Below are 72,089 nucleotides of genomic sequence, written 5' to 3'. Positions count from 1 at the left end.
ACATATGCAAGAAATGTTAGATCTATTTACGAATATGGCATTAGAAGACCAACAAATGAAAATGGTAAGGCAAATAACCCTTCAAACAAAGTTCTACTAGATAAAGCAAGAGAGAATGATGGTTAAGGCAAGCATGGCATAACCAAAATAGCAAGAATGGCACCTGCAAAAGACTCTAGAAGGGAGTATGAGATGTGCAAAACATATCAAAAAATCCTTAATGTTGAATCAATTGAAACCCTTTGAGTAATAACTCTCATGCAATTAAAAAAAAAAGGGACTCTTGAAATGCCAGTAAAAGTTATTAGAAAGGAAGAAAGATACCTAGAGGTGCTAGTACATGAACTATTGCAACAATGCACATACCAAGAACTTGTTGAAAGCTCTTAAGAGAGAGGCCATCTTGAAGGTCAAGTGCTTGTATCTAATGGAAGTATATTGAAGGTCAAGCATCAACCAATTAAACTCTTAATTGGACTACCCACTTCCAATTGGGACAAACCAATGGATGAAAAGATTCTGTGACACATATGCCAAAACGTGGAAGTGAATGATAAGAATGTGCTATGTCTCCTAATACATGCAAGGCTCATAAGAATGAAACATGAGGTTGCAATGACATATGAATTTCAATGGCAAGTCCTCCTCTTAGTAGGATCGTAGTAGCAAGTAGTTTCTACCTTTGTTGCAATAACCACCCTCCTAAGGCATAGGGTGCAATTCCACATCACATCCAACCTATGAGTGTGGTATATCTCAAATCTCACCTACCCTATCTTGCCACTTCCTATCAATCTTCTCATTTCCCTCCCCGATTTTGCCACCATTCTCCTCACCTTTCTTGAAATCCAAGCCAACCAATACTCCTTGCCATGCCTCTTTGCTCATGTTTCCCACATCTTTCAGCTAGCCCATCAATCCCAATACTATCACCCACTTCCTATCAAATCTTGATAATCCTACCTTATAGGACTATAAAGCATCTCTAGCCATTTGCTCATCCTTCCTCCACTTTCCACCATGCCCTAATCCACAACAAAGCTTGACAATCTAGGCACTAGAGACACATTTACCATACCATTCCAATTAAAAAAATCATAGTAGAACTTTGTCTATGCAATCAAGCATAGTCTAAGGATGGGTAATCAATTTGATCTAGGGAAATTGTGACATTGTTTGTGCACCAATGCAAGGCACGACTAAATAATCTTCTTAATAAGTATAGCTTTGTTATGGTAATAGAAATTTATGAAGGCCTTATTTCGATTTTAGACTATAGGGTTTAGGTTGATGGGTAGTCCAAGACATACATGTGTTTTGAGTAGCAACATGGTTTCACTTGTAATTGAGGACAGCTCTTAATAAGCCTCTTTGTTGTAGGGATGTGGAGAAACCCATAACATTCTCCAACCATTCTCAAGGATTCATCTCTAGAACATCTACACATATCCTTGCCACATGTTTTGCAGGGAGAGAAAATTTACTTGAGATGGGATGGAGACAAGGGTGTCCGAGTTCGTATCAAGTCAAAATCCAGTGGAGAGGTCATTTCACATAGATCCCCTTTGTCATGCATGATGTGGGGGTTGCCCAGTAGGGGCACTCTAGGTCCAGAATGCCTAGCCATTGCATTTGAATAATGTCGTCCCAAGCCACTGAGTCGCTTTGCTTGGTTGATGCAAGAACTAGGAAAGGCCGTTCTCTAGAATGGAACTCTACCAAAGTCACCTACAAACCATGGAAGGGGTAAGGTAAACGAGAGAGTGATGTGGCAAGGTACCCCTTTTGTCAATATTACAATCGAAGGTGGTGAAGAAGGAGGAGCTCCATGGCTTCATCAATGGCTTCTCCCCTCTTTCTGCTCATCACTATCGTGCTTCTCTACCCTGCACTCGCATCTGCAACTCTCCCTACGGCTCCTGCATTCATCTGGTCCGATCACAGGTTCGTTTCCAACTGCCTCTCTCTTCCAGATCGCGTTTCCTTCCAGGATTTCAAGAGCTTTGTGTCTCCAATTCCACAAATAACTTTCTCCTGTTTGCGAATCCACGGTTCTCTGTGTGATTTTGAACGAAGTTTATAAATTCGCAGAATTTCCGGGCCGCAAATTCAAGGTGCCGTGGATTATCGGGTTCACTCACCTCCGAGTCTTGTGGAAACTCTAATGCAGCAGTTTGGCTGGTCAAATTTATTGGTATGACAGCAAGCAAAACTTGTCGATCCTTCGTATCTTGCTTCCTCTCGTGGCCTTCTTCCTTTTATGATCAACAGAAAATCTTGTTTACATGTTGTCATAGAGCCAGTTTTAACAGATGTCTTGTTTTCGTAATTTTCACAGTGCTCTCATATCGGAGAAGACGAAAAGGTGGAGATGGTTATGGCGTTCATTGGTAGTCAGGTATTTTTCGTTGCTAACCCCCTGTCGTACGTTGCGAAGATTAACATTGGAAGTAAAGTTCTCATTGGAAGGCTGTAATGGATTCTGGGACAAATAGGCTAGTCAATACATCGAATCCCTCAAAGGGAAAAACGAATAAAAGGTTCCACTACTCCTAGTTTGAGTCGGGGACCCTTTGGCCTAGGCTTGAAGTCCTTGATAATATAAGCTTTCGTTTCATCTCATCATCAGAAGTATCTGGGAGGTGTGCTAGACACCCCCAATTCCCCGGAGGTGTAATCTCATGTTGTTTTCAGTTTTCTTTTATGGGCTTTTTTGGCCTTCAACACACGTAATAAATCTTTGTTCTTTCCCAGCAAGGAGTTGAGGACGAAAGCATATACCTTAATATATCCAATCGAACAAATTCAGATTCTCTTGTTCTCAAGTCCAAATTTCTACAATAAAAATCAAAGAGAAAACAAAAGAGAAGAAATATGAGCTAACAAAGAAAACTTGAAAAACAAAAGGTAGACATACCTAGCAAGCAAAGCAATTCTTATGTTGTCATCGGTGTTTTTTGGTGGGATATGTTTTAGAACCACCAAGACTCCAACTGGACTCGGACCACCATCATGCCCATAAGGAGCTCAAGCTACTCATGCATGACACGACACATGATACAGCAAGAACAACTCCTTACACAAGGAATTTTCTCCATTTTTTCCTAGATTCATTAGCAGGGCTTCTAGAGGTGGAGTAGACACTTCTAATTGCTCCCCCCCCTTCCCCAAAACAGTAGACTGCTCATGTATTCAAATTTCAGTTTGTTGGTCCCATACGCGTTTTTGGCCTTCAACAAACCTTTCTTTCTTTTCTCGAGCAAGACAGTATGGATGGCAAAAACCTTACCCCAAAAACCACTAAGGAAGCTTGGACGGAGGGTGGAGTATCTATTGTGAGATTGAAACTGCACTATGTTGTGTTTTTAGAGGATGAGTTTGGGAATGTTATTGGATTCATCTAGGTATATGAATATATATGTGTGTGTGTGTGTGTGTGTGTGTGTATATATATATATAGAGAGAGAGAGACAGAGAGAGGTTGCAGAAGACCAAGACATTTCAGGTGAAAAAAATCATTGCCTGTAGAAAGTGTCTATCATACCACTGAGTGAAACGACAGCTTTAACTTGTAATAATTCAGATCTCTGTTTAAAAAAGCATGTGACAATTTGCTACGAAAATTCCATGGCAATACAATGAGGCTGCTAGTTTTGTCACACTTTTGTTATCAGTAGTAATGGTAAAGGCTTGAGGTACATTTTTAGCTGGTAGTGGTAACTTATGAATGCCTGCAATGCTCAGTTGCGCTCTGAGGACATCTCTGGTGATGCAGATGCTAATTCGGCTGTGCTACACGTATTAAAGGTAAGATACTTTATGCCACAGTTAAAGTTGGGACTCTGCCCAGATCTGGTTCCTATTTGGTTTAATTAAATGCTCGACTAGAATCAAAATTGAGCAGTGGCTCAGATCTGGGTTCCTTTTTATTCTAATCGAACTCTTGATTTTGTGAATTTTAGGAGTCATTTTCATCTTCAAATTATTCGATGGCTTTTCCCTATGTTGCTCTCCCTACTGAAAAGCCAGGAATTGCAAAGAGGTTGCTGTCTAGCATTAAGGACAGTTGTGAGTTAAAGTCAAGACCTGGGAAGACAGTGATTGTAGGATCATGCATCGGGCACATTCTAGATGCAAAATGGCTCGTCTTGGCTGAAGGAATTGAACTGGTTGACAGTATAGAGGACATCAAGGTGCACTTCAAGCTAAAATAAGCTTTTCTTCACATCCAAATCTGAGATTTAACGATTGGAAATGACACAAGTTAATTTGATTCTACAGGACTTTATCGACACAAGGAAGGTCAGTAGGACAATTAGTGAAACTGACATCATGTTTGTTTGCCCGGCATCCAGTTTGGAGCCTGAAGTAACCCAACCTGAAGGTATGTTTTATTGTCATATTTTCCTGCAAGTAGTGACACAGCACTAGTGGATTCCATAATTACAATAAGGTGTAGTGAATTGAGATGCTAGAGGGAAAGGTATCTTTCACTGCTTTGGAATGTTGCTGACTGGCATTCCTGTGGCAAAGAAAGGACTGTTAGACAAAATTTCATTACTTAAGAGGAAGAAGATGATGTTCAATTAGGGTTATAAGATGTAACTCGATGGTTTAATGATAGAGACCTGAATTCTGTGCATATTTGTTGAGCTGTAATTAAGAGGGGGGTGGTGGTCGATCAATATTCAATGAGCCCATTGGCTGTCATTGAATGAACGCAATATTAATAGAGGTGCTGTCCTGCCCCCTTATAAAATTGGCAGAAATATGTAATATTTTTTTGGTTAGCCCTTAACCCCTTATAAAATTGGCAGAAATATGTAAAAGCATCACCCATGAAGAGAGTCTCCTTGGAGGTGAAGCTGAATCCTACAAAGTCTTTGACGACGCAGAAGCACATCAACAAGCTGCAGGGTCTTCAGCAAGAGGTTCTTCAAAAAGGAAGGGCTCTCTTGCGTACGCTTGTCTCTTTTACTTCTGCATTTGCATCTTCTCTTCATAATCTGCAAATAGTCGTCTCTTGGTACTACACGATCCTTCTGAATCAGAACTTAAATCTCATTTTTAAGTTCTGGTTACCCTGTTCCCCGTTCAAAGATCAAAATTTTCCAAGAAAGGCCTTAATTCAGCGATTCCAAAATTCAGCGTTTGTAGGGCTCAGAGACCTCTTGCCCCCCAAAACTCGGGGTTTGCATATGGCCTTCTGTCCAGGCCTTCAGATCTCAGATTTTGCACAAGGTCCCAAAAGCCTTGTTCAACGTACTGATCTGCAGCCTTGCATGCGAGGGTGTCCCACACCCCTTCCTCCGTCCAGCCCTTCCTGCACTTGGCCTTCTTGTACGGCACTCTTCCACTGTGTTTACCGTGCGAGCTTTTCCTACGCATCACGTTCTCGTACGGCTCCCTCCCGTGCAGTCTTCTTATACACTTACGCTTGCTGTCCGTGCCTCCGTCCCGCATGCTCTCTTGCTGTCCCGGTCGTGGATTGTCGCTGCTCTGATACCAAATGTAAAGAATCGGATTCCTCGAGAATGCAAATTTGTGCAATGCATGCAGAATTTGAATGCCAATTGGCCCTCCAATGGGGGAAGAGCACCCTCGTGAGAGTACTTGTTTCTCTTTTCGACCTACATGCAAAGTGTGTGAGAGATGGCAGATGAATGCAAGGTGAATAGGATGCTACGTGAGATTCACAATGAAAGGGTGATACCCTTTCATTAATGTCCCTTGAGATCACTCACGTTCCATCTTCCCATTTACACCTACCCTTAGCCTATGACCCATGCATCTACCATTCAATGCACCTTAATGCACCCTTCCCTTCCTATTGCCCCTAGGACCTAGACACGTGTGTGCACATTTTTATAATAGAATAAGTGTCACATGTCCAAATTTGATGCTGTCTCAAGTAGTCGCTCCAGCTCGATTAGTTCTATCTACTGAGATGATCCACCGCCATAACAAATCGGTCAGTGTCCCATCATGAATACAAATACATGTTACACCATTGGTGTATAATATATAATAATTTTTTTAATGTCTACTAATCACGGATTATTGATTTCTCTTATCATGACACACTTGTGCCAATGTTTCTAGACCACGAAGAGTAGCTTCTGAACCCTCCACAGGGCAGAGGTTCTGAGGCTCTAACCACCCAATAGTCAAAAGGGTAGAACAACAACGAGGGAAAATGAAAGTCTTCCCATTCGATGTCTTCCAAGAAGAAGTCTAACTCAAATCATGATGCCTTAAAGGCAATTAGGCCTATAGCCATTGTGGAAAACTGTGGCATCTCTTCCTGGCTCAGAGACTTCTGATCACCTTGGCCAGTTGATTCATCTACGACCTTTTTCCCCTTGTGATCAGCTAAGGTTTGGTTGACTTCCTTTATCTGCAAAGGCACAAGGCCAAGGCTCTCATCCCTAGTTCTTAAGTAACAGGATTGGCAGTCTGCACTTCCTGCTTGGCCTCAGTGGCAATGCTTCTAAGTTCTGCCATAGCTTCTTCTAACTCCATGGTGTTTTTTGAGAGGGGGTGTTGGAAAGGTCACCTCCCCATCTGTAAGCCCCCCATATGAGGAGAGCATGGGGGGGTGAAGATGGGTGTTGAGAGAAGGCCACATGGGCAGCACTATGGCTGCCATGGGGGCAGAGATCAGAGAAAGAGAGAAGAACCTGGAGGAGCCATGGTAGGCTGCAACAAATGGAGCTAATGGACGGAAAGTTGGCTATGGATATTTAGCCTGGATCTGGCCTGGCAGAGGCAGATTTGAAGCAGCACCAGTTGGCGGAGTATACCCAGGAGAAAGACGACTAAGAGGAGAACCTGTTTGGTAGTGCTTGTGGGCAGGAAATTGACCTGTAGCAAGGCCCTGGAACTGGCGCAATACATGGCAGGTGCAGGCAGAAAGTTTTGGGAGCAGCAGGACACTGACCCTCAGGCCTACGTCCAGGAGGCAGAGGAGACCCAGAGGTGCTGCAGACTGAGTCATCTAAGGGCTGGAATCTAGGCTGTCTTCTAGGGCAGCAAGGTGCTGAAGTCTTTGGACGGACAGTCTACATACGCTCGAGGTTGAGCATGTGGGTTCGAGTCTAGAGATATCCGGCAGATAGTAGAAGTACCTTGTGGTAAGATCAAAGTACGACGCTCTGGTGGAACTTTGGATCTCTCTCTCTTTTGTATCTGGCTGGATTATTGTCTATTGATGAGTCTACACATCTATTTGATGCACATAAGTTAAAGAAGTTTGTGATTCCACTCCCACACACACACTGTGTGAGCTCCTGGGCTATTCTATCAGTCTTTGGTTGTGCGTACCCTATGTTGGTCGATTTCTAACATCCAGGACATAGCAGTGGTATGCAGGATAGTTGGCCTCATGCCAACTATGAGCCAGGTTCGTGATTGGATCCAGGCGAGCTTAGCATTGGACAAGGACCACATTCAGGAGGTTACTATCTATGGCAAAGGGGACAGCAGGAGTGGGTGCAGAACCACCAGCAGAGGATGTGAGCATGCAGCAATTCCAGTGCCAAATGTTTTTTTACCTGCCCTGAAAACAGCAGAACTGCGTCGAAATCGGCACCGAAACAGGTCACCTAGGTGCAGTGCAGCTATGCAGGCGCCCAGTTTCAAACTGCTGGTAGAAGATGGGGGCTGCAAGAAAACAGGTTGACTGCTGGTGCAACTGAAATTTCTTGTGACAAAACTCCTTTCCCGGACTTGGATGGAGTGGGGAGCGCAGGGCAGGGTAACAGCATGGCTTGATACCGAATATGAGAGATGGAGATGGTGGAGTAAGCAAATAGGTGAAGCTTTACAGAATTGAAGTTGCAAGAATGAAGATACAAAGGATTGTCAACAGGACAAAAGTCTGAAACCCTAGGTTAGACTAGGGTTAAAACCCACACAAACCACTTGGAAAAACTGCGGTTAATCCTCCTAACTAATTATTACGTTGGCCTGCTGTAAATATTACAATATTTCCAACAATTAGGGAGCGTTAGCTGCAGATTTCATACATGTTTCAGGGACACCAAGATCCAGTAGATCCCTTTCACTGATCATGAGCAGAGTCCTAGCGTTTTCCAACATCTCGAGCATTTTCCAACTCAGAGTTATCTCATCTATGTCATATCATTTTCTGTCACTTATTGCCTGTATTGGGCAGACTTCCCCCTTTTTTTGGCTGATTGCTACCGCTGTTGGGTCTCTTGCGGTCTCGTTTAAGTATATAAATGCTCGATAGTACTTTCATCTGGAGGGGGGGAGAGAGAGAGAGAGAGAGAGAGAGAGAGAGAGAGAGAGAGTTTATTAAAACCGATGGGTCTATGAGACTGAAAGAAAACCTGATACAATGAGCAAAGGGTGGAGCTACTAAACGAGCATCCTAACCCATGCTAGAGAAAAACTTTGTAGACATAGTCAATGGTATCATCATACATGTCATCATTGTCATATACATCCATCGCTGGCAACCTCATCCCCATGGGAGATGCAGTCTGATCCCATCTGTGGAGAGAGAGAGAGAGAGAGAGAGAGAGAGAGAGAGAGAAAGAAAGAAATTTTATTAGAGTCTTCGGAAGGCCGATGGGTCTATGAGACTGAAAGAAAACCTGATACAAATCACAGTAAGGGTGGAGCTACTGAAACGAGTATCATCACCCGTGCTGAACCCTAAGTCTGATCATACATAATCAAATACATCTGGATGTAACAATGAAAAGAAAAGGACTGGAATGGAGCGGAATCCTCCATATGTCATGTCACCTTGGCTGGTGCATAGCCGGTGATGGGACGTTGGCGCCCGTCAAGGGGTGCCATGCGTCTCGGTCTCTTGGACGAGGCTTGACACAAGGCCAGAGCCACCGTGACTCCCGTGGGACATATCTCGGGTCTAAACAATGATGGGAGGTCCCCCAGAGTGATCTGTGTGTCCCCTCGATGTCTCGTGTGTCGTGTTGCGGTCGTCGGGTCGGGGTCTCTGTCACGTCTGCGGCTAGAGATTGGACGATCAATGTCACTCGGTGGGAAGAACTCTGTGATCCTGCTCTGAGAGGTGTCTGATGATGTGGCCAAGCCCCGTCGCCTGAGTAAGTACTCTCTGTGTCGGACCCCCTCGTGAATGAAGGCCGCAAGGCATCTCTAATCTGGGTAGGCGAGGAATCTGGAAAGGAGCCCGGAGCCGTCTCTGAAGAGGCAGTGGTAGCGACCGCTGAAAATAAAATGCTCCTCCGACTCAACCTCTCGACAGTCGCACAATATCCATAAGCGATGCTCCCTAGGAATCCCCTCTGCTTTGCCGCTCTCTATGCGGAGGCGGTGTGATGATACCCGAAACTGTCCGATGGAGATCCATAGTGAGTGAGGCATATAAAGCTCAGTGTACCCCGGTGGTGTGATGAATCCCTCCTCTGAAATACGAAGACAGTAATCTCTGTAGAAACTCAGCTTCATTGGAAGCTCCCTCGGCTCCAACCAAGTCCTAAAGGTGTGTAGCTGCAGGAGATCCTCTCGAATGACCTGGTTGGTGTGAGAGAGAGAGAGAGAGAGGTCCTTGTTTACAACCCATGCTGACTTCCTGCTAACATATGATTTTTCTGCTCTCTAATCCCAATCCTTGTGTGTGCCATCTATAATACCTTGTTAGTTGTATTGGTCTTTCGCTTATGCAACTTTTATTTTCTATGCAGGTGATATATTGGCAATGATTTTATCGGCTTTGCGGCAGTCAGGGACAAGTAATGTCGTCCTATATGCCTCAGATCCCTTTGAACCTTTCAGTGTTGACACTTTTCGAGGTCGATTGCTATCATCAAATTCTAGTAGCAGTAATTCGACCTGTGATGAAGTTTGTGAAACCATAGCAGGCTTTTATGAGGGCTTGATAGTGGTATGTTTCTCATTTCTGAATGTCTAAGTCCTTATCGTTTTTTATGAAATTGCAAAACAAGCTTCCCTGCATGCAATGGATTATCTAACCTATTACTAGGGCAGTCAGTTTATATTGAGGCCCTCTTCATTGTAACTTGATTGCAGGCCATTACTCTGTTGATTATATTGATATCGGGTTTGTGTTGCATGATGGGTATTGACACGCCAACGAGGTTTGAAGCTCTCCATGATTCTTAGACAACTTAGTCATCCTCTGTACTGTTCCTTACAAAGGTTTAGATCTCCCTGGAATCAGTTGGGAGCGTCGGTTCTAATGGTACTCTTTCATACAAATCCTTGCTTTAATAAGAGGGCTGTAAAAGACTCTTTGCATAGTACTTGAGCGAAGCTGTGTAGAATTATTAAGCTGTTACTCTTCTTTTGAGCCTCCCCTTCTAGTGGTCGAGTAGATGGGTTACTACCTATCTATGTATGCATGCATATTTATATGTGCGCATGTGTATGTGTTTGTATGTATGTGAATAATGTCCTTGTGTACATTCGAGTTGCCAGTCTTTCTGTCTTTAATGGTAGACTTTCTCCACTTCTATAATCTAATCTCTGGTTATGATCTCCCTTGTAACTTATCTCTTGTACTATAATTTTTTCTTTTCACTCATAATACAGCCTTTGATAAATTTAGTAGCACGGGTAGTATCGCCTTATAATAATCAAATTTTCAATAATAAAAGATCTAAATAGCTTTTCTTTCTTATTTGTTTAAATTTTTTTTGGTCAAGTGATTCTAGTTTTACTAAAATTTCCTTGAAGCCCTGTACTAGTAGTGACTTCATGTTCGTAAACCTTGATGCGTATCTCCATTTATAGAAACCTAAAATCCCTATCTATCGACCAATTGGGCTAGGTACTTGGTCCAATTCCTCTTGTAAACTCTCCTAGATTACAATGCTTTTCGGAGTAGATTTCAAGCATAATTTTTATATTTTTTTTGGAGACCTTTTTACCAACTTACATGTTTGACGTTTTGGAAGAGGGTAAATCGAAGTGCTTGACGTATTGTATGTTGTCAAGAAGTGATTCAACCAAGTGCTCTGTTACGATCCCATCTCCCTATATAATTGGCCCAATTGTGTGCTTTATGGAGTGTGCTGTACCCATGGTACTACCTTTCTTCCAGTGTCATGGATGCTTTGAATAGAAGGAAAAAACCAAAGAATCCACAAGAGTTATTGGCATCTCCCTCTAGTTGTCTGATGTGCACCTCCCTTTAGTCTTATCTTCGTCTATTGCTTGTCAAACGCTTGTTTTTAAGTATTAGCATGGCCACACTTGGATGCACATACATCCTCCACATCTGTGACAAGCTCAAACCAATTGCATAATGTGTTCAACAACCTTTTTTTAGCTTCTATACTTGTTGTGATTGTTTTTCATAATGGTGTTTTGATAGGTGTTTTTTTGGAATGCATAGGTATTACACGCATATCCATAGATCTCATATGACTAACACCAATATCCATAGCTCATTACCATCCTTGATATTGTGGTAGGAGAAGGCACAAATAGTAACCTTATGGCATCGGCATCCAAGTTTAGGCGTTGCATGTTAGCCCTTTGTATGCTTTTTGTCACGATCTCTATAATAACATTTGGCCCGCTAGTGCACCCTAGTCTTGTCTTGTAACCTCTCTTACTTTGGCGCATTAGGGAAGGTAGAATACACTCCCAATACCTTGTGCATCTACAGTCAATTGGATGTATAGTTATATCGAGTGCTATTTCTTGCAAGCAACATTCTATTCTATCATTGTCATAACTTATAATGGCTTGATCATAAATAGAAAAGTCACAACTATTTGTACTTATTTGCCACCTACGTTACCACATTAACTCCTTTTTTACTGTCTAAAAACACAACATCTAATCTAATCATATAAATGGTGATTTGCATGATTGAAAAGTGGCAATCTACATGTGACAATCTAATCACAACTCAAAAAGAGATCATCTTCTCTACAAGTATTTATCATGGCAAGAACATTGTAAATTGCTAGCATGGAAATGGTTTGATTTGGCACATTTAGATCAATAGGTGCCCATTGCTATCGTAACTTGAATAAGGAAAAACTTTGACAACCGTTTCATAATTGCAATGTGGGCTATTGAAATATATATATATGTCATTTTTACCATAAAGGTTATTTGTATGAATAAGTATTTTGTATGATTATTGTAGATGATGGCATTTCACAACATGGGATGACTTGAAGATTGCATTCCTAGAAAGGTTGCACTACAAATTCGACAAGGAAGATGTATTAGCTCAACAATATCAAGCAAGCAAAAGACAAAATTGTGTACGACTATGGCTAAAATGAGAGTACTGACCAATTAACTTGACAACGTGCCATATGAGACAATGCTGAGGTCATGGTTATGAGTGGCCTTAACTTGTGATCAAAGTTGTGCAACATGAAGGTAGCATACCCGACGAGGATGCATAATGAATTGCTCCACTGAGAAATTGTGCTAGAATAAGGGAACACATAGTCGTAGAAGAAAAAGAAACTGCGGTGCCAAAGAAGGACATGACGAAGAAAGAGCTCAACAATAAGCTCCTAAAAGGAATGGGCATCCAGGGCAACCAAGAGAAGGGAGAGGTTTGGTGTCTCAAATGCAAGACGAATGGCCATATAACAAAAGAGTGTCGAGCAAGCTAGTTCTACACAATCTGCAATCATTCAAGACACAACACCAAAAGCTGTTGGTACCACAAGAGCAAGAGGGCCCCTGAAGTAAATCAGGTGGCATAAGAGCCAAGGAATATTCAAGAAACTTGGTGGGGTAATTTTAATGACCTTAAAAAATGGTGTTGTGTCACCATTGAGCCCTATGAGTGCCTATACATGATGATGCAAGCTATGATGTGTCTGAGTGAGTTGGTGTGATTCAGGTAGTTTAAGTAGGGATTATAGGAGTGTTTGAGAGGGAGGTGGTGATTGTAATAAGAGACTATATATGAAGCCCGTTTTCATGAATAAATTTGAGTGTGGGTGTTGTTTGATGTAAACTCTAGTGCACTCCTCTCTCTTTTCCTATCAGCAAAGCCTCCATTCCGACCCCCTTGATTTTGCTATGCACCATTTTCCACCATGATTTTCATCATGGTATTAAAGCCTCCTTCCTTGAGATAAGGGTTGAGCTCTTTTGCTTATGTGTGCAGATGAGAGATCCTCTTCCTTTTAGAGAGAGAGAGGAGAGGGATGTTCAAGTAGAGACAGAGTTTTTCTAGAAGTGGACTCAGAGACAACTTAACTCTTTGTTAGAAAGACGAACTGAAGGCATAGTTTGTTAGACTTAAAGAGAGTGCAACGAAGATATTCAGACCTATAGGTAGAACCTCGATCTAAGATTTAAAAATAAAGTTTTAGAGGACAGGCTATAGTGCCTGATTCCTGGTGATTCTTTGCCGCCTTGATAAATAACCAAAAGTGGAGGCTCTACCACAAAATATGTATTCAAGTTACTAGTCCTACCATTCAATGGCCTTCTTGGCAAACGCAGTGGGAAGGCATAGTAAGTACTCCTGTGAATCAATGATTTGTTCTCAAGAAGTTCTGAACATGGGATCAAGGATTCTCTCCTTCGCAAGAAGTTGAAGTTTTGGAGCTTCAATCTTATCCGAAGATCACTTACACGTCACATGGACAACCGGGGGACTCCTGCCTTCATTTTTTGTTGTAGTTGCATCTTAGGGTGCAACACTAACAAAACTTTCTTTATGGTAGAATGAAGCTGAAGATGATTTGGATAGTAACAATGATGATATTACTAATGGAGATGGGGATGGAAAGCATGGTGGCAACCTCAAAATGGAGGCTCAGATGATGAAAGAAATAATTTCTAGAAGTCAATCAAAGTTTTGTTTTGTAAATGCATCCAAAGTAATAAAATACACATAATTCTCTCAAGATCCTTAATTCCCCACTATGCAGGGCTTTAGTAAATGCCTCCAAAGTAATAAGATATACATAGTGCACCTATGTATCTATTATTCATCTTCCTTCATGTTTTCATTTCTTTCAAATGGTTAAGCACTTCAATGCTTTTTGTAATCCACATATATCATGTATGTGACATCTATTTTAAAATTAGAAGGGCACATGTATCCTATCTTACACTGAATTGTATGAACTTTTTTCATTCAAAATCCTCCAATGTTCTTGCTCTCAATCTATCATGTTTGTATACATGAACTTTTTTCATTCAAAATCCTTCCAATGTTCTTCCTCTCAATCTATCATGTTTGTATTACATGTGAGGAAATGAGATTATTAAAAGCATAGATAGATAGATAGAGAGAGAGAGAGAGAAGAAGAAGAATATATTATCGTCCTCTGAAGACCAAAAATTGGCCTATGGGACCTGAAACAATACAAAACCTTAGAGAGAGAGAGAGAGAGAGAGAGAGAGAGATTGTGTAGAAGTAGGTGTGAGAAAGAGTTGGTGAGGCCTAGCCCTAAGGATGCACTTGTCATGCTATCAAGTACCACGTAAGCTCACGATATAGGTGAGTTTAGGGGTCCCATATACAAACTCATGGGAATGGGAATAGGTTTTTTTATGGGGTAGGGGTTCAAAGGATAAGGACAACGAGGGGTATATGAGGAAATGGACCTAGTTTTCTATAGAGGCTATGGCTTTTAGGGTCTACTCGGTATTTTTCTATAGAGGGTATGGCTTTTAAGGGTCTAATTGCATGTGTATAGAGGTATTTTTAGTGCTAGTAAATCTATGTACTACTAGCATTTTGTACGAGATGCACACTCATGGGCCCAACCTAATTGGAGCAAACAACAATACATATTATTTTTGTGGAAAATAAGGGCACAAAAAAACCAAATGTAGATTATAGAACAAGCAACTCAATATGCTAGCAAAGGCATAAAAAAGATCATTAAAGTGCACATGAAGGTGGTCACTCGGTCTAGCTAAGGCAATGTAATTGAAGTTGAAACAACCCCATTACAAATGGAGGGGAGAAAAGAAGGTAGCCACAAATATTAGCCAAGCGATGAAAAGAAAGCAAGCAATCATCGAAATGAAGATGATGTTGGGTCGACAAATAAGGAAGCAATCGACGGACAACGACAAAGCAAGGGCACTAGAGCCTCAAAAGACAAAAATGAAGAGCACCCCTAGATGGACCAAGTGAATATTAATTTGGCATGGGACAAGTTTGAGGAACGTAATGTCACAATCACCATTGACCAACTACTGGAACTTGCTCCCCATTGTACGAAATTCTTCCGAAGTCTAATGATGAACTAACGACCCTCAGCCATCCCACTAGCATTGACAATCCAAGTGACCAAAATGGTGAATTGGAATGCAGACGTGCCTTTGATTGACATAAATTGAAGAATCATAATGTCAAGGGAGTGGTTATCGATGGAGGTTTGGGAGCAAATATCATCTCGAACAAAGTTTAAAAGAGGTTCAAATGGAAGCAGTTGAAGCCTTCACCATTCCAAATCATGATGGTACATCAAAGGCTCATCTAGCTAATAGGGATGCTCAAATGTGTCAGCATCAAGATCCAATGATCCTAGTTCATGGTGGCATTCATCGTGGTGAATATGGAGCATGAAGGTGGATACCTAATGTTGTAAAGCTACCTTTGCTGAAAGGCTTCAAGGTGCTACATGACTAGGACAACAAGGTCTTCACAATAGTCATAGAAGAAAACAAAGTGCGAATACTTATGGGTAAAGGCACCATTAAGAAATAGTGCAAGCCAAAAAGTCTCGAGGTAGAAGAATACTATGCCTCTAACAATGAAGAAAAATTATTCACGATGAATCTCATACCATCTCGCAACAATGGACTCCCCACGAGTAGCTACAGAATGGTTGAACGAAGCCACAGAACCACCTTCACCGACAAGAAGGGAAAAGTGAAGTCAAAGAACAATGAGACAAATCTAGTGGGCAAATTACTGAAGGCCAAGTGATTTTCAAATCAATGTGTTGGAATGAGTGAGGGGATGAAGATGATTCAGACAAATGACAAGCATCTTGCACAATTCCGCAGAGTAGTAGAAGTATTCTTCCACAAGTATTGAGATGCATTTACTTGGGAATACATAGACCTAAAGGGGTTTCATCAAGCTTTACCCAATAATGAATCCCAATGATTCTTGGCACAAAACTCATTTAGCAATAACGATACCAAATGAACCCTAACTATGCAAAGTTGGTGACGGTGAAGATAGATCAACTGCCCAAGGTAGGAGTTTTAAACCAAGTGAATCAAAGTGATTGGTTATTTCCAATTGTTATCATTTCCACAAAAAAAAGGCAAGTTGTAAGTTTGCATCGACTATGGGAGGCTCAACGAACAAATAGTCAAAGACCTGTTTCCACTTCTATTCACAGATACAATCCTAGACAAAGTGGTTGGCCACAAAAAGTATTCATTCATGGAGGGATATCGTGAGTACAACCAATCACATTGGCTAGAATAGACCATAAAAGATGATGTTCATCACAAAATGGGTGGAATACTCTAGCAAATCAAGCCTTTTAGATTGAAGGACATACTATTTAGATGGAGACATTCCAAGTCTACATCGCCGAATTCCTCACAATTTTCCTAGATGATTTCTCAGTCTATAGCTTAAAATGAGCACATCTGGTGTGCCTCCACAAGGTATTCAAAAAAATCGAGGAATAAGGATTTATCTTATGCCATAAAATTGTGTTTTTTATGTGTTCTTAGGACTATTGCTGGGGCACACGAATTTTGGTGAAGGCATCATGACTAAAAAATCCAAGATAGATTCCATCCAAAAGATGAAGGAACCTCATAACATCAAGCAAGTATGCTCATTCATGGGATACCTAAGCTTCTATTGATGAGTCATCAAGAAGTTCCAAGTGTCACCAAACCACTGCACCACAGCTAACAACTTCAAAGTTTGAATGGGGTAGTGAGCAAGATAAAGTGTTTAAGACACTATAAATGGCAATCAAGGCATCGTTCCTATGAAAGCGTGACTGGAGCAAAATTTTCCATGTGCATGTTGACACATTTGGAATGGGGATTGGGTCCATTTTGGCTCAGTCAATTTCCCCATCTACTACATGAGCCAAATATTCTCCTTTGCCAAAATGAACTATTGAATGACCAAATGGGAGGCCTTTGGGGATAGATTACAATGTACAAAAATTTTGGAATTCTCTCCTTGGCAATTAGGTTGTCTTTTATGTGGACCATCAAGATCTTGTACCTCATTGACAAGAAATACAATCATGAAGCCATGCTTGATCTGATGGATGCTTTTACTCCATGTATGCAAATTCAACATAACCCATGAGCTCGATTAGTTGCATTTTAGAGAGTATTTCTTGTCATAAACCAAAGAAGAGAAACCAAGAGAAGAAATTGATGACAGTCCCCTTGATGAAAATCTATTCGTTGTATTTATGTATGAGGATAAGCACAAAGATATTATTTAATTGCTCTCAACTGGTCAATTTCCCGATTCAACAAACAAGGACAAAAGGTGCATGATAACTTTGAAAGCATGGAAGTATTCACTCATAGGTAGATGCTTATATAGAAAAGGGGGGGACATGACCCTCCAAAGATGTCTTCCCACATGAAAGGTAAATTGTCATGGAAGAATCCCATCAAGGGATAGCAAGGATACACTTTGCACCAAAATATTAGTACGAAAAATTCTCAATGTAGGGCTATGGTGGAGCACACTTTATTCAAAAGTAGTGAAGCACTATAAAGCATGCAAGGTGTGCCAATGAGTCAGAAGCATGACCTTGCAATATCAAATGCCCCTACAACCACCTTATCCATGGGATCCTTTCCAAACTTGGGGATTAGCCTTCATTGGTCCCATTCAATGTAGGAATACACCCGACACAAAATTTGTACATAGTAGTGACAACTGACTATGTCACCAAGTGAGCAATAAAAAGCCCTAATGGACAACATAGCCAATAGCACATAAATTTTCTTGTACCGAAATGTGATTTGATTTGGGTGTCCCATCAAAAGCATGTTTGGGTGACCCATTAGAATCATGTCTAGCCAAGGGGGGCACTTCATCAATCCGCTCATCACCATAATGATGAAGTAGTCCCAAGGGTGAATGGCCAAGCCAAAGCAACAAACAAAGTGCATTGGTACTTCGATGATGAATTTGCACCAAAAATTAGTATGAAAAATTCTCAATGTAGGGCTATGGTGGATCACACTCTATTCTAATGTAGTGAAGCACTATAATGAGTACAATGTGTGCCAACGAGTCAGAAGGCTGACCTTGCAATATCAAATGCCCCTGCAACCACCTTATCCATGGGATCCTTTCCAAACTTGGGAATTAGACTTCATGGGTCCATTTAATGTAGGAATACACCCGTCACAAAATTGGTATATAGTAGTGGACAGCCGATTATGTCACCAGGTGAGCAATAAAAAGCCCTAATGGACAACATAGCCCATTAATGTTCTTGTACCAAAACTTGATTAGGGTGTCCCATCAAAAAAATGTTTGGGTTAGAATCATGTCTAGCCAAGGGGGGTACTTCATCAATTTGCTCATCACACCATAATGATGAAGTAGTCCCAAGGGTAAATGGCCAAGCCAAAGCAACAAACAAAGTGCGCTGGTGCTTCAATGAAGAATTTGCACCAAAATATTAATATGAAAATTCTCAATGTAGGGCTATGGTGGAACACACTCTATTCAAATGTAGCAAAGCACTATAAAGAGTGCAATGAGTCAGAAGGTTGACCTTGCAATATCAAATGCCCCTACAACCACCTTATCCATGGGATACTTTTTGAAACTTGGGGATTAGACTTCATGGGGCCATTCAATGTAGGAATACACCCGGCACAAAATTGGTACATCCTAGTGATAGCCAACTATGTCACCAAGCAAACAATAAAAAGCCCTAATGGACAACATAGCCCATAGCACATAAATGTTCTTGTATCGAAACATGATTTGATTTGGGTGTACCATCAAAAGCATGTTTGGGTGACCCATTAGAATCATGTTTGACCAAGGGGGGCACTTCATCACTTTGATCATCACCATAATGATGAAGTAGTACCAAGGGTGAATAGCCAAGCCAAAGCAACAAACAAAGTGCACTAGTGCTTTGATGAGACAAATTTTTCTTGAACAATTTTTCTTGTGGCCAAAACACTTTGATCTTTATTCCATTGATTCATTTCGATAATTCTAACCCCTTAAGATCTTCCAGGGTCACCATTCTATTATCGAAGCATATTTTGATTTGGTATGGTCTAGCCCATTCCCAAATGCTATAGATTTCATTTTGTTACTTCCAATGGTGAGTTATAAAGGAGAAACATCATGCATCTTTGAATTCTTGCCTCTTGATGCGGCCATCATGGCATGCTTTCCTCCTCCTTTAGATGATGCCTTATGTCGAGGTTGCCCTCGATGGGACTTCATCAAGTTTAGTCAAGTCATTTAGCCACTTCTCGATGGCTTTTCTTCTTGGCCATTAATGTGTTGGACTACAACACATAGATTGGTCACTAAGAATTCCCATCATAGTGACCTTGTATGTAGCTCGATATGCCTAAAGCACTATGCTTCTTTAAACACTTGTCAACACCACCACTATGGCAGCCCTAGGTGTCACTTTTTGCCCTTGTTAGCACTTTCTTACACTTTTGACCTAGTGCCTTGTATGCAGGGGACAATACAAGCACCTTGTAGTGCTATCATAGAGGTAGGACTTTCTTACAATTTTGACTTGGAAGTCCTCGTATGCAGGGGACAATACGAGCACCTCGTAATTGAAATAACGTTTTTCATAGCAACTTCTATCAAGGCAGTGGAAGAGAGAACTCAACTTGGAGGTGAGCTCAATGGCAATTGGCAGTTGAGGGAGAGTCTGTTAAAAAATGGGCTTTAAAAAAGCCAATATAAAAGGGTATTATCGACCAAGAGGGGGAAGTTTTTTTGAGCTACTAGCATTCTTTGATGCTTACAATCTTTTCAATGCTATCAATTGTCCATCCTCCTCCCCCACAGCCCAAAAGTGATACCCACCCATCTTCGCTTCAACAAAAGGAATCATGATACCTACTCGAGACAAAAGAAAGCAGAAGCCAGACACATCTTTGTCCAAGACTAAGAGGGACAAGGTTGAACAAATAGGACCTATACAAGTGGCCTTTGATGACAGTCGCATGGATAGAGAAGATGGGATTATCCAAATTCCACTCCTTACCATGGGCAAATATTTACAACCACAACTTGGTCATGGAGGCAATCGAGTCCTACGTGCCCACAATGTAGATATTCAGAGCAGCAAGGCACACAATTTGTATCACTGAACAAACCGTGGTAAGGGCATTCAACTTATTGAATCCAAAGGAGGAGATTAGAAGATCCACGAGAGATCCACCTGCCATACAATGAGATAAGATTTTTGAAAAAAAAGCATGGCTGAAGGGGCCGAGGTACTTCCACCAATAGGGCCCAAGACCTCCAAAAAAATTATTTCTTTTTGTTCGTTATGGAAAGAGTCATCATCTAGAGTCATAGTCTAGAGTCTAGAAATAACTTGGACAATGGTACAAAAGGTGGTGAAGGCTATGAAAAATGAACCGGTGAATTGGGCAAAGATCGTCAACAAGAACATCTAGGATGATGATGAACTTACAAATAAGGAAATCAAAGACTAGGCAAGTAGAAGTGCACTTGTGCATTCTCATATGAAGTGACAAAGAAGGATCCACATAGCCTCATTCCCAATCTTCCCTAATCATTGAAGACCTGTTCATAGACTCACCATCAAAGGAGTCGCACATAAAGAAAATAGACCAACCTAAAGACAAACATGCCATCGAGAAGGGCGAGGAGATCTAGCATGATGAACCCCATCACAAGATGAGACAAAGGAGCCAAAGGATGAGGAAGGACCAAAACTGATTGACAAATGCACCGTGTGCACTGCCATACTATTCCGTTAATCAACTTATAACTAAAGCTAAGGTTATTGCTTAGTCACCCCCCTTGGCTCCTAATTGGGTACAAGTTATATTTCCAAAACCTAGAACTAAGACTCTCATACAAAAACTTGAATACAATCATTATTGGAGGGTAGAGAACCTTGTCCATTGCATCCTTTCATGCCACATCTTTCATGGCCATTCTATCCCATTTTGTGCTTATGGATGTCAACATATTCATCTCCATCCATTGTCCATATTCTTGTATTTTGGCTAATTATCGTGTTTGCCATAGTTGAATCATTGTTCATCTTTTATTAAGTAGTTTGCATACTCTAACATCTTACTTCGTGTCGAATCGCTCATACCTAGTGTGAATTAGTAATGGATCTATTAGCCCATCTAAAGAGAAGCGCAAAGTAAGAAGAGGTAGTGTTCTTGCTTGGTTTGACAAGTTCAAAACAAGTCTTAAGGCTATTACCTCACAAAAGACGTCCACCATCATTTTGGGGGTTTTTGTGCATGGTTCTATTTTGTACACAAGTGGTAATTTGAAGAGAGATTTTGGAGAGAGAGCTAGTGGAGGGGTGTCCATAGATGATTGCCTTTATGTGTCATCTTTTAGAGTAAAAAGAAAGAGCCATAAAAAATCTTAGAAATGCATGCATGAGAGGAAATATCACTCTCTTTGCAACATCAAATGCACTTTAGGAAGATGAGCAAAGCCATTAAATCCGGTGCTTCACAATTGATTCTTGTCACATGAGTAAGCAAAGACCAAAGGAGGTTAGTGCATAAGTAGGGGGAGAACCCCATGAGAACCCTAACCTTTGTATTTTTTGAAGTAGGCCAACAATGCACGTCCTTGAAACTTGGTGCATGAGCAAGTCATATTCCCCCACCCAGAAAGAGGTCCCCTCCATTGACTACTCCAAAATGCAACCTAATGCTTGTTGGACAGGGTAGCATCCATTCACTTACTCTAAAACAAAGTAAAAATATATAATGATTGCGGGCTAAACTTTGCAAATTTTTTTCAAACACTAGTAAAATCCTAAAACCCTAGCATGGTGAAATTTTTATCCTAGGCATTGTCAGTTCACTTACAAGACTTCTAATAGTTGGCAGTTTTATGGCTTCTTTCTACCTTTATTGGCCCTCAAAAATGTAGGATGCCCAAGTTTTAGGAGCAACTTGAGTAAGAAAATCTAATAAAGGCCCTGGGTAAGCGTTTGTATGAGGGCCCCGTATAGTAACTAGCACAGTTCTCAATCAAGACTTGTTTTCTCGACAAGTAAGCTGATTGTATGGCCAACATTAAGGGTGGCAAGATTCTAACACATCGATGTGTGTAGGTAAAGACTTCTTGCACCTATGTTGAAGTAACCTTGAACTGCCTCATATGGCTTTTTGATTGTTGTCAAGCAAGCTAAATGGAGAATCAATATGGACCCTCAATACCTCCATTCTTAGTGAGAGATAAAGAAAATATGGACCCTTCAATACCTCCATTCTTAGTGAGAGATAAAGAAAATATTAAATAAAAAGCTAACCTAGAAAAGAAGAAAGAAGTACTTGCCCATATTCAAATCCACAATTGGAAATTGGTATTTAAGGTACATAAGAGACCTCACATTTGTTGTATAAGATGGTATTTCTTAAGGTGTCAACCATTATATATTACATAACATGGTATTTCTTATCAAGCAATGTTTCATATAAGATTATATTTCTTAAGGGTACAAAAATGGTATGAATGGATAAGCTCTCTATTACACCATGCAATGATCAAGAATCCCAAAAAGGTACTCCACGTGCAATCGAGTAAGAAGATCCATTGGAGTATATTTTTAGTAGTGCTTAATCTTCTCTACACCCCACATTGAACCATCTAAGATCTAAGATAACACTTTGGCTTCTCTTTAATTTTTTTGAAAAAATTGTTGTATGGTTCGAACATAATTGGGCCCACTTGGCAAGTGCTACAACTTTCTTTACTCAGAAGTTGGGTCCAAATATTCTTATTGCATGAAAGGCCTTACATTTAAGAGAAACCCCAAAAATGGCAACTAGAAGACTCATCATCCATACCTCAATTGAGCCCACTTGGCAAGTGCTACAACTTTCTTTACTTACAAGTTGTGTCGAAATATTCATATTGCATTAAAGGCCTTACATTAAAAGAAACCCCAAAAATGTCAATTAGAATACTTATCATCCATGCCTCAATGTCAATAGAAAATGATTTACATGATTGCAACGATAACCTAAAGATGTTCTTACTAACCTTTGGTCCTAGCAACACAAGCTCCAATGCAGTTGGCCAATTAGCTTGTTGCTAGTCGAGAATGAGTAAAATAACTTCTCATGATCAGGTTCCAATAGTTAGATGCCTCTACAAGAAAATCGAGTAGAGAAGAAGACGTCTATCTCAAACTGCCTTTAACCACCCTACTACCCAAAGACCACCCCTAGTGTTGCTACTAAGCTACCAAGTGTCACTAAAGCTCCTACCACCCTTGGGCCTTGAGCCTTAGAGATACTGCACATCCCCCATACAAGGTTCACCCAAAACACACTAAAAAGATTACAGGGAAAACCTCCTACCTATAGGAGGAAAGTGCCCTAAGTGTAGGTTCACACCACACTACTCATAATCTAACAAGTTCTCCATGTAATGGTAGTATGGACATGTATAGATTGATCAATCATCAAAAGGAGAACCAAATCTTTCCAAAAAGCTTCAAACTTTTTCTAGTAGTGCCTTGCTGAAAAGCTCTACCATGCTCTAGTGTGTAGGATAATAGACCAAGATGATCTCTTTTGCAGGCAATCTCCCTCTAACATAATGATAATGAAACATAGGATTCTATGCTACTACAATAACACTTTGACTATCACTAAGAATAGGAGTAGGTGGTTGCATTACTCCATGAATATTTGCCATCGATCTCCTAAGCCATACACACTCAACTATAGTTGTGAAGGATATCCCTATAATCAAATTCATAGGTAGAAGGGACTACAATTTCTTGCGCGACCAAGATATGCATGAGCTCCAAGAAAGAAATCATTCTCATTGATGGAATGCCTATATCATAGTCACCATCCCAATCTAAATCACTACATGCATGAAACTAAAACTCCCTAACTTGGAGATAGAGCAATCCAAGATGCTGGGTACCTTGTAAGTATCTGAACATGTGCTTGATTGCATTTTAGTGAATGGCCTTTGGACTATGCATATGTCTACTTGTGACACCCAATATTGAACATTAGGACATGTGTTGCATAGGTAAACCAAGCAACCAATACCCTAGACATAAGGAGTGGCATCAAAAGGTTCACTACTATCATACTTGAGTAGTTTAATCCCACATTTAATCGGAGTTGACATTGGCTTACAATTTTGCATTCTAAACCTATGCAATAGCCCATGGATATACGTGGGCTATTTCATGACTATGCCCTCCTTTTATGACATCAATTGAATTCCAAAGTAGTAATGAAACAACTCTAAATCTAACATCTCAATTTGAGGCTCCAGTATCATTCTTGAGTGCTTAATTCTAACCTCATTGGTGCCTATGAGTAGCAAGTCCTCTCCTTTGATGGCATCAATTGAATTCCAAAGTAGTAATGAAATGACCCTTCATCTCCTTTGATGGCATCAATTGAATTCCAAAATAGTAATGAAACGACCCTAAATCTAGCATCTCAAATGAGGCTTCAACATCATTCTTGAGTGCTAAAATTATATCCTCATTGGTGCCTATGAGTAGCAACTCATGGGCAAGACATCTACACAAAGGGTGACTATCAACAAAACCCCTATGTCTCTCTTGACATATGGTGTACTTTTAGTTGGACTATTTTTCAAACCCTAGTTGTCAAATAGGTGTATATTTTCTCATCCCAAGTCCATGGAGCTTGTTTGAGCCCATAAATTTCCTTGTCCAACTTACACAATTTGCCTTCATGTCTAGGAATCATAAATCCAATGGACTGACCTATTAGATTTACTCATGCAAACCCCCATTCAAAAAGGAAAATTTTACATCCAATTGATGTATTTTCTAGCCATAATGAGCAGCCAGTGAAACAACACACCTGATAGTGGCAATCTTGCAAGTGGGGCCAAAGGTTTCATCATAATCATCTCCTTATATTGAGAATAGCCTTTGGCAACTAACTTTTCCTTGTTCCTATTGGCACCATTAAATCTACGTTTTGCCTTGTTAAGCCATTGTTACAAGAGCCTTTTTGCCTATGAGGAACTCCATGAAATCCCATGTGTTATTCTTATGCATCGAATCCAATTCAACTTTCCCTCCCAACATATAGATCTCCTTTGTACTACTCAAAAGGGGAGCCAATAGTTTGTTGTCTTGCAAAGTCAATTTCAACCATGACCTCTTTTCTCTGACAATTCCCCCCTATGTCCTCATGTGTTATGGCTATTATGACCATGTTCTAGAGCATCAAAAGTATATTTTGTAGGATACAAATGTAGAAGTTTGTCTTGCTATGAACTATTGGATATGGGAGCATTTCCTATTAATTGTTATCACCTAGCAGTGGAAGTAGCCCTTCAAGAACTCCTTGCGAACCTATAACAAGATAAGATCTATAATTTCTCTTAGTAGCACCAGTTGTTGAGATGCATCTGGCAATATACACTAATAGGTTGTCTTTTTCTTGCAAATATGTCATAAAGAAATTTTACATGAACTCCCCCCCAGTCTATTCTTAGTATCTACACCATGCAACTTGTTTGGTTTTCAACCATGGCGAGAAATAGATGAAATTTATAAACACTTTAGACTCATCCCAAATAGATGAAATTCATAAACACTTTAGACTCATCCATGGCAACAAATAGATGAAATTCATAAACACTTTAGACTCATCCCTCACCAAATAGACCCAAGTAAATCTAGAAAATTTGTCATAAGGTCACAAAATCTAGATACTTTCCCATGGATGGTGTCCTCATGGGACCACACACATCACTATGTATGAGCTACAGTTTTCTAATAGCCCAAATAAATCCATCCCTAGAAAGGCATTCCCATGCATATTTACTAAGATGCATCCTTCGTGTACATGTTTGGAGGTGTCTCTAGCATAGACACAATCCAAACCATATTGTGTTTCTATAGAAGCTGCAAACTGCCATAGCATGCCATAATATAGGGAATATTTTTTAATGAGCTTTCTATGGTGAGATTTTAAAATTCAATTAAATTTTGGTGAGCTTTTAGCCTTAAAAGCTCACAAAAGGTTTTAGGAAGAGCCCTACAAGTTCACCAAATGTTTTAGGAAGATCCCTAAAATCTCACCAAAATATTTTTCCCTTCATTGATTTGACCATAGTTCATTGATATGACCAATGCATAGAGCATAGTCTCTTGAGCATCTTTGCTCTTTATAGTGCTGCAAATTTCCTTAAGGATTAAAAATTATGGCCACTTGAATTTCCGAGAGCCAAATTCAAGCCCAATTTTCAAGACATCTAAAATGGGCTTTGATTTGGGCTCTTTGAAATTCAAATGACCATAACTTTTGACACATAAAGAATTTTGCAATACTATAAAAAGCAAAAAATGCTTAAGAGATCGTGCTCTATGCAGCTGTCATGTAAATGAAGTGTTGCCAAACCAATGAAAGGAAAAAAATGGGCTTGAGTTTAGCCTGTCCAAAGCCCATTTTGGATGTTTGGGTTGAAAAATGGACTCTCGAATGCATTTTTGCTTTTTATAGCATTGCCAAAATCCTTAAGGATCAAAAGTTATGGCGAATTGGATTTTGGAGAGAACAAATTCAAGCCCATCATTTTTTCTGGCTCTCCAAAATCCAAAAGTTATGGCTTCAAAAGTGGGCTTAATTTGGGTTCTCCAAAATCCAATTCGCCATAACTTTTGATCCTTAAGGAATTTTGCAGTGCCATAAGAAGCAAAAATGCTCAAGAGATCATTCTCTATGCATTGTTTATGTCACTGAAGTGTGGTCAAATCAATGAAAGGAAAAAAAAATTGGTGACCTTTTAGGCTCTTCCTAAAATTTCAATGAGATTTTTAAGATCTTTCTAGAAATTTTAGTGAGCTTTTACTACTAAAGTCTCACCAAAATTTTGGTTGAATCCTAAAAGCTCACCATAGAAAGCCCAAAAAAAATCACATTTCCATAATTATGCATCTTTTATTATATATGTTATTATTGCTACACAAGCATTTTACTTGATCATGTCATGTGTATCCAAGTGACATAAATTATAATGAATAGTGTCTGTAGTGACTATTTGGTATTCCTTTTTTATATCTGACAATGCTTTGATCATGCTAAAAAATAACATCATATTCTCTTCTAACAAAAGAGTAAATAGAAAGTAAATTATTCCTTATGCAAAAATAAAGGCCTATGTAATCACTATGAAATGTAGTGGACATACCTTAGTACTTGGACAGCCTTGGCTGAAGAAGGCCAAAATAGTTCATGACTGAGGAATCAAGGTGATGACGATCCAAACTAATACATAGAAAGTTTAAGTTTTGATGAGTTCTCAACAAGTTTCTAAGAATCAAGATATCAAAGTAGAAGATTAGTTTCCCATGGAAATTGAGATAGGCTATGGAGCTAAATATCTTTCCAATAGAAGATATTGACTTGTTCCAATTGGGATTTTTTTAAAAAGGAAGGTGAGAAGCTAACCCAAAACAGTAGACCATGTTTCGTGCGAGTTCACCAAAGACCAAGAAGGGAATGTACATATCTAGTGGAATAAATTCTAACCTAGTGATGCGATCTCTCCTCTTCCTCACCTCCCTCACACTCCAAATCAATTGAACTTTACTAAGCACATAATGAACCTGGGAATATTGTGTGAAGAATAGACAACTAAGAGTCAATGAGCCTTAAAGACACCTTAAGGATTGAAAGAAGAGGATAACCTTAGTACAAATGAATAAGATGTCAATACTAGTGAAGGAGAAGTTGTAACACAATGCCTTGAAGCTATTCTTGGCTGCTATTAGGAAGTAAGGATGATTTAGTGTCACTACAACAAAGCAATTCACCAAATCACTCTAATAAGATGTAGTACTTTATGTCAAATTTATTTATAATAAAGGCTCTTAGCAAGTTAGTAGTTGGATCTCCTAGCAGATTGTCCCCCAATGACCAAGATTTTCTCAATTTTCCTAGTTTGGTGGTAGAGAAAGGAGAAAACCCTTAATGTGAGGTCAATCTTCTCCATTATCCAAGTATTTGGTAGGTGTACCTTATATGATCCCAACTAAGATTGAATAGGTGGCAATATTTTGGTTCATTATGGTATTAACATGGTAAGGCCTCCAAGTGGGACCTATCTTATGGTCCCTATGTACGTGACGTTTTCAACCCTAGATATAAGGGAGTGGGCAATGGTTTGTAGTCGTGTAGTAAGAATCGCTTCAGATGTTTGTAGGTGCATTTGCCCTATGTGTTGCCCTATGCATGATGCCAATTTCATCTTTTCGAATTCCTATGTTGAGAAAATATATTTAATGTCAAACTTGGATGTCAGTTGCATTGGGAATGTGAAATAAGTTGACCATTAGAACCTATGATTATCTATGGACAACAAGAAAAAGGTTTTATGCTATTTTCTAAATGTAAAGGGATGGATTTGGATATGAGGGTTCAACACCAAAGTGGAGAAAATGATTGTGAATGTGGCAATTGAATGCACGTGGGGCCTATTTCAAATCATATAAAGTTTTGTGTAGCTTTGTTCTCACAGCAAGCCCTTCAAGTTGTGTCATGTAGATTTCATCAAGAGAGACAATTTGAGTGCGGGAGATAGGATACTAACACTTGCTACTTATACATACCAAATTAGGATGAGAAAAAGAGTGTAATCATGAGCATTTGAGGTTAGGTCCCCATGAGATTAGAAGATGCACATATAGTGCAATTTCTATGTGCAATAGGCTTTTGACATGGTCATACTAGACGAGACACCTTGGACACTCTGGCTCGAGAAACACTTGCACAATGCAAGTCTTTCGGCCAAGTCAACACCCCCACCCTTAGTTCCCTTGAATGCACCCAAAGATACTCCCCTTAACATGATTCCTTCCCTAAGTATATTGGGCTTTGGACCTTGGGACATAGTTCTCATCTAGTCTTAGCGAGATGTTAACCCTAAGAATACAGCTCGAGGGAAGATAGGGACAAGTGGTCCTCGACATGGAATCTCATTGATAGCTTAGTGGCATTGAAATGAGTCATCTTAGTAAAGATGATGGTGGGCACCCCATGTGCCATGTGAGCAATCCAATTAGGAATCCCTCCCGAGCCATTTCCACAGAATCTTGTGTTGCTTCAAGATGATCATTGGGATGGGAATGCCACTAAGTCTTAGTGGCAAAATTTGAGGGAGAATATGGTTCATGCCACCCAGGCCTTGTATTTCCTGTTAATAATTGGCTCCCTCCCTAAGTATTGAACCAAAATTTAGTTCTTGAAGCATAGTACCAAGACCAATTAACAAAATTCTTTGATGAGCAGATGACTAGCCTACAACAATAGGCCAAGACTGATCTCGGTGCAAAGCGAGACAGCCTGCAAGAGCAAGTCGATAGTAGGAAGGCAGTCTGTGAGGAGCTAGCTCAAAATCATGCATTGTTATAATCAAAATACACCGAGCTCCAGACCGATTTTGGTAATCTACAATGTAAAGTAGATAGGCTATGAGCTACCACTGTCAAATTAAAAGATTACAAGGTGAATGTTGTGGCAACCAACCTATGACTGCACACACTAGAGGATGCATGGAAGGCAAGGGTGGACCCACAGGTTCTCCAGGCAGCCAGGAAGAGGCAAACACTCTATGAGCAAAGAATGCCAGACTTTGCCATGGGAAGAGGTTGAGAGCCTAAGAGCGAAAAACTCATCTTGAAGGGAAGCTAGAGAGATATGCTCAACTCCAATAATTGATCGATTACTCTAAGCGCCCAACAAGCACCTAGCCAAACTGCCCAAGAGACAAGAACCAACAACAATGACTCAGCTGTAGGCAACATTGGAGTACGCCATCTGTCGATGCAATCCGTGCTCCAGGTTGACCCCTCGGAGCAGAAGCCTATAGGAACTTCCAATGCCTCATGAAATTCCAAAACAACAGAGGTTGCAACTACTCTGGCTTGATCCATTGGGCCAAAGTCACTTCGAGCAATGAGTCAACATGGGGACTCAAACCCACATTCTTTTTGCAGAGGTAGGGGTGCAAGTCTCCCTTCTAGCAGATTCGAATTTTGAAGTTGCTACTTAGACTACTCTTGAGCAGGTTTTAGAAGCTAAGCCCATTTTTCTTGGATAGGATATCCTCGTAGCCATACCAGTAACCCATGTTTTGCATGTAGTAAGTCTCGGATGCGAGCTTCTTCTTGTTCGCTGTAGGGCCTGGGGACAGATCGAATGGGCTGTTCCATACACACTGATCTTATGTTGGTTTCCCTTGGATGCCCTTTTCACCCTTGTAGTCCATATGAGTAGGACAACATACATATTTCTATATTTGGAAGGTTCATGCACTATCTTCCCTTAGCATAGTGTGTTAACTGAATTGTAGTCCCTTGTCCCAAAAAATGCAACATTATGCTATAAATAGGACAAATTGTTAAATCTTGGACTATGCATAACACAATTAGACCATGCATAACACAAATGTATGCTAAGCAAAGGAAGGACAATATGCCAAAGCTACAACACAATATCCAAAATATGATAGAGTTTTATCTTTGACACTAAAACATCTTTAAAAACAATATTAAAGCAAGACCTGTCAAAAGTGAAACATACTATTTAAAACTAGGATAGAGTGCTAGCCAAGCCACAAAGAGCACCATAATGATTAAAGAACAATGCTAGTTGAGACACTCATGCAATATACAAAACTTGCAAGAAAATAAACATTAAAAAAAAACCATACATAACTCAAGCTATAACACACTACTTAAAATAGAGGAGTTCTACGCTAAAGGGTGGGAGACTCTACTTGCCCTCTACTTGATGTGTAGAGCCCTCTATCCAAAAAATATGTATATATGTGTAAATAATTCACTAATAGAGGACTAATAGTCTCTACATAGTAGTAGAGAGTATATGTACTAATCTCACTCGTCAGTAAATATGATCGAATAAAGTCTAGTTAGTCTAGCTAATGCGATCGAATAAAGTCTAGTTAGTCTAGCTAGAACTTCGGTACCTTCCTAAGCGCATAGTGTGTTAGAGCGCGCACGTGCACACACACATATATGTATGTATGCATGCATGTATACATATGTGTTAGTAGGCCGATCTCTAAATCAACTTGAACTTATTACAACTCACTAACAATCTCATGCTATAGTAGACTTCTACTACATGGTTTCCATAGCCTTTCCTTCAATAACCCTTGTCATTTTTAGATCTGCCCTAGTTCGTAAATGTAATATTTGAGTCTTTAGGAAGCCATATACCTTTATGTCGCCATTCAAATATATTGAGGCTTCTTCGATATAGCAACATTATTCTTCGTAATCTAGCGTCTTTCTTATTCGACCATCACATTCTTTGTGTACCTTAGATTTTCCTTGCCAAACTCTTCATTTGCATATCTCAAGGTGCATACTTTTCTTTTAAGCATATTTGACATATTTGACATATTTGACATATTATTTGTAGAGTTTGGAATTTGTGCAAACTATTGTTTCATAGAGTCTATGCCTCATATCTTTAACCTATTAACCATGGACACCCAAAAAAAAAAAGGAGAGGACATGTGAGAGCTTGGAGGAGAAGAGCCTGCCACGTGTCACGAAGAAGGAGCTCTTGGATGGAGGCTTGGAGGGGGGAGGAGGTGGAAAGACAAGAGGGAGGCTTTGGGGAGGAGGTGGAAAGACAAGAGGCAGCTTTGGGGGTAAGGAGGAGATACGTCAATGGAATGGAGGAGATGGAAGGTCACCTTCGGGAGGAAGGTTAATGGAATGAAAGGAGGAGATGGAAGGTCTGAGAGCCATGGGTTAAGACTTCGGAGATTCACGTTCACATGGGGAATCGTTGAGGATGGTCATGCATCTTTGCCCGTGCAAAGAACGGGTTCAATACTCGTCCCTTATGAGTCTTTCAACTTGAAGAAGCACTTGAAGCTAGCAGTTTACAATACCACATCACAAAGGCATCTCTTGAATTGATACTAATATTGAGGAAGCCAATAGGGACAAATACTAGTTATAGTAAGACGTAGTTTGCTTGCAAATCTGGAAAATAAGCAAGTTCTAGGAGATGAGCAGGAGCGTGATTTCGATAATCCGTTAGGAGAACATCACGTTGATTAGCCTGTGGAAGATGATAAACCTTACGGGGAACCTCAATTTGAGAAGCCTATGGATTTGATTAGTTTCTGGGTGATGAGCACGAACTCTTTGATAGCCTCTTAGAGAACCTCTGTTTGAAATAAACGTAATTCTTCATCAGCTAAACGACATCCGGGAGAAAGTGCAGATCAAGTATACCTTTGATAGCAAGAAGACAATCATATTCTCGTTGACATAGCATCCTTGTAAGTTCTCACCCTTTCTCTTTCTTGCTGGACCCGTTTTTATCTGAGTTGGAGGCCGACCTCCAGCCGTCACTGTTGTGGAGAGTTGCGGCTCTTTGGAGCTGTGGAAGCTGCTCGCGACTGGCTGTCTAGACGTCGCCTACAGCCCTTTGAAGGTTCGGGTGATGCAGGAACCTCCCTCAATCGTTTGCGCTCTCAGCTGGCCCTTCCTCTGCCCACGGGGGTCCCTAGTGCTAGCTATTTGCGAGGAATTAACTCAGATTGCCATTTGGAGAAACTAACAGGGGTTGCCATATACAGACGTTAGATGGGCACCGTCAGATTGCCATTTGGAGGAATTAACAGGGCTTGCCATATACAGACGTTAGATGGGCACCGTCAGATTGCCATTTGGAGGAATGCAGATTGCTACCGTGAAAACTTGAACGAGGATATTCTGTGTCAGGTCGGTCCGGAGACAGGTGTTGTTACCTATGCCGCACTTTTGAGGCGTTGTACCAAATCCAAGGCCCTGTCTGAGGGTGAACGTGTACATGAACACATGACCAAGAGAGGATATACAGGCGACAGATTTCTTTGTAACCTTCTTGTCCAAATGTACAGCAACTGTGGGTGCTTGGAGTATGCACGTTCTGTTTTTGACAAAATAGTTTTTCGGAATTTGTACACTTGGACCATTATGATCGATGGATATGCAAGAAACAACTATGGCGAGGAAGCTCTACAACTGTTTGGTCAAATGCAGGCCAAAGGCTTTAGGCCAGACAAAATCACTCTTACCTGTGTTTTGGATGCATGTGCGAGTGTGCCAGCCCTGGAAGAGGGTCGGGAGATCCATGCTAGTGTTGCTTGCAACGAATGGGATTCAGATGTTGTTGTTGGGACAGCCCTCATTAATATGTATGGCAAATGTCAGAGCCTGGATGATGCCAGAACTATGTTTTCAAAGTTGCCACTGCGGAATGTGGTCTCCTGGAGTGCCATGATGACAGCATGTACCCACAATGGGCATGGCGAGGAGGCCCTACAACTTTTTAGTCAAATGCAGATGGAAGGAGTGAAGCCAAACAACATCACCTTCATCTGCATTTTGGATGCATGTGCAAGTGTGGCAGCCCTAGAAGAGGGTCGAGAGATCCATAATATTGTTGCTGGCAATGTATTGAAGTCGGATGTTGTTGTGTTCAATGCCCTCATCAATATGTATGGTAAGGCCGGGGGCCTGGATGACGCTAGGGCTGTGTTTACTGACATGCCAGTACGTGATGTAGTCTCCTGGAGTACCATGATGGCAGCTTGCGCCCAGAATGGACACAACAAGGAGGCCCTACAGCTGTTTGTTGGAATGCAGGCTGAATGCATTGAGCCAAACAAGATCACCTTTATCTGTGTTGTGGATGTGTGTGCTAGTGTGGCTGCCCTGGAAGATGGTCGAGAGATCCATGCTACTGTTGCTGGTAAAGGATGGGAGTTGGATGATGTTGTGGGGACAGCCCTTATCAATATGTATGGTAACTGTGGGAGCCTAGATGATGCCAGGGCTGTGTTTGTGGAGATGCCACGTCATGGTGTGTGTTCCTGGAATGCCATGATGGCAGCGTGTGCCCAAAATGGACACGGCAAGGAGGCCCTACAACTGTTTGGTCAAATGCAGGCCAAAGGTGTCAAGCCAGACCCAATTACTTTCATCTGTGTTATCACTGCATGCAGTCATACCGGTCTGGTTGCTGAAGGGAGGCGATATTTTGCATCTATGGATAGAGACCATGGCATAACCCCCTTGATGCGGCATTATGCGTGCATGATTGATCTCCTTGGACGAGGAGGACTTTTGGAAGAGGCAGAGGACCTTATCATTAGCATGCCATTTGAGCACGTTGCACATGCATGGTTCAGCCTGCTTTCGTCATGCAGAGTCCACAGCGATGTGGAGCGGGCTGTGCGTGCTGCCAATTTTGTTCTTGAGTTAGATCCAGGGAAGGCTTCACCATATGTATTGCTAGCAAATATAAAGGCTAACATAGGTAGTCAGGATGATGTGGATGATTGATTCATTTATATTAATGTGAAAAAGGTGCCAGGTTCCCATCTACAGAACGCAATGTGGAAGAATTGAAAAGGTTGGAGAGTGCAGCATCAGTAGTGGAAGACTCTAAATTGCAAAAAACAGCAGCCCCCATGGAGCGTTTGAAAGGACTCCAAGTAGAGTTGACTGCTGTCAAAACTGTGATACAAGCTAGGCAGGTATTTTCTTATCGTACACCGTGGAGCGTTTTTATAGGTTGTTGATGTAATCGAAGCATGCGGTGAAGAAGTGCAGTACCTAAAATCTGTTTTTCTAGCGTGTGACTCTTTGGTTCATGCGTACCGCTATGTCTGAAGGACAGGTACCTTTGCGAGAAGGAAGGTACGCCCTCACAGCTCCAACGCTTAGGTGTATTTATATAATTTGCATTTTGTCTTGAGCCTACTCCATGAACTTCAATCCAATGGCAGCACATGATGCACAATCAGTACGGATGCCTCCATACAGCCCCGTCTCCCTCTCCCTCTCGCGTCTGCTCCCTGTCTCTCCTCTCAACTTTCTGACCCTTTTCTGGTCGCCCTGTCTTGAAGCCCCTCCTCTCTCCTTCCTAGTTATTTCCTTTTATCTTACTGCTCAAAAAAGGGAAGATGGTAGAAATGGCAGACAAACTGCAAGCCCACATACGGGATAAGGCATCTGCAGCCACGTTTTCTTTCCCTTTCCTGTACTCAATGTCGAAATCATAAGACTGAACCTTAGCCAGCCACCTCTTCTGCTTCATTGACAAGTTGGGCTGCGTAAGGAAATACCTGAGTGTCCTATGATCTGTCTTAACCTTGATTTTGCTACGGTACAGGTAGTGGTGCCATTTTTCAAAAGCATGGAGGATAGCCAACATTTCTTCATGATAATCTAGTTCCTTGGCATCCAATTTCTTGCTTTCAAAAGCAATTACCCCGTGTTCTTGTCTTAGCACAGCCCTAATCCTTTGCCACTGGCATCTGCCTCCACAATGAAAGTACGTGAAAAATCAAGGCATACCAACACAGGAGCATGAGTGAGGGCGAATTTCAGGTCTTCAAAGCTGCGCTGTGCATCTATAGACCACATAAAAGCATCCTTCTTCAAAAGGTTAGTCATAGGGGTGGCCCTCTTTGCAAACTTGCGAATAAAGCGCCTGTAGAAGGAAGCAAGACCTAGAAATCCCCTCAACTGAGTAGGGTTGCGTGGCTGCGGCCAAATCCTCAATGTATTTCACCTTTGCAGGATTCACTCGAATGCCATCCTTGCTCACAATGTGACCAAGATACTCAACCTCTTGTGCCATAAAAGTGCATTTGCTGGCTTTAGCATAAAGCTGATGCAACCTCAAAATTTCCAGCGCTTGCTTGACATGTCTGATGTGCTCCTGCTTATCCTTGCTGTAAATGAGGATGTCGTAAACAAATACCAGCACATATTTGAAAAGGAGAGGCTGCAAAATCTTGTTTGTGAGTGCCTGGAAGGTAGCTGGTGCATTGGTCAATCCAAAAGGCATCACCTTGAACTCATACAGTCCCCTCTCTGTGCGAAAGGTTGTCTTGTGCTCATCCCCAGCTTTCATTCTAATCTGATGATAGCCGGACCTCAAATCAATCTTAGTGAAAAACTGAGCACCCTTGAGTTCATCCAACAGGTTATCTATCATGGGGATTGGAAACCTGTTTTTGATGGTGACCTTATTCAAGTTTTTGTAGTCAATGCACATACGGTAAGAACCATCCTCCTTTTTTACCAGGAGCACAGGGGATGCAAAAGGAGAAGTGCTATGAGTGATGAAACTCTTCTGAAATATGTCCCTCACTTGAGTTGCCACTTCTTCCCGTTCTGCCTTAGAGAGTCGGTATGGGGCCTTATTGATTGGCTTACTGCCAGGTTCTAGGACTATGGCGTGATCTACATCTCTTCTCGGAGGCAACTGTGATGGCAAATCAGCAAACACGTCAGCAAACTTTGAGAGCAATCTCTGCATATCACAATCATCAACACGGGGAGTGCCACCCTCTTTAGTTACTGACACCTTTAATGCATATATGGCGTTGCCTCTCTTGAGCTCTCTGGCCAACTGCCTTGCTGAAATGACCTGCAATTTAGGAGCTGCAATACCATGCAATGTAACATATCCATCCCTGTGGACAAAAGTGTTAAGGCATTGAAATCCATGCTGATTTTGCCCAGTGATTGCAACCAATCACAGCCCAGGACAACATCTATTGGGCCCATGTCAAGTGCCAAGAGATCACCTGCAAATGTACAGTCATCAGAGAACTTAATTCTTGCATCTTGGCAACAAGATCTACTGATCATATGCTGTCCATTGGCCACTTCTACTCTCAGCCCATGGTCTATCTCAGTAGCAATCAGTCCCACCCTCTGTAAGGTCTTGTAGTTAACAAAACTGTGGGTGCTACCGCTGTCCACCAACACATGCACAATCCTGCCATTAATCATCCCCGTTAATCTGATAGTATCAGCACTTTTGGCACCCATCAGGGCATGCATGGAAATAGTATAAAGTGTTGGCTGGGCATCCCAATAAGCCTCATCCTCGTTCACAGGAGCATTACCACCTACATCTTCACGTGCATAAAAAGGTATCGCATCGTGATGCTCCACAGAAAAGAGTGATGGCCTACGGCCTCTCATGCCATCAGTGGGCAGAATCTCATACGAATGCGAAGCATGAGTGTCATGCGCAGTAGCACCACCCGGATCAAAAGGAAAGTCAGTGCCCTCCCTTCGTGGCTCTAGTGTCAGGAGCCTCATCTGCATCATGTGTATTTGCCATCTCGTCGCGAGACGTATCCAAAGAACCTGGGGCATCAAATAATTCCTTGTCATCTGAGAGGTCAATGATCATGCTGAGCTTGGCAGTACCACTGTTGCGCATCTTGCACACATTCCTGTGCTTACGAGTTTATTTCTCGCCACATTTAAAACATAAGTTGGCCTTCTTTCTGCTGTCCATTATTGCCTGTGTATGCTGTTTTATCTCAGCCTGCTCATTTCCAGTAGTAGGCTTGCCTCCATGCTTGGCGTTAGGATACCTATAAGGCCTGGCATACGGCATCTTACTACCCGAGACAGTAGGAAAGCGAGGAAATGGTGCTGCTGCAGATTTCTTATCAGTCCACTCAGCAAACTTAGGCTTCGACTCAGCGTCATACCCCGTAGCATGTGAGCTGCCCATGGCATTTCTGTGCTTGCCAACATATTTAGGCTCAAATACTTCTGCAAGCTGAGCTGCCCTCTATATTGTTTCAGGGTTATATGCCTTCACATCTGCAGCGAGAGAAGAATCTAACCCATGGATGAAACGCAACAGCTTTCCCTTTTCAAATACGTCGTGCACACATAGGGAAAGCCTCCAAAAGTGTTGCAAGTACTCTTGGACCGTACCGGTCTGCGACAAGGCATAAAATTCAGTCAAATATTGATCCAATACAAGTGGAGATGTGACCATCAATTCTTTGAAACCCCTCCAAGTGGTTGGTTTCTGAGGCGAATCCCTCATGTATCGTCACCATGTGTGGGCATAGTCCTGCATATGCATACCTGCAAAAATGATGCGCTCCTCCTCAGACTTGGGGTAGAAGCGGAAATAGTCTTCCAGCTTCATGAGCCACTCCTCCAACTCATTGGGAGTGCGAGTGTCCCCTTTAAACTTATGCATTAAACTTATGCACTGTGAGTTTGTCCTTCATATCCTTGGCTGCATAATTCTTGTGTGTGTAACCTCCGGAAGTGCGGGCATCATCACGCTTAAGGTTCACATAATTGGAGAAGGGCATCTCAAGTTTGATGGCCTCAGGTAGGGCCCTGTATGAACGCAAAGAATCTGCCAACATGTCATCAAAAGTGGCTTGCTGCCCACCACCAACCCCCTGCTGCGTAGAAGCCGCTGCCATCTGATGCATTGGCTGCGTCTAGCTATATGTGCTCGCTGGCGGAGCGATAGGTGCATAAACTCCGGGCTGGGTCTCTCTGCCAAATGCATCTCTCCGAAATGATGGCATACCAAAGGGCTGAGAAGAGGACTGACCTCTCTCCCAGGGCTGTGGGCTGCCATATAAACCCAAGCCAACTCTAGGTATACTTGCTGGTGCGGTGAAAGGAGCACAAGCCGGATGCACACCAATGGGTCGGCCCAAAAGAGATGGCTTAGCGTGCATAGATGCAGAAAGCTGAGAGCCAAAAGATGGCGTGACATCCTGCAGGCTGCAAGGAGGTGCTCTGTGGCATAGAAAATGCATCGTCTATGTTCAGATAATCCCCAAGTTGGGGTACATGCAATGGTCCAAAAGACTGATGCTCTTAGGCATGACGGGCATCTACCATAAAACCCTTGCGTGGAGTAGACAAAACATCCTGACTGTCTGAATGGTCCCCGTGTTGGGGCGCGGGCTGCGGGCTGCTTACCCTTATCCTGCATAACAATGGCAGATATGATTTGCTGACCGATCTGTTGTCCCATCTGGACAAGAGCCGTATCCTGCATAGCCATGGTTGTGGTAAGCTGCTGTCCTATCTGACGGAAAGCACCTTGGAGCATAGAGGAAAGGGCATCCAGAAACTGCGTCTGTGTTGCTTGCACTTCTCGGGATGCAGGAGAGAGAGGCTGAATGGAAAGAACCTCTGCACCACCAGTGGATGCAACCACTGTGGCAGGCACTTGCTCATACTGAGCAGCCTCATCAGTGTCATGCAATATATCATGAGGGACACGCTTCAGTGCCATGGTGATTGGCCCTAGAGAGTTGGAACTCGAATGTAGGCAAGGAGAAATGGATAACAAAACCCTGTGTAAGGAGCATCAGAGATAGTGCGTGGAAACACAAAAATGTCGATGGAGAGGCTCGGAAGAAGGTGTTAGAGACTCACTGTTCCCACCTGTGAGCCCCCGTTTTGTGGGGACAAGGGGCAGTGAGGGTAAGATGGGATGGGAAAAGAGAGACTCAGCAAACAGCAGCATTCTGGGGGGGCTCCATGCCTACCTAGAGGCAAAGGACTGGCTGCACAGGGCGCCCTTTTATAGGGCCCTGTTGCAGGACCAGTCGGTCCAACCAGGGCCACCGACCAGGGCCGACCCTGGTCGGTTTTACTGACTGACCTGGCCAGTCCCCAGTCAGGGAACCGACCCTGCTGGTCGGTCAGACCAACAGGCCTGGGCAGTGCCTATAAAAGGCCCTCACTTCCCTTCATTCCAGTCATCCAGTGCAGGACAGAAAGCCTCTGATTTGGGCTGTGCTGTGCACTCAGACTTGGCATTTTCTGACAGAGAGAATTTCTGCAGTTTGTCTCAGCACTTGGCTGAGTTTTGTATTGCTCTCCTGGAGCCAGTTTTCTGCCCACCATCCGGTGGATGAATATATTCTCTCTCTGCCTAAGTTTTCTCTGAGTGAGTATTGTATCTGTGATCAGTTATCTGAGTTGAGTGTTGCTAGAGTGGGAGAGGTCTTGGCTGGAGGTTAGAGTGATTCTTTCCTTCTGTTTTCTAACATGGTATCAGAGCCATAGGCTCCCGACTCTTCCTCATCAATATCACTCTCTGAAGGAAGGAGTTCCTTGGCTGTAAGGCAACTCTGTTTTCAGCTCAGTTCAGTACAGAAGGTCAGTTCATTTATTTCTGTTTCAGTTTTTCAAGTTCTGTAGCTATTCACCGAGATGGATCAGCGATCAGAAGCCTCTACATCCATTGCTCGTCCTTCCTCCTTCTCCAGTCATCTTCCTTCTTCATTTATCCCTAATTTCGGTGAAGCTGGAAAGCTTGATGGTACAAACTTTCCACTCTGGAAAGTCAAGATCCGAAGCCATCTGTTGGCACGGAAGTTGTGGAAGATTGTCAATGGTACTGAAGAAAAGCCGGAGGATATTGTGGACAAGAGAGGTGAAGTTCTAGCTGAAGCAGATGCAGAAGAACTCTGTGCATGGGAGGAGAGGGATGCTCAGGCCTTAGCAATGCTTATAGGCACGACAGCAGATTCTGTTATTCCTCGTATCCAGTTGGCAGAAACGTCTTCAGAGGCGTGGACCATACTGAAGGAGTTGTATGAAACCGATAATACAGCTCGTATCATCACATTGCAGCATCAGCTTTATAACCTTGATATGAATGAGGGTGACAGTGTTCATGATCATCTGACGAAGGTGAAAGTTGTGCGGGACCAGCTCGCAGTGGTTGGTCAGAAGGTGGACTCGAGTCAATTAGCATTACTCACACTCCACAAGTTGCCACGGAGTTTCAAAAGTTTTGTGACTACGGTATGTTGATGATCTTATCTTGACAGGTGATCATGTCAAGAAGATTTCACAGGTCAAGGAGCTACTCATGTCTGAGTTTGAGATGACTGACCTTGGATTATTACATTACTTCCTTGGGATTGAAGTAAAGCGGGCTAAAGACAGGATTTTCATTTCCCAGGAGAAATACTGCAGAGAAATTCTGAAGAGATTTCAGATGGAGGATTGCAGAACAGCTTTAACTCCCATGGAGGTCGGGCTGAAGCTAAGTGTTCACGACACATCTCAGCTGGTTGATACTCTTTTGTATCGACGATTGGTAGGAAGTTTGCTTTACCTTACCAATACGCGCTCGGATATTTGCTATGCAGTTGGGTTATTATGTCAGTTTTCTGCTTCTCCCAGGAAGAATCATTGGAATGCAGGTTTACGTGTGCTGAGGTATCTGAAGGGTACTTGCACCTTTGGGATCAGCTACTCCAAAGGCATTGAACTAGGCGGGTTCTGTGACAGTGATTGGGCAGGTGATGTGGACACCAGAAGGTCGACAACAGGATATTGTTTCTTACTTTGCATCTGGAGCCATCTCTTGGCTAAGTAAGAAGCAACCCACAGTATCTCTTTCATCTACAGAGGTAGAGTACAGAGCCGCGTGTACAGCCGCTTGTGAGACATTGTGGTTGCGGTGGATTCTGGAGGACATGGATGTGTGTCAGGAGAATGCGACAGTGCTGATGTGCGACAATCAGAGTTGCATAGCTATTGCAAAGAATCCAGTGTACCATGCGCGGACCAAACACATCGAAGTTCATTATCATTTTGTTCGAGAGCTCATCATCGACGACGTGATCGAGCTTATCTACTGCCCGACCGCCGACAATTTGTCCGACCTTTTCACGAAGGCACTCCCTCGAGAACAGATGGAGCACCTCATCAAACGCATGGGGATTGGCCCACAGTTGTGACATTGAGGGGGGGTGTTAGAGACTCACTGTTCCCACCTGTGAGCCCCCGTTTTGTGGGGACAAGGGGCAGTGAGGGTAAGATGGGATGGGAAAAGAGAGACTCAGCAAACAGCAGCATTCTGGGGGGGCTCCATGCCTACCTAGAGGCAAAGGACTGGCTGCACAGGGCGCCCTTTTATAGGGCCCTGTTGCAGGACCAGTCGGTCCAACCAGGGCCGACCCTGGTCGGTTTTACTGACTGACCTGGTCGGTCCCCAGTCAGGGAACCGACCCTGCTGGTCGGTCAGACCAACAGGCCTGGGCAGTGCCTATAAAAGGCCCTCACTTCCCTTCATTCCAGTCATCCAGTGCAGGACAGAAAGCCTCTGATTTGGGCTGTGCTGTGCTCTCAGACTTGGCATTTTCTGACAGAGAGAATTTCTGCAGTTTGTCTCAGCACTTGGCTGAGTTTTGTATTGCTCTCCTGGAGCCAGTTTTCTGCCCACCATCCGGTGGATGAATATATTCTCTCTCTGCCTAAGTTTTCTCTGAGTGAGTATTGTATCTGTGATCAGTTATCTGAGTTGAGTGTTGCTAGAGTGGGAGCGGTCTTGGCTGGAGGTTAGAGTGATTCTTTCCTTCTGTTTTCTAACAGAAGGGTCGTCGAAGAAGCTTCGAAAACGGGGTCCGAATGAGCCCAAATAGGGCTGTGGAAAGCCCCTAAAAAGAGGCTGGAATTTTGAGTTTCTGCCTCTTTTTTTTGGGGGGGTTTTTTTTTGGAGGGGGATCCCTAAGTCACCTAGGACACTTAGGATTCCAAACCTAAAGATTGGTAAGACAGTTAAGGACATTGACCTAAGGTAACCTAACTAGACCATTTAACCCTATTTAGCACTAACCTAACCTAGTCCAACTAACTGAACCTAAACCCAACCAAACTAACCTAACCTAACCAAAATAACCCAACCCACTAGACCTAATCAGACCTAAACTAACCTAACCAACCAACTGTAAACTACTCAGTGCTTTCTATCAATTCAGACAACGGATTTTGCAGAGGCGTTTGAATGAGATGATTGCGAGTTGCCAAACACATATACTTGAACTTAAGAGTTTGCAATTAAGCTGGAATTAAGACTTATACAGCTTAAACACAAAGTGACATCATTGGAAAAATGCAATATGATTGAGGGGCCAAGACGGGCCCCCCTCCTTATCCAGGCTCACTTTATTCTTGAAAATGGAGATACAAGACCAAGGTGCAATGCACCTTCCAAACTGATGAACTCGGTGAAAACCTAGGACCTAGATACAGGACTCAAGAGCATATGTACAAGGTAGACAACAAAAAGGAGGACTCCAAGCTCAGGTTTCAACTCTTGGCTTGCCCAATCCACAAGGAAGAAGCCTGCAACAGTCACCACTTACATCCAACATTAGAGACAAACACTAGTTTCTAGAAAGATAGTAGAAACAACATGAAATAGTGCTGTAAATGAGATAAACTTGACAATACAGGCTCCCTTCGTGACTTGACCCTTTTGTAGATGAAGTCCTTGATGCCTCTGAAGCTACCTTGGGTGAGGGGAGTGTGGAAATGGGGCTGGAATGAGAACAGCTTAGAAAAACAGCCTGTAGGCTAGAGAGAGAAAGCTTTTATGGAGTGATAGCTGTAGAGAGAGAGTGCCAATGCTGATCCCAAGGGAGGAGATGTAAGAGAGGATCTGCTGCTGTTCCAGAGGTGCACAGAAAGGCAGATTTCTGCAAGGGAAATGGGCTGGAACAGTAGAGAGAGAAATTCTGCAGTAGAGAGAAAAAGACTGCAGCAGGAGAGAGAAAGGGGCTGTGGCTGCTCCAGGCTAGGTGAAGGAGAGAGGATGCTGCTGCTGTTCCAGAAGAGCTGAGAGGGGGCAGATTTCTGGAGAGGAGGGGCTGGAACTGTAGAGAGAGAATGTGCTGTTGTAGAGAGAGAAAGTGCTGCTGAGGTGAGAGAATGGCCTGGGGAGAAGCTGGCTGCCACCCAAGGAGCTGGAGAGGTTCTGCTGCATCATCCAAAAGGAGGGAGAAGAAAAGTGACGAAATTTTCATGTGTGGAATGAAGGGGAGAGGCCTTCTTTTATAGGCTCAGCCCCCCCCCTAGGCCTAGAGTGGAAGGTGGACACTTGTCCCAGATTTTTGGTGGGCTGCAGTCCCAAAGAGGACAGCCCACAACCTGCCCCAAATCTATCAGATTTGGGGCCAAACACTTGGCCTGCATGCCCTGCCACTTGCCATGCATGCTGCCACATGTGTGGGACAGGTGGACTGACCTGCCAGTTCAGTTTCCATGTGGCAGTCTGCGACGTGTCAGCTGCCACGTCACTCCCAAGGGTTATGGGCATTAGTGACCCACAAGAGTGATGGCCTCTCTTTGAGAGGGACATCTAGAAACCACACCCCACCTGAGTACCCAAACATGGGACCAATCAAATGCACAGATTGCATACCGACCTAGGAACCATTCAAGAGAATGTTCCTTGAGCTTTGGGTGTGGGCCTGGCAGCATGCCAAGAGTAATGGAGATACAAGATAAGACGACAAACAAATGAGCTCAGTATGGCTCAATTATGACCTTAGAGTACGTCAATAGATAGTCTAAGCTATTAGGAACGCGTGGGTGCGATCAGAATTAAATTCTGACAACTTTGAAATTTTAGGGTTCCACCCTCAAATGCTAGACCTAGTCCCCATTGTCCGTAACTGAACAGAAGGAAAACATTTCATTTCTTAATAAGCATACTATTGAAAAACAAAAAGAAATAGTACCAAGCAAGTGGATACATATTGAAGCATGATGACATTCCCTCCGTCTTTCATTCGGTTGTCCGCAACTGAAATGCTTCCTCATAAGCATCCAGGATTTCAGGACACTCCTGAAATGTAGCTCTGTCCACCCATTGGGCATGAGTGGATGGGAGCCCTCTGAACTTCAAAAGGTACATTTTGCGAGTGGTGCCTCGACGTCCCGTAGTGAAGTTATGCAAAATAATTTGCTCTGGGATCAACAAGATCTCAGTGTCCTCTACTTCAGGTGCATCGTCCAGTGTGGGCTCTTGAGGTGGTTCCCCAATGAAGGGTTTCACCAAGCTTACGTGGAAGACATTGTGGATCTTCCAATGCTCTGCAAGTCTCAATCGGACTGAGACATCATTTATTACCTGCAACACCTGAAAAGGACCATAATATCGAAAGGAGAGCTTGAAGTAGATGCACTTTTTGCCCACTTTGGTTTTTAACCGCTTTCTCAAATTTCAATAAGACCCATTGGCTTTCTTTCACTGCAAACGCCCTCCGTCTTTTATTTGCAGCTGCTCTTTGTTTCTCCTGTTTTTGGCAGCTTGAGGGCATTCGTAGTTGTTGTGGCCTCGATCGCCACACTTGAAACACCGCCCTTCAGAGTAATACTTTTGCTTCTGTTGTGGAGACAATGAGCTGAAAGTGCGGGCTGCTTTCTTCGAAGAAGGCTGGCTGGCTGACTTTTGCTCTTTTGGTGCATCCTTTGCTGTCTCCTTACCCTTTTGTTCCTTGGAAGAGGTTCCCTGGGACTTCCGCTTGTTGTTGTGCTGCCATTCCGCTTGTTGGAGAAAGATTGTTTCTTCTCCACCTTCAAGGCGATGTTGATGGTGTCTTCGAGAGAAGTAGGAGTGGCAATGTCCACCTCATGCTGAATGATATACCATAGGCCAGCAAAGAACTTCCTTTGCTGCTCTTTTTTATCCTTCCTACTGAATGCTTGAACTTTTAACAAAGTATCCCAAAAACGATCAACATACTCACTGACTTTCTCTTCTTGGCGTTGGCGGAGGATGTCCCACTGCACCATTGTATCTCTCTTAAACTCCTTAGGCAGGAAGTGCCTCATCAAGTTCTTCTTGAAGTGCTTCCAGGTGTGGGCTTGCTGTCCAGTGTTGACCATAGCTGCCCACCAGAGTGAAGCACGGTCTTGCATGTGCAGGACGGCAAACCAGATCTTCGCCTTGTCTTCGTACTCGTCCCCCTCAAAGAAATACTCGAGGTCTCGGATCCAGGCCAGCAAGACCTCGGGCTTGTCCTCTCCCTTGTACTTGGTAAACTTGAAGAGCTTATCTCCAAGAGGTACCTTATGCTTTGCATACCTTCGTCTCCGTGGACGTCTCGAAGGAGATGGACTCCGATGACGCCGTCTACCTCGAGGAGGGGAAGAAGAGGATGATCTTCCCTCCTTGTTGGAGTTGGTGTTGTTCGCACGGCCTCTTCCTTGGGATTGGGGCCCTATGTCATGAGTTCCTGCTTGGCTGCTTTCCAGCACTTGAACTTGTTGAGCAATGTTTGCCAAGAGAGCACTCAACTCATGCAAGTTAGGAGGAGGGTCAGGTCCATTGGCTGCCATGATGACAAGCTGACTCAATGAAGGAGAGACTCAACAAGAGAAAGCACAGAGTACAGGACCACTGCCTAAGCTCTGATACCAATGTAAACTACTCAGTGCTTTCTATCAATTCAGACAACGGATTTTGCAGAGGCGTTTGAATGAGATGATTGCGAGTTGCCAAACACATATACTTGAACTTAAGAGTTTGCAATTAAGCTGGAATTAAGACTTATACAGCTTAAACACAAAGTGACATCATTGGAAAAATGCAATATGATTGAGGGGCCAAGACGGGGCCCCCCCCTTATCCAGGCTCACTTTATTCTTGAAAATGGAGATACAAGACCAAGGTGCAATGCACCTTCCAAACTGATGAACTCATTGAAAACCTAGGACCTAGATACAGGACTCAAGAGCATATGTACAAGGTAGACAACAAAAAGGAGGACTCCAAGCTCAGGTTTCAACTCTTGGCTTGCCCAATCCACAAGGAAGAAGCCTGCAACAATCACCACTTACATCCAACATTAGAGACAAACACTAGTTTCTAGAAAGATAGTAGAAACAACATGAAATAGTACTGTAAATGAGATAAACTTGACAATACAGGCTCCCTTCGTGACTTGACCCTTTTGTAGATGAAGTCCTTGATGCCTCTGAAGCTACCTTGGGTGAGGGGAGTGTGGAAATGGGGCTGGAATGAGAACAGCTTAGAAAAACAGCCTGTAGGCTAGAGAGAGAAAGCTTTTATGGAGTGATAGCTGTAGAGAGAGAGTGCCAATGCTGATCCCAAGGGAGGAGATGTAAGAGAGGATCTGCTGCTGTTCCAGAGGTGCACAGAAAGGCAGATTTCTGCAAGGGAAATGGGCTGGAACAGTAGAGAGAGAAATTCTGCAGTAGAGAGAGAAAGACTGCAGCAGGAGAGAGAAAGGGGCTGTGGCTGCTCCAGGCTAGGTGAAGGAGAGAGGATGCTGCTGCTGTTCCAGAAGAGCTGAGAGGGGGCAGATTTCTGGAGAGGAGGGGCTGGAACTGTAGAGAGAGAATGTGCTGTTGTATAGAGAGAAAGTGCTGCTGAGGTGAGAGAATGGCCTGGGGAGAAGCTGGCTGCACCCAAGGAGCTGGAGAGGTTCTGCTGCATCATCCAAAAGGAGGGAGAAGAAAAGTGACGAAATTTTCATGTGTGGAATGAAGGGGAGAGGCCTTCTTTTATAGGCTCAGCCCCCCCCCCTAGGCCTAGAGTGGAAGGTGGACACTTGTCCCAGATTTTTGGTGGGCTGCAGTCCCAAAGAGGACAGCCCACAACCTGCCCCAAATCTACCAGATTTGGGGCCAAACACTTGGCCTGCATGCCCTGCCACTTGCCATGCATGCTGCCACATGTGTGGGACAGGTGGACTGACCTGCCAGCTCAGATTCCATGTGGCAGTCTGCCACGTGTCAGCTGCCACGTCACTCCCAAAAACCCTAAAATTTCAAAGTTGTCAGAATTTAATTCTGATCGCACCCACGGGTTCCTAACAGCTTAGACTATCTATTGACGTACTCTAAGGTCATAATTGAGCCATACTGAGCTCATTTGTTTGTCGTCTTATCTTGTATCTCCATTACTCTTGGCATGTTGCCAGGCCCACACCCAAAGCTCAGGGAACATTCTCTTGAATGGTTCCTAGGTCGGTATGCAATCTGTGCATTTGATTGGTCCCATGTTTGGGTACTCAGGTGGGGTGTGGTTTCTAGATGTCCCTCTCAAAGAGAGGCCATCACTCTTGTGGGTCACTAATGCCCATAACCCCAAGCAAGGGGGTCCACCCTCAAATGCTAGACCTAGTCCCCATTGTCCGTAACTGAACAGAAGGAAAACATTTCATTTCTTAATAAGCATACTATTGAAAAACAAAAAGAAATAGTACCAAGCAAGTGGATACATGTTGAAGCAGGATGACACCAACCCGTGCCACTAACCTAGTGTAGTTAGCAACCTTAGAGGCTAAGGTTTGCAGGTAGGCATGGACGGCGGCGCACAGGCGTGGACGGGCAGAGGGAGGCGCATGATAAGGGCATCGACGGTGACAGGATGGCGACGGAATGGGGGGCTATGGAGTGGCGGCTGACGGGCTGGGAGGGGGGCTATGGCGGCTGACGGGCCGAGGGCCTTAGCGACCAGCGGAATGTTCTTCAAAGCAACGGACCAAGGTAGCGGCGCCCTGCTCGTCATATGTGCCCCAGCCGCGAATTGAAGCTCGCTTGTAGGCTCTTACGACCTGCTAGTCATCTGTGCCCCAGCCGAATTAGAGCTTGTTGATAGGCTCGTGTTGCTCGTATGGCATGCTCGAGTTAGCTTACAGAGAGCTGATGGCGACACATGTAGGCTTTTTGCGTTGTGGCACTGGTTAGCCACCGTCGTACGTTATTATGCCCTCATAGGAATCTGTCGTAGGGGTGCTGATGTAGCTCAGAATGAAGGGTGAAAGAGGAAGCATAAGTGCCAGAGTTGGGCCCTGATACCAATGAAGAGAAGGGGGTAGGGATAGATTTGGAGAAAGGGGAATAGAGGAGGAGAAGGGAGAGAAAGAAAGAAAGTTTATTAAAGTCTTCGGAAGATCAATGGGTCTATGAGACTGTGAAAATCCTGATACAACGAGCTGTGGTAGTGGAGCTACTAAACGAGCGTCCATACCAATGCAAAATGCAAAATGCAAAATGCAAAAAATGCAGAATGGCAGTACTAAGTCCTAAGTAGAACATAGTCATGTCGATGGTCGACTATATATCAATCTCAGCATCATCATTAATATCATCATCATCCCCAGCAACAGCAAGATATCAGGATGGATGAGGCAGTGGAGGCATGAAGTCGGCAATAGAGTGCTGTCGGCCACTCAAAGGTGCAGCCCTGGCACATCTCTTGGTCGTAGCTCTGCGTCTAACCAGGGCTACTGTGACCCCCGTCGGTCGGGCTCCAACTCTAAACAAGGAGGGGATGTCTCCAAGTGTGATCTGTGTGTCGACCCTCTGAGAAAGGGGAAAAGAGGAGAAGAAGGGAGAGAGAGAGAGGGGAAAAGGGAGAGGAAAGGGTAGGAAAGAGAGGGAGAGATTGAGAGGGAGTAGGGAAGAGAGAGAGAGAGAGTGAGCGAGCGTAGGCAGGAAGGAGGAAGGGAGAGTAGATAGGATTAGATGTCGCATCAAAAAGTGCATAGTAGGGGGTGTATGGAGACTTATATAGTCCCTCCACATATCCCACCTAAAGGGCCTCTAACTTGGTCTCTTTTTCCCCTTCATTACAAACAAGGAGGGGATGTCCTCAAGTATGATCTGTGAGTCAACCCTTTGTTTGAGCTGTCGGGTCACAGGCTCTGGGTCACGGTTGTGTCAAGGTCTCGCCTTGTGTTCTGGCTGAAAGAACTCCGTGATAGAGCTCTGAGAGGTATCAGTCGAGGAAGAAGTCTGCTCCTGTCTCCGTGCTCAGAGTATCCTATCGCGGTGTCTTAGCACCTCATGAATGAAACCAACCAAACATCGCTGGTCTGGGTAGGAGAGGAAACAGGCCAGAACCCCATAACTATCTCTAAAGAGGCAATAGAAACGCCCTCGGATCTCATAGTAAACAAGACTCCTGAAGATGTAGTGCTCCTCTGTCTCAACCTCCTGCATGTCACACAGTGTGCATATGTGCCTCTCCTTGGGTAACTGCTCTGCTTTGCCGCTCTCGATACGAAGTCTGTGTGAAGAGACCCGGATCTGCCTAAGAGAGATCCTCAGCGAGTGGGGTAGGTGAATCTGCATGTATCCTGGTGGATCAATGAAACCCTCCGCTGTGATATGTAAGAAGTGATCTCTGTAGAAGCCCAGCTTCATTGAAAGATCACTAGGGCCCAACCAAGTCCGGAATGTGTGTAGCTGTAGTAGATCCTCACGGATAACCTGGTTGATCTCGTGTGATAGGAGGGGAGAGAAAGGAGCATCCATGCTGTACTGGAAAGGAGGTAGTGTGTCCATGTGGAGCCCTAGTCCTGCAAACCATCTCTCTGTGCGTGCATACTAGCACCTCTGGTCTTCCCCTGCTCTGCAAGTGCCATAGAAGAGGACAGTGCTAGCCATGGTATCTTGCTACGCCTGGATGTGTAATCCCCATACTCCCTGACTCAGTACAGATATGTAATGACTTGAAATGCAGCATCTAGCTGTAATGGGGGTGACCCAAACTCCGCCCGAATTATCTAGTGAGGGATGGATGGCTTACCACGGATCATCCGTGATAACATTGGAACTTGTAGCCGCTCCACCTGTCATCCTGCTTCAACAACATGTATCCACTTGCTTGTTAATATTTCTTTTTGTTTTTCAATAGTATGCTTATTAAGAAATGAAATGTTTTCCTACTGTTCAGTTACGGTCAATGGGGACTAGGTCTAGCATTTGAGGGTGGACCCCCTTGCTTGGGGTATGGGCATTAGTGACCCACAAGAGTGATGGCCTCTCTTTGAGAGGGACATCTGGAAACCACACCCCACCTGAGTATCCAAACATGGGACCAATCAAATGCACAGATTGCATACTGACCTAGGAACCATTCAAGAGAATGTTCCGTGAGCTTTGGGTGTGGGCCTAGCAGCATGCCAAGAGTAATGAAGATACAAGATAAGACGACAAACAAATGAGCTCAGTATGGCTCAATTATGACCTTAGAGTACGTTAGTAGATAGTCCAAGCTGTTAGGAACCCGTGGGTGCGATCAGAATTGAATTATGACAACTTTGAAATTTGGGTTTTTGGGAGTGACACGTGGCAGACTGCCAAATGGAATCTGAGCTGGCAGGTTAGTCCACCTGTCCCACACATGTGGCAGCATGCATGGCAGGTGGTAGGGCATGTAGGCCAAGTGTCTGGCCCCAAATCTGGTCAGGTTGTGGGCTGTCCTCTTTGGGACTGCAGCCCACCAAAAATCTGGGACAAGTGTCCACCTTCCACGCTGGGCCTTGGGGGGGGGGCTGAGCCTATAAAAAAAGACCTCTCCCCTTCATTCCCTACATGAAAATTCGTCACTTTTCTTCTCCCTCCTTTTGGTTGATGCAGCAGAACCTCTCCAGCTCCTTGGGTGCAGCCAGCTTCTCCCCAAGCCATTCTCTCACCTCCGCAGCACTTTCTCTCTCTACAGCAGCACTCTCTCTGTACAGTTCCAGCCCCTCCTCTCAAGAAATCTGCCCCCTCTCAACTCTTCTGGAACAGCAGCAGCATCCTCTCTCCTCCTAGCCTGGAGCAGCCACAGCACCTTTCTCTCTCCTGCTGCAGTCTGTCTCTCTCTACTGCAGAATTTCTCTCTCTACTGTTCCAGCTCCTTCCCCTCGCAGAAATCTGCCTTTCTCTACACCTCTGGAACAGCAGCAGCTCCTCTTTTACATCCCCTCCCTTGGGGTCAGCATTGGCACTCTCTCTCTACAACTATCACTCCATAAAGGCTTTTTCTCTCTAGCCTGCAGGCTGTTTTTTCTGAGCTGTTCTCATTCCAGCCCCATTTCCACACTCTTCTCACCCAAGGGAGCTTCAAAGGCATCAAGGACTTCATCTACAAAAGGTCAAGTCACGAAGGGAGTCTGTATTGTCAAGTTTATCTCATTTACAGCACTATTTCATGTTGTTTCTACTATCTTTCTAGAAACTAGTGCTTGCCTCTAATGTTGGATGTAAGTGGTGATTGTTGCAAGCTTCTTTCTTGTGGATTGGGCAAGCCAAGAGTTGAAACCTAAGCTTGGAGTCCTTTTTTCTATTGTCTACCTTATACATATGCTCTCGAGTCTTGTATCTAGGTCCTAGGCTTTCACTGAGTTCATCAGTTTGCAAGGTGCATTGCACCTTGGTCTTGTATCTCCATTTTCAAGAATAAAGTGAGCCTGGATAAGGAGGGGGGGGGTGTCTTGGCCCCTCAATCATATTGGTATTTCCAATGATGTCACTTTGTGTTTAAGCTAAGTCTTAATTCCAACTTAATTGCAATCTATGAAGTTCAAGTATATGTGTTTGGCAACTCACAATCATTTCATTCAAACGCCTCTGCAAAATCCGTTGTCTGAATTGATAGAAAGCACCGAGTAGTTTACACCACCTTGGCCCCCTCTGTATCGGACAACTCTGGCCCCCAGCATGGACTGCCATACATCCCTGCTGGGCGGACCAAGGAGTCAAAAAGCAACCCTTTGGTCCGTGGATCTTGAAAGTGAGAGCGGAAGCACTGTCTCTCTAGTCTAGCCGATGAAGCATATCCTCTGCTCAGGTGTGCATGGATCATGGATCCCATGGTGAAGATGGGTTCGGAAAAGACGACCCTAAGATAAGTGTATGATGAAACTACCTCAACAAGAGACCCATCTAATGTGAAATGCTCATCGCGCATGACGGCTCAAGATGTATTGAAGATCATAACCTTGGTTTTACCCAAGTCGACCTTCAAATGATGAGACTCACAAAAGGACTGTAGTGCGTCAAGGTATCTCTGGAGCCCCTCTACTGAGGAGAACAAGAGAGCCACGCCATCTGCGTAAAGTAATATCCGGATCAGTTTGCGCGCGAGAGAGCAACCTATCCCACCCTGTGCCTGCATCACTGTCTTGAGCTCGTCGATGTAGAGGCCAAACGAGGTGGGTGATAATGGGCACCCTTGTTTGACCTCGATGGTGCTCATGATCTTGTCTGTCCATCCAGATCCTGTCCGGACTCTGCGTGAAACTCACTCATGAAGTGCCATGACAGCCTAAATGATCTCCTGGTTGTAAACCAAATCCTATTGGCTTCATATGAGACGGGCTCTCGGAACGGTGTCAAATGCCTTGCGGAAATCCACAAAGCAATAGTAAACCCTCTGCTTCCATGCCCTCGCCTCCTTGATGATACATCTAAGCGTGAATATGGTTGTTGATGGTCCAGGTGCGTGGAAACCCCAAGCAAACAGCTTCATTAAATAGCTTGGCTAAGATGGGGGCTAGGATGTTAATCCCATATGCAATGAACTCAGTGCATAGTCCCTCATGATCCTTCGCTCGGCGATTATGAAGTTTCATTACGGCATCCTTTACCCCCCCCTAGTGAAGAGGGTGCAGGATGTGGGGGCGTGGCATATGTGATAGGTTGGGGGCTGGCTGATTTGGGATATCATAGAGCATGCGTGCATAATCAGACCACACCTGAGTGTCAGTGAGTGGTGGGGGGGACCGTCCCTCTAGAAATCTCCGCTAGAAGTCCTTAGGTTGTTCCTGAACAGAATGTTCAGTAGCTCGTCCTCGTTTTGGCGCACGAAGTCAAGTTTCTTCATGCGTACCAGACGACGGTACTCGCGTAGCGTCTCTGGCTCGCAAAAGGCTGTTTTTTGTTTCGAACCTGAGCTGACGGCGTAAAGCCTTACACTCATCATCGTACCAGTTATTACAGGGTACGGTCCTAGGTGGTGGTGGGCAGGTGGTGTGGGGGAAGGCATGAAGAGCAGCCTCGTGTAGTGAGCAAGTGACTAGGGCAACACGATCCTTTAATAGGGGTATAAAGTCAATGTATGCGAGAAGTATGTACAGACGGCCAGAGTAGGTGAGTGATCGCGATAGAAAGTGCTGTGCGGCGGGGGGTAGAAAGTGCTGTGCGGCGGGGGGTAGAAAAACTAAAGAAAAGATAGGTATGAGCAGCCCATGGAGGGAGAGGTGCAACGGTAAAGTCAGTGATGCGAGATGTGAATGCAGGGGATCCCATGATGTAGTCCACAACACTGAAGCCCTCCCCATGTGGAAAGCAAGTGAAGCCACCTGATGCGGGCCATCTGTCAAGACCATTATAGATAATGAGATCATGCATCCTACCGAGATCTAATAGGGCCTGCCCATAAGATGTGAGCGGTCCTCGTCTGTTAGCCGAAACTCGTAGCATACCCGCCTCCTCAAGGTCAATGTCTGGCAGTAGAGTGGAATCATCCCTGAAGTTGAGGAGTGGTGCCTGACGAGCGCCTGTCCTCGCGTTGAAGTCCCCAATTAGGAGGACTTCCACGCGGCTAGAGAAGTCAACAGTGGACTGATAAAGAGCAGCAAATGGAAATGTCTCATCCTTCCCTCGAATATTTCTGGCAAAGCGGGAGGTCTCGGGGGGGAAGTAGCAAATTGCAATAAACAAATCCCGGCTATCCATGTGTTGAATCTGGATCTAGAGAAACCTCGAGTGTGGATCTCTCTGCTCCACTGAGATGGCCCCTAAAAGTGTGGATCTGTAAAGGACTGCGACTCCTCCTGACCCTCGAACCCCTCCTGTATCCCTCGTCTCATCTCTGTAGACAGACTTCATGTATACCCGCTGACTACTGGTAGTGGGCGCTCTGGACTCTGATGTGTCTCTATGTAAAAGACTATGTCGTGACCTGTATAGGATTTTGAGAAGTTTCTTGGTTCTGACCATAAGGTACCATTACAGTTCCAGATGGTACAAGATAGGGTCTCAGATGTCTGGGTCTCATAGACCCCATCTCCCTATGCGGTAGGAGAGGTAGGTGCCTGACGGGGGCTTGTAAGGAGTCGTCCATCTCGTACTACTGTCCACTTCTCCTCCTTGCAGGCCTGATCCCGCTGCTGCAATAGAAAACGCCTCTCCTCAACCTGCAGTGGAGTGAGGTCCTCATCCATGGAGATCGTTGGCTGGTCTCGTAAGGTTGACCTACGACGTAAAGTCGAAAGTCGTGCTTGGGCGTCATGGAACCGTATGATAAGGGGCTGCTCTCGGTTGGGGTCCCTCCCAACCCGCCATGCTCTCTCAATCCTGTGCTCAGTCGCCCCTAGGATAATGGTCACGAAGGCCTGTGCATCTGCCATTGATGTAGCCTCAGTGTGGGGAATCCCATGTACTCTGATGTTGAGAGCCTTGCTGGCTCTCTGCTGCTGCTCTAGGAGGGTAGCCGAAACAGTTACCCTTGCAGGTTCCCGTTTGGCTACGTCGACCCATCTGGACGTCTCCTCGATGGCAGATTGCATGCTCGCAATCTATGCCTCCACAACTTGGGTGCTTCTTGGGACTGCACGTATAGCAGTGACCTCCCGTCGGAGCTGTGAGATCTCCTGTGTAAGCCCTTGAATAAGATCAGCCTGGACTCGTATAGCCTGAGACTGCTCCTGTATGAGACATGCCTGCTCCTGGGTGAAGCGTGGCTGCTCTTGGGTGAAGCGTGCTCTAACGGAAACTGAAAGGATTGTGGCCTGAAAGTGTGAGGATGAGACTAGAGGTTGGGTGATGACTGGGTGAGATGGGTATAGTATGGAGATGATAGTGGCCTGGAGGAGGCGATTCCAGCAGGGTGTGGGAGCGTTGGCTAACTGAGAGGCAGAGGGGAGAGAAAGGTTGAGTAGTGCGGAACAGTGTATGACCCGTCACCCCTCCAAAGTAGGTGTCATAATCGGAGAGAGAACTATAGACGGAGAAGAGGGGAGAGATGAAAGAGATGGTGTTAGTGGCAACCCCTCTATCCTAGGGGAGGGTGGAGCAATCGATGTCATGGGTAGGGGTATATCAGAGCCAATAGCTGTAACTGTAGAGGTTGTGGGCGTAAGTGGAGCTGAAATTGGAACTAGAGCTGATGTGAAGCTGAAGTTGAGGCTAGCGCTAAGGCTGTGGATGAGGATGTAGCTGAGACCAAGGCTAGCTGAAACTGAAGCTGTAAGCTGTGACTGAAGCTGAGGTAGAGGTGGGTCCCGCCTTTGCTTTGCTGTCCACTCGGAGTCCATTGCGGTTGTAGCGTGTGTTCACATCGTCGAGTTTCAGTTGTGTTTGTTTCTTGGCTTTGTTGTCGTCTTTCTTGGCGGCTTTATCCGTATCCTTGCCACCTTTCCCCATTTCGTTTGACAGACCCGTGTTCGGTGTAGGTCTTAGTCTTATTGTAGGCGCGGGAGTGGGAGCAGGAGAGGGAGCGGGAGCGGGAGCATGAGCATATACCCCCCCCCATGATGGGAGGAACCCCCATGGGGCTGACACGAGGCGGGGAGCCGGAGAGGTCAATGGAGGGAGTAGGAGGCGGGGCTGTAGGTCGGGGTGGAGGAGGAGTGAATGTGGAGGGGAATGGAGGAGGGGGGGAGGAGCGGTGATATAATAGGCTAGGGCAAGGGAGGGGGGGCTGAGGGCCGAGGGTAGGCGGGGAGGGCTGAGGGGGTGGCGAGGTTAGGTGAGGGTAGTAGGGTGTAGTGGCGAGGCTAGGCGGGGGAAGCCAAGAGGGAGGGTGGAGCAGAAGCAGGGGAGAGAAGGCAGCGGGTGGAGGAGCTGAAGGCGGGGAGGTAGTGTGCAGAGGAGCTGCAGGCAGGGAGGGGTTGCAGGCGGGCGGGGGGTGGGGGGGGGGGGGGGGAGCTGCAGGCGAAGGGGGGGGGGGGGGAGCAGTAGGAGCGGGGGGCAGCGGGGGGAGGAGCAGGAGCGGAGGGGCGGAGGAGGCAGCGGGCGGAGGAGCTGCAGGCGGGGAGGGAGGGAGCTGCAGGCGAGGCTAGGCGGCGAGGGAGGGAGCTGCGGGCGAGGGAGGGAGAGAGAAGAAGAAGAAGAAGAATATATTATCGTCCTCTGAACACCAAAAATCGGCCTATGGGACCTGAGCAATACAAAATCCTCGTACACAAAGACTCCTCCCTTGGAGGGGAGGGTATTAAGAGAAACTACCTTTATGTCTTAGGTGAGTTCCTGTGCTTGAAAAGCTTATAGACAAACGTTCCTAAAGCTGGGGGTGACCCGCTATGTAGCATATCAGCCAGTCTGTTATGTCCCTCGAGAAGAGAGCTAAATGCTTTCCGGATGTGAGTATAGTAAGGGCATATCATTACCATGTGTTCTTCAGTTTCTGCCATTCCTTGGTCACATAATTGGCATATTCTGCTCTCTTTTGGCATATCTTTCCATCCTCCTATTTCAATCTGCAGCTGGTGTGATCGGGTGCGAAGAGAGAGAGAGAGAGAGAGAGAGAGAGAGAGACAGAGAGAGAAGGGGGGGGGGGAGAGCTCAGAAGGGAGCACTAGGGAATGGATGAACTGCTCCCCTTCCCTGCTCCTCAGGTGCACAACAGGGCTGACTCTGCTCCTCTGCCAGGCCCTCCAAGAGATGATGTAATGCTCAAGTGGGGGGGGGCTTATAAATAGCCCCCCAGCCCCCTAGTCGGCCAGCAAGGGGCTGGGCCGACCAACAACCTACAGGGCCTACCCAACAGCCTCCTATAAAGGGCTGTACAAGGCCCTAAAGTGTGGCCCTGCCAACCGACAAGCAGGACCCTAGGGCCGACTGCCCCTAGCCCTCCATAGGGAGCTGCACCAGCCAACCGCTCTCTACCCTCCTTCTCATAAGGGACCTGCACCAGCCGACTCCCTAGGCGCCTCAATAGGGGCTGCCATGCAGCAACAAAGCAGGCCTGAAGGCATTGAACAGCCTCCACATGGCCAGCACGCCCTCCCTGCCAAACCCTACTCTACCTATGCTTACAAGAGGGGTGGGCACACCCACAACACATGCCCTCTCTTATCTGTCCTATCCTCACACTGGGCGGGCACACCCACAAGCAAGGCCCTCTCTCTCTAAGGTAACATTAGGAGATGTTGACCTCCAACACCCCCTCTCAGCTTCTGAATGGAACAGAGATGCCATGGAGCTGGGTGTGCCACCAGAACAACCGGAGGAATCCATTGTGTGATGCTCCACCGAAGACCAACATAGGTATTGTCGAAAACCGCCCGAACTGCCTCAGCACGATCACTGGAAACCTGGAACTGTTGCTCCTAGGCCACAGGTGCTAGGTACACTCCTCTGGTTTGGTACCGGTATATCGGGTCAACTAGTACAACAATCCACTTGCTAGTACTAGGATATGACTCCAACAGAGGATCTTGGAAAAATAATCCAATTTATGCTGCCTTCGGTGCAAGGTTCGCTTCCTTGCATGGGCCAAAGCAAATGTGGTACTCGAAGAGCTGTTCTTGGTGACATCTCCATGTGTTACTGAGGTCAGATATGCCAACCCAGAAACCACAGTGATGATGTCTGACATTGAGAGGGGGATCGTCGAGGAGTCAGATGCCTTTGTGAAGGTGAAGGACAACATGGAGTGCTTGGTATCTTCGAGGTGCGTGGCTATTGATACTGACACGAGGGTGGATTTCATGGAGTGCCCTGGGGTTTCATGTTCAGATGGTACTTCAAGGGGACAGTATAGGATTACACAGGCTATTGGTATGTGCCTCGATGAGGTGCATGGTTTGCTTTCAGAGAAAGCACACAGGCAGTATGACGATCTGGTATGTACTTGATGTTCTTCATTTGAGGCTCTATAGCATGCTATGGAGAGACTCTGCTCTTTTATGTCTCAGGTAATACGATATTGGAAGGAATTGGCCTTCTTCGAAGGTAGAAGGGTAAGTGTGGGTGCTTCTTCAAATCTCGGACGCAGAATGCTGGAAGGTGATGGACGAGGAGTACTGAAGCCAGAAGAGTACCTGCTTGAGAGCTTAGTGAGAGTTCGTGGTCCAGGTTATCTAGAGATATTCATTGGCTGTGGACCTTGCCAAAGGAAGGACGGATTGAAACAGACCCTCAGAGCATGGTGCCTGGAAGATTCCATGTTGTTCACTCATTATGAGGGGGACAACTGTAAGATCGTGGCGGCTGGATTGCTCGAGTTTGAAGGTGGGAACGTGACTGAAGATGGTGGTGCCAGGATGTGCTACCAGAGATGGACCTGTGTACCAGGATGGTGTGCGGAAGCGGAACCAAACCTGGTGGAGCAGGAGCCACTAGATGAAAAGCCAGGAAAAGATTTCGACATCGAAATGTTCCAGAGGACTACGACCGGGGAGTTACTGGAGCATCGTCATCGACGTGTTGGCATTGGGCCGAGATGTGTCGGTGAGAGGGGGTGTTGGAAAGGTCACCTCCCCATTTGTAAGCCCCCATATGAGGAGAGCATGGGGGGGGTTGGACTTGGGTCTTGAGAGACTGACACATGGGCAGGGTTATGTCTGCCATGTGGGCAGGAATCAAAGAATGAAGAAAAGTGAGGTACTTGGAGGAGCCATGGTGGCTGCAACAAATGGAGCTCATGGATGGAAAGCTGGCTATGGTTGCTCAGCTTCTGGCCTGGCAAATGCATATTTGGAGCAGCACTAGATGGCAGGGTATTCCCAGCAAATAGGCGCCTGTGTGGCAAGCCAGGTGGTGGGGTTCGTTGGCAGGAAACCGACCTGCAGCAGGCCCTGGATATGGCGCAGCATGGCAGGCTAAAGAGAGCCTGCAGAGGTTGTAAAAGGAAGGGGCATTGGGCAGGCAAAAAGGCCTGCAAGAGGCTCCTACAATGGCAGAAGCAACAGCCCAAAAAGGGCCTGGTATAGGGCTGGTTGGACCAGCCAACCTGGTCGGCCAGACTGGTCGGTTTTAGTCAGCAGCCCTTGGGGGCTATAAGAGGAGAGGCCCCAGGCCTCATTTCATCGTCCAGCAGCCAGCACAATTGGGAGCAGCAGGAGCAGCAGCATGCACTTCCTCAGGCCTACATTTAGGAGGTAGAGGAGAACAAGAAGAGCTACAGACTCAGCTCATAGAGGGCTGGGGTTTTTGGCTGTCTTCTAGGGCAGCAAGAAGCTGAGATCTAGACGGAAAGTCTACATACGCTCGAGGTGGAGCACACGCGCTCGAGTCTAGAGATAACCGGCAGATAGGAGAAGGACCTTGTGGTAAGATCAGGGGACGACACCATTGGTGGGACTCTGGATCTATCTCTTGTGTTGTTTCCATAGCTCTGGATGGAAATATATTATTTTGGTGGTTTCTCTATTTGGCTGGTTCATTGTCTATTGATGAGTCTGCACACCTATGCTATGCACATAAGTTTAAGAAGTTCGTGATTCCACACTTCCACACACACACTGTGTGAGCTCCTGGGCTATTCTATCAGTCTTCCGCTGTGTGTACCCTTTGTTGGTCGATTTCTAACAGGGCACACCCACAACACAGGCCCTCTCTCATCTGCCCTATCCTCACACTGGGTGGGCACACCCACAAGCAAGGCCCTCTCTCTCTCTCTCTCTAAGGTGACATCAGTGAAGAGCCTGTTTTCATCTCGTTCATCGTTCCTGCATCAAACCCCCATTCCCGAGAATTTAGCGGAAGCATTGAACCGTTTTGCAGGATTTTCGATTCCGTTCTTTTCGTTGTTTGTGGCGGGAAGACTGTCATTGCATGCTTTTCTCTTGCAGGTACTTTCTTGCTCCAATTCGCGTAGCAACCATTTTAGCAGGAGCACACGACATTGTTGCATCTTATTTGATTACCACCACAAACTATGCGCTTCATCTCTCTTCGTTCCCAAAAATAATTGCGTCTCAACATTCCCTGAAGCAGTGAAAATCGGAGTTACAAGAATGCGAAGCGAGATGGATTACTGGTGGATGCTTCTTTGTCTATGGTCCTAATGAGCAGGCAAGGAACTCACGTTTCCGCAGATAGTTTTTATGGTCTTTTACAGTTGTGTATCAAGGAAAAAGATCTGTCAACAAGAAGAGAAGTGCATTCCTCCATTTTGAAAAGTCGGTTCAAGCTGAATGCATTTTTAGAGAGCCACCTGATTCGCATGTATGCACCATGCGGAAGTTTGGTAGAGGCTAATCAAGTATCTAACAAAATGCCCGAGAAAAATGTGTTTACATGGAGTGCAATCATTTTAGCTCATTGCAAACTTGGACAAGCACAGGAGGCCCTTGATTTATGCTCCCAAATGCAGCAATCTAGCATTAAAACGGACGAATATGTCTTGGTCCTGGATTCATTCTGTAGCCCAGATGACTTTGAGTAGCTTTGTTGGGAGGATGGACAACTCTTGGCTTCAGCACGATCCTCTCCTTATGTGCTAGAACCTATGCTGATCGGCTGACTTTTGGAGACCTGTGGGACATGACTGAGGCTATTAGGGATGCTAAATCCATTTGGCTGGTAACGTCTTCTTTACATGCATTGCGTGGGAGTTCTGTACGTTCGAATATGTCACGTATCTCGTATTTCTGATTGCAGAGTGGCATCAAAACTAGAATGGGGGGTGGCTTACTGATTGGTCAAGGAGGAGAAAGGTTTAGCACCAAAAGAAGCAATCAGGGGTGTATACGACGGGAGTGTCTTATATCACTTAGAGAAGAGAGAGGCTGCAAGAAGGAGACGATGCCGAGGAGCGGTTGTAAAGCCGTTTGCTGTGATGCTGTGGTCGTTGGTGCATGCGCTGTGGATGTAGCTGGAGCCCGAGTCGACCGGCTTTGTGGACGTAGCTGGAGTCCATGGTTGTTAAGACACTCGTGTCTTATGATAAGACACTTAAGACACTTAAGACACGTGTCTTACCTTAAGACACCTTTAGACACTCTTGCGTTTTTTTTTTTTTGGTGGGTGGGGAGTAACAACACACATTGAGTTTGACTTAGCCATGCTATCATTGACGGTGACTTTGGATCTAGCAGTGGCAGTGACTTCATAGATTCAGATTAGGATGAATCTTCAGAGATTTGAGTTTTGAGAGTCGAAAGCTTCCTTTCAATTATATGTATCGAGATGCAGTTTTCATTCATGTCACATGTGACAAGATTCAATTGTCAGTTTAAACCTTTAAGTACTCAAAACTTGTGAGCTCTTCAGTCATGAGTCTTAACTTTAACTTTTAAGTCTTGAGTGACGAATCTTGACTCTCAACTACATTGTACAAGTGCATTGTTTCTTCTTGCATTATTTAAGTGTAGCTTATTGTACTTCTAGAATCTAGTAGCTAGCTATGCTAGCAAGTTGTACATTTGTATACTCATACATATATTAATTAAATATTTATTATTATAACCACAATGGTGTGTCTTACGTGTCTTATCTTTAAGACACTTTAGACACTCGTGTCTGAAGCGTGTCTAATGTGTCATGTCTTAACGTGTCTTACAACCATGCTGGAGTCATTTAGGGGTCTTCTCAATGTATCGTATACGTTGTTTTGCTGCCTTCTCAATGCCATTTTCTTTGCTAAGATTGCTTGTGGCCGTCTCTGAGCTTAGGAGTTGACTAAAGCTTTGAAGCTTTTGAGTACGTAGATGTGTTGATTGAGGGCTCTATTGTCGATTGAGTCATGGAGGCCGGTTGTCATTTGGGCTTCCTTAGTTAGAGGCTGTTGTAGTTCCTGATCGCCAAATGATCGTTGACACGTCGCATAGCGCGCGCGCAGCGGTGGGCAGTCAATGAACCTGTCAAATTTTGCCACCCGGCGACGTGGATGCCACTGTGTGATCCTTCAGGTGTGAAAAAGGACACGTGGAAACAAAAAAAAGAATTTGGGTCGGGCAAGATTGGGAATCAATTGTCAATGTCTGATTTCATCTTAGGTGGAGGGTATTTTTTGTGGCTTTCTCTATGCCTTGTTAGATTGGAGTCAGATTGTTGGTATGCCCGATGTATTTATTTCCATTTTTTATGCATATTATGGAATAGATTATATGATTTTCTTTCCTTTTTCTTGTCATTTTGTTGGACGCTCATCAGTGTCTTTGATTCTTAACGGATCCAATTTCTGGACTGGCAATAATGCAATAGATATATCATTATGTTTATGCCTCTGTAATTTAAATTTTAAATATATAAATTTGAATAATTATATAACAGGGATAGAACACATCAACATGGTATCAAGATTTTTACCTTCATTTGGTTTTGCAAATGGGTTAAAGCCTTGTCCGAATCACTTAGTCGCAACATCTGGAGCTAATTTTACTATTACTTTCTCTATTATTAGTGGAGTGTTTTGTCCGGTATGTTGATACTCGGAGTCATCTATAAATTTGTTCAATATATTTGATGTTGTCTTACGATCCAAACTTGCAAGCCGATCTAGTGAGATGTTAAAACCATAATGTAGAAGCTTGATATAGTAGCAAGAAATTCCATTTGCTTTATTGCCTAGCGATTCGATTCTTGAGCTTCGTTTTGTATCATGAATTTGTGGTGATCACCAATTTCTATTTCTAGCTCCTTAGTATAAAGTTTTCATAAGTCATGGATATCAACTAATTAGGAACTCATCAGAGGAACATCATTATTACTGTAGTCGTATTTTTATTACCATTTACTAGCCGGTCAAGCTTCTTCTTGTCCATGAGTCGTTGCTTGCAATCACTAATGAGGTTGTGCAGTATTGAGTATGTAGGAAACCCCAATATATATGAGGTTGGTTCTTCTCCAGCATTATTAGCCATTTTCATTTGGGGAGTTGATAAGTAGAATGTTTTTTGTTGGTTTTTTTATGATGGCGTAATGTTGACTTGTGATTTGTACAAGTCGAATAACTGTAAGGTGTTATGTATGGAGATTGTTTTTAGTAGCTATCAAGTTAATCAAATTATCATTAAATGATGATAAGTAAATAGGACACTATTGCTTATGTTGTACCTAGTTTGGATCCATGTAAAATGATGCGATTGGTAATTCTCTAATGGATGGTAGATCTACAAGTAGAGAATGAAGTTGGACTTGTTACTAAGTTTCTTGTAGCTAATGTAAATAAGTCAGAATTTTCTTAATGTAACTTGTAGTATCATTTAGGATTGGATAGGTTGAAAGTCGTCAGGTGTTAGTTGGCCCAAAATGCGAAGATTTCACCTTGATGTGACTCTAGATAGCATGACATATGCCAACCCAAGCGTGAATGCTTCCTGAATGAAAGTCCATAATTGTGCAATTTAATGTAGGTACTTGTAGATTGAAATTTCTTTAAACGTGCAATATTTCTACATAAGGAAAACATTGATGCTTTCTGTGTGTTTTTGTACTTATGTGGAATTTTTTTTTGTCTTAATTTGGTTATTTGTCCTAGCTCTTTCTGATGGAGAAGATTCTAGTTGATAGCATGGCTACAAAAATAATATAAATATATTCCTTACAATGATGAAGGAATGGGCTGATGCTCTATCCTCCTCTACTCTCGCTACTTGGCACAACTTCGCTAATTAGATAACTAACAAGGTTGTTAACTCCCTCAAGTTAAAAAAATATCTTCATTTGCTATAAGGAGAATCTTTTTTATAAAAATTAAAAAGTTAATAAATTATCAAATAAGGACACTATAAAATAAATAAAGAAAAATCATACGTAACGTATGGGAAGAGGTGCCAACAATTAAAAAGCTAAATAAATTATCAAATAAGGACACTATAAAATAAATAGAGAAAAAACATACGTAACGTATGGGGAGAGGTGATACACTTCCTCTCTGATTATTTATAAATGAAAGAACGTGCACCTCTCTCGTCAATTTCTGTAGGGAAGTCAAATTTTTTAATTTTTGCTGAGCTTTCTTGATTATTTGACTACATAGTCGAAAGAATTAAAATCCGATGTATTCTTGTTTCGTGAGGGCCTGCCATAAACTTTGGTTTTTATCATTGTTAGACATTTGCAATGGAAACAAATCTTGTACTGAAAGGTAGCCCCTTCTCTTAAAAAATATAAAAACAGGAAAAGTTTTAGGCTCTCAAAAATGTTTCGAAAACCTTGATATGCTCTTTAATTTTCTTATCAATTTTTACACATTTCCTTTCTGTATTCTTGTTGAGAAACACTGCACTAAACCGCACATATGCTTACCAAATGTTGTTTTGGTGCTAGTATGGCTTTGTCATTGCCTGTCACATGTAATTTTGGATGAGCGTAGTGACATCTGTGGTCTTGGTGTTTTCAATATTTGGAGCTGTGAAAAATGTTGGTATTGCCTTATTGGAGGTGCCATCTCTTGAAGATGTTGCCACTGGTGCTGTGAAAAGTGTTAGAAACTTCTCATCAGACCATTCCAGTTTTGTATAAATGGGAGGTTGAACATCTCTCTTTTAATTTGAAGGGTAAAAAAACTCGTATTTATCTGGAGAAATCCTGAGACACAGGGTCCCCCTTTGGTTACAATGATGTGCAGGGAGATCACCAGGAGTGATGGGAGATCAACAAAACCTAGCAGGCCAATTACCAAAGTTTATAAGGCTGCCCACAACTAGTTGTACAAGTGATTATAAAAAGTTATCCTAGGAGGGCCAAGTGGGGGGGAGTATCCTGCCAATTCATCTTTTGTGGAAGCTGAATTGGCAGGATACTGCACACCACCTTTTCTCACTTCACATGTGTGTACACAAGTAGATAAAGAAACACTGAAGATCTGGAAAGAATACACACATTAATACAGCCAAAAAAACTCATGTATAGATAGAGGAATTGAGTCTAAAATTTGCGCCACTAGTATACCACCACTTACTGCAAGGTAAAGTCAAGTATGGCACCACTACAGGCACCGTTTGCTGCACCTACTGTGTAGGATTCTTCCATAGTGCCACATGCCTCTTTGTAGGCTTCAGTAGCTGCTCAAGTATGAGCTCTTACTGCACAATATATTCAATTCTCTGCACCCACAGCTAATCTCCTATTCGCTATAGATATGCACACAGTGGTGTCCTCAAAAGAACTGCTGGCTGAACTGTCAAATGACCTCCAAGTGAGGTCTTTATATAGGACTGAAAACCTCTACACCTGGCTGGCAGCCCATTTGGGTTGGCCGACCAGACAGGACCCCAAAACTGACCCAACCAGGGTCTTTCTGCCACCAGGGTCTGTGAGCCAGAATTAGCAAGCTGACTTGCTAAGTCTGGTCCTCCTTTTGGCTAGACTTTGCCCTTGGTTTTGCCCCCTTTTTGGTCCCCATTTATGCCCCTTTAATGATTCTGATAATCAATGTCGACGAAAATGGAGAGGCCACGTGTCATCACAATTGCGAGCCAATGAGAAGGGAAGGTGCATGCGTGCTACCTTGAGAAGCCTGCTACGCGTCATCGTCGTTATGGGCCAATGATGAGAGAAGTAGAGAAGGTGCATGCGTGCTACCTTGAGAATCCTGCCACGTATTGTCGTCGTTATGGGCCAATGACGAGAGAAGCTGCATGCATGTAGCTTCTCCAAACAGGAAGAGACGCCCATTGCGTGTTTGCCACCATCCAGAGAGTACGCAAAGGAGCTAGTTCTTCATGGAGCTCAGAGGCGGTGAAGGCGATGAGGGCGCAAGCGTAGCGATTGTCCCAACGGATATCTGTTGATGCAGGTCCAACGTGCGACACCCAATCAAAGTCCAAGGTTTTGCACCCTTTCATGCAGCTGACAGGCCGCAAACGCGATGAAGGTGGGAGGAAAGTGATTCTGGTGGTTCTTTCCTGCTTCTCCCATGGGAAGTGTCCATCGTTGGTCGGATCTGCCAGCAGTGTTACATGTATTCCTGTCTCTATTGTCTCTTTCTGCGATCGAGGTGGAGGAGATACATGTGTTCGTAGAAGTTTGGAGCTGCCAGCACACATCGACGTCTGTGGGTGTCCTTTCGAATGTGGGATGGTGCATGGCGGTAAACTTCCTGCGTTGGAGTTCCAAAGGGATTATTTGCAATGCTTTCCATCACCAGAGATATAAAAGGGAGTGCTTCCCTTAACGGATTCTTAATCTGTTGTCGTCGTGCACTCCTTGCCTTAGCTCCAAATATCCTTCTGATCTTCATGACTCTCTTGCGTATCCTTGTAATGGCTTTTGACCCACATATCCCTTCAGAATCCATGGACAGTGATAGCATGAAGTTCGAAGAGGGTATCTTGTGTTTCAACTTCATCTTCTGCTTCCTTCCTTCTTTCAAATAAATGTTTCAGTGCGTACTCTGATAGAGTTTTCTGTTCATTTGCTCCCAGAATTTGAGAAGTACTTGGAGTGTGGTAATATACCTGTTGCTGAAGCAAACGTCGGAGACACCATCGGTAGGATTCGTCATACTCCTGTACTAGCAGCCCGGTAATATTATGAAGTTCTTGCAAATATTGTACGTGATATTTACTTCACCAACTTGTTTGTGATTCTGTAGGTGGAGAATCGGTGGTTGGAATGGAGGAGGAAACACGCGATCCTGATTTTTCCATGATGGATGTGCCAAACGAAGGAAGGTTGGTCGCAGTGAAGGAAGAAGTCGACCAAAATTTCGTTGCAGTGAAGCAAGAATATGACACTTTGCAATTCTGCATCAGCGATCATGGCGAATCTAACAGAAATATTTTGACCAACGTGACGCCAGAACCTCATGACAGTGGTGCGTTATTCTGCTTGGCGTGATCGTATTAGTTTTTTTGGTTTTCTTTGTTTGGAAGCAGACTGCTGATTTCAGTGAATTTAATGCAGTGCCCTTCTTGGATCCTGCTCAAACGGCTAAGCGCATCATGTATGGAAGTCTGGTTGGGGAAGCGTCCAATGAAGGAAGGAGGTTGCTTTACTGGCAATAAAACTGTTCAAGGTATGTATTTTCTGTTAGCTGCGTTGAATCCCTTCGCGTTTTGCAAAGCTTCCCCTACATCTTTCCCGTTTTGAACTTACCTTTGCGCCACAGCTTCCCCTACGTACTTTTGTTCTCTGCATTCTGTCAATGCAATTGGAGGTCGTCAAGCTCCAGTTCCTTTGTCAACACACGTAAGAAAAGATGAGCAGAAGCTTGGGCAGAGCAAGAAGGAGAAGAAAACATTGAAGAGGTCATGCTAGAGTGCACTCAAGTTCGCGTATGAGGAAGGTAAACCATGTGCTTTCAATTTAACTTAGGTCGTTTGCTTTCAAATTCTCTGTTCTTTTCGTTTTGCTAGCACTCTTTTATTTTTTGCAAATTCTTCACAGCTAGTCATTCTCTGCCTTGCACCTGCAGGGTACTTTTTTAAAAATCCTCGCTTGTCTGCCTACTGTACCAAGCACAGTGGTGGTTGTCATGTATTGACAATATTATAATCGGTTCGGGATACGCATGTTGTTTACAAAACTTTAGTATAGAGTGTTTACTACAGGCTAATGCAATGATGGTTTGCAACAATTTTCATACGATGTAATGCTACTTCCAAGTACTATCAAATAAAGCAAACATGTGTGACAGTTGATATATTTTCTTTAAACTCTGTCATGGAATCATTGGGTTATTAAATTGTCTTTTGAGTACTAGTTATGTTCTCTAATTGCTTCTCTTGTTATGTTGCTTGATTATTATTTCATCTTAAACCATAAATGAAGTACTTCAATATTTCATTTAATTAGTGCATTATACAATTTTAAAGCAATTACCTTCATAGTAGGATTTCATGACGACTTCTTACAATATTTTTTTTGCTGCGTTTCCAGCATCAAAAAGGTCATGTATGAAAATAGACTCGCACGATGATGTATCCTCAAGCCCACCAATCAGAGAAAGGCTATGCAATGCACCTCCTCTACATAGTAGCCAATCTAGTCCCATTGTGCCTTTAGGTGAAAACTTATTCCCGAAGGAAACTCCCTTCCCACACTCTCTGTAGACTGACTATCTGAGTTCATAAGACATCGTTTTGCCTTTGAGTGGAAGCTATTAGCTAAGTATGGCACATTTAGAGCACGAAACCCAAATTACCCCATATGTATTCGTGCTGGCTTAACTGATTGCCACAAGTGTGATACCATAACTCTTGTTGTTCCCCATGCATTTGTAGAACAATATAGAGATTACCTAGAGCTTCAGTGTTTCTATTGCATTGAGGGAGCGACCATGCTACCAAAGGCTACTGGGGAGGGTGGGACAGCTAGCTACTCTCTGCACATCATTGCCACCATTGCAGTCATCCGCGGGGAGCCTTTTGAGGGTAGTATCGCTTTTCTTCTAGAGACAACCATTGCATTACATTTCCCTTGGGCTTTGTTGACTATAAACTCTGGTTTGGGCTATATTTCCAGTGTGGTTGGGACGATTGCATTGGTCATGATCAAGGTTGACTCAAAGGGTGGCTCCAGTGACCAAATTATTGTTGCCGATGAACTTCGGAACGAAGACAGAGCAATTTAAGTCGATTGAACTACTTGTAGTTGTTCATTGCCACCTTTGTGTTCATTCTTGCTACATTTCTTCTTAAGAAAGTAATGCCAATTTACTTCACTAATATTGTTTCTTTGAGTAGTTGACCTTTGTGAATGAGCGTAGGAGGGTGCAAGCACAGCTTATTCAATTCCATGACAATGGCATAGCGATGCACACTCTCAGAAACGTCTCATATATGCGTGCTCGTGATTCATTGTGTGTTTTCGATTTCACAATATTGGGAGACGTTCTTGAAGGCAACCAAAGGGAGGAACTATAGCAAGTCTTCATCAACTAAGTCTCTAGACTAGGATATGGTCGAAGGGTAATATTTGATTAGATTTTTCTAAATTCCAATGTATTGTTTTGCTTCACACCCTAATTTCTTGCCAAGTGCATGGTATTCTGCATTTCACTGGTTTAAATGGCCAACTCGTAGATTATGTTTGCTTTGTATGCTTTGGGAGCCGCGTCAGTAGAGACCCAGCGAGGCCTTTTTGCTTCACATGTGCTGCGCCACATGAAGTTTTATGCACATCATCTCTGAAGGGCGAAATTCTCGTGGAAGACGACTCGGATATTGCAATGCAGATCAGGGGGTTGTCATGGCATTGAAAACAACTTTTGTCCTTACAGTTTGTTAGTCGGGATTGTGTGGAGAAGGCGTGCACGCCCTCATTTTGGTTTCTCTTACCCGCAAAGCTTTTGTTGTACTTGTCTTTGCCTTGTTATTGCAATAAAGAAGTTTTGAGTGCTTGTGATTGACTTTCAAAAGCAATTTCCTTAGCAAGCCCCGACCCTTGGTTTTCATCAAGTCGTTGTTGTGTTCCTTTAAAAAATATTGGACTTACAAGCATTAATTCTTGCTCGTTATGAATATGCAATTTGCAACACAACTACATAAATTCGATCTTAATAAAACTAAAGAATTTATTGATCATAATGAACTTAACACGGACATCATTAAGTGCATTCAAGAATTTGTGCCACACAACACCTATGCAGAATTGCTCGATATCTTGTGCGCATCGATTGCAACATCATCAATGTTGGCAAAGTCTCCATGGTTCCTCTTTAGTAGAATTCTTCGCGATGTACAACCCAACTCAATTACGAAGCATGATATTGCATTTCTAGTCACTATAGGATCATCTTCTCATTCTTTACTTTATGATTCGCTTCTTCATTTCTCACAAAAACTTCAAGTTCGATTTGAAGTACTTCTAGTTAATCATACAAAACTAGTGACAATTTTCAAGATTGGGGTGTCGCCAATCATGCAACCTCATGTAATCTTGCTTGATGAGACAGTACATCCTTCAAGAATCTATCCTCTCTTTAACAAAAGCAAGAAAAGAAAGTATGTGTTATGGACAACCGAGGATGAACAACAACTAAAACAACTAGTACATAGCCTCATAGAAAATTCGGCAAGGGACATAGCTTTGAAGTTCATATCAATGCCTTCATCAAGAAATCATTCTATTGCTGCAATAATGAATAAAATCTACAGGCTCAAAGGCAGTGTGATGACTTCGCAAGGAAAACATCAACATTTTGAGCTCATACCAATCAAAAGGCAGAAACCCGTGTCAGTATCAGATGAAGAACAAACACAAATCGAAGGATCACTCATAGCAGGAAAAGAGACTACAAAGAAACTGAGACAAAGAGACTTCACAAACGAACAATACAAAATAAAAGTTAGTGATAGGCCACAATATGTGTGTGTCTGCTGTAACATACTGAATTTCAAAAGAAAATTAACATCACTAACAGACAACAAAAGGGAATTCCTGCAGCTACACCAAGTTGTCTCATATGAAACAACAGATAGCAAGCATTCTTTGTGTAGTTTTTGTTCGAAGCAAATTAAAAGGGAACAACTTCCAGCATTTAATAGTGCGAGCATGGGCATGTCCACGAAGACTCATTATGTATCATTACTAAACAACATCAAATCGCACCTTATATCAATCAGTTCTCCCAAATACGAGAGCTATCATATGAGGGGCAGTATGGAATGCGAGGAAGCATTGTAAATGTCTTTGCAGATGTGGATAGGGCACAAACAGTTCTGCCACATTTTATTGATGATATTGCAACAGTCATAGTTTCGTTAAAGTGTAAGCTAGAGTATAATCACAACTACATATGCGGACTAGTTCATCCTGCATTAACAATGCGTTCATTGAATGAGATATTATCGAAACCATTGTACGAGAAAAACAACGTAAAGTTGAACTCAAGCTGGTTGCAACATGTCATTGAGTTGCAAAAGCTTTCTAGCAAGGACAACATCAGCACCAACAACAACGTCATTGAAGAAGAAACTGACATGGAAATAGACACAGACACTTTCGTCCACGAAATTTACACAGGCCAGCAAGTAATTGATTTCAAAGATAAAGTCATCAAAGTTGTGCCTTCTGAGGGCTACACCCCACTGGGCTTCTTCGAAGACAAATACTATGAAGAGCTTGGGTTTCCTAACTTGTTTTTTGGACAACTTAGAAAATACAAAATTCCAGCAAGCACATCATATCAAAGCATTGCACAGTGGGAATTAAAAAATATTGATCGGAGATTTGCGCTATCAATTGAAAACTTGTTCTTTAAGGCAATGAAAATAATGACAAGACAAGTATTGTCATCTACATGGGTGAGAATGCGAAAAGGAAAGCTACAAGGAAGAAGTCTCTGTGCTAAAGACACACTTGCTAACACAAACATTGAGAGAATGCTGCAATCAAACATCGGGTACAGAGACTTTGTATGCTTGCGAACACCAATGGACTACAAAAATAAGTTAAAGAAAAACCTCTTTACAATGATACAGCAATTGGGTTCGTCGACATTCTTCGTCACATTGTCAGTAGCGGAAAGGTTGTGGGATCCATTGATCCCGTGCCTTAAAAAATTGCGCAACCCTATATCGACATTGCAAAATCCAGAAAACCCAGCTCAGTTACATGACTTGATACGCTTAGACCCTGTGACAATAGCAAGGTACTATGTCCATCGATTTGAAGCACTAAAAAAAC

General features: G+C 43.7%; 1 protein-coding gene and 1 pseudogene across 3 annotated transcripts; both read left to right on the top strand.

The window, feature by feature from the left end:
• Positions 1–1,780: 1,780 nt before the first annotated feature.
• On the top strand, positions 1,781–10,353 carry LOC147898060 (uncharacterized). Its single transcript, XM_087379577.1, has 8 exons — positions 1,781–1,944; positions 2,092–2,194; positions 2,339–2,398; positions 3,745–3,807; positions 3,963–4,193; positions 4,282–4,384; positions 9,699–9,898; positions 10,045–10,353. Exons 1-8 carry the CDS (start codon positions 1,829–1,831, stop codon positions 10,135–10,137), a joined length of 969 nt encoding a protein of 322 aa, XP_087235703.1. The 5' UTR covers positions 1,781–1,828; the 3' UTR covers positions 10,138–10,353.
• A 21,933-nt stretch (positions 10,354–32,286) lies between these two features.
• On the top strand, positions 32,287–68,030 carry LOC147898059 (pentatricopeptide repeat-containing protein At2g13600 pseudogene; annotated as a pseudogene). 2 transcript variants are annotated; one of them, XR_015541566.1, is made up of 7 exons: positions 32,287–34,747; positions 34,891–34,910; positions 66,884–66,949; positions 67,054–67,275; positions 67,365–67,476; positions 67,570–67,746; positions 67,876–68,030. The product of XR_015541566.1 is annotated as a pentatricopeptide repeat-containing protein At2g13600 pseudogene, transcript variant X1 (transcript). The 2 variants fall into 2 exon arrangements; XR_015541567.1 differs by lacking the exon at positions 34,891–34,910.
• The last annotated feature ends 4,059 nt before the right edge of the window (positions 68,031–72,089 follow it).

This window comes from Dipteris shenzhenensis, chromosome 9 (genome assembly GCF_047967505.1).
Source record: "Dipteris shenzhenensis isolate YYH24624 ecotype China chromosome 9, Dip_SZ_1.0, whole genome shotgun sequence".
Taxonomy (NCBI): domain Eukaryota; kingdom Viridiplantae; phylum Streptophyta; class Polypodiopsida; order Gleicheniales; family Dipteridaceae; genus Dipteris; species Dipteris shenzhenensis.
Note: the sequence above shows the minus strand (reverse complement) of the source record. Positions and strands in the feature narration are given on the sequence as shown.

What these genes read in the sequence shown, in the direction of transcription:
- LOC147898060 (XM_087379577.1), top strand. Translation starts at nt 1,829, where the DNA reads ATGGCTTCATCAATGGCTTCTCCCCTCTTTCTGCTCATCACTATCGTG. An exon ending in TTGGCTGGTCAAATTTATTG is followed by an intron (nt 2,195 to 2,338) that starts GTATGACAGCAA and finishes TAATTTTCACAG; the next exon opens with TGCTCTCATATCGGAGAAGA. An exon ending in TGGCGTTCATTGGTAGTCAG is followed by an intron (nt 2,399 to 3,744) that starts GTATTTTTCGTT and finishes TGCAATGCTCAG; the next exon opens with TTGCGCTCTGAGGACATCTC.